The sequence below is a fragment of the Sparus aurata genome, chromosome 16 (genome assembly GCF_900880675.1).
Source record: "Sparus aurata chromosome 16, fSpaAur1.1, whole genome shotgun sequence".
Classification (NCBI taxonomy): domain Eukaryota; kingdom Metazoa; phylum Chordata; class Actinopteri; order Spariformes; family Sparidae; genus Sparus; species Sparus aurata.
In genome coordinates, this window is record NC_044202.1 from 12,600,651 (window position 1) to 12,661,598 (window position 60,948).

At 41.5% G+C, this 60,948-nt stretch overlaps 5 protein-coding genes and 4 non-coding genes across 12 annotated transcripts; 1 reads left to right on the plus strand and 8 right to left on the minus strand.

Moving 5' to 3' along the window:
* Positions 1 to 27,685: 27,685 nt before the first annotated feature.
* Positions 27,686 to 30,808, minus strand: rpl13a (ribosomal protein L13a; the record flags this gene model as incomplete). The annotated part of the gene is made up of 7 exons (XM_030391880.1): positions 27,686 to 27,930; positions 28,352 to 28,411; positions 28,625 to 28,710; positions 29,306 to 29,407; positions 29,623 to 29,688; positions 29,941 to 30,013; positions 30,710 to 30,808. Coding segments are annotated over 7 exons (696 nt in total), but the record flags the coding sequence as incomplete, so codon positions are not given.
* On the minus strand, positions 28,160 to 28,235 carry LOC115566519 (small nucleolar RNA SNORD50). Its single transcript, XR_003981006.1, has one exon. It is a non-coding gene; the product is annotated as a small nucleolar RNA SNORD50 (small nucleolar RNA).
* Positions 28,814 to 28,889, minus strand: LOC115566518 (small nucleolar RNA SNORD50). Its single transcript, XR_003981005.1, has one exon. It is a non-coding gene; the product is annotated as a small nucleolar RNA SNORD50 (small nucleolar RNA).
* LOC115566516 (small nucleolar RNA Z195/SNORD33/SNORD32 family) lies at positions 29,487 to 29,569 on the minus strand. The gene has a single exon (XR_003981003.1). It is a non-coding gene; the product is annotated as a small nucleolar RNA Z195/SNORD33/SNORD32 family (small nucleolar RNA).
* On the minus strand, positions 29,759 to 29,838 carry LOC115566514 (small nucleolar RNA Z195/SNORD33/SNORD32 family). The gene has a single exon (XR_003981001.1). It is a non-coding gene; the product is annotated as a small nucleolar RNA Z195/SNORD33/SNORD32 family (small nucleolar RNA).
* Positions 30,809 to 31,677: 869 nt separating the features above from the next.
* On the minus strand, positions 31,678 to 33,110 carry atp5if1b (ATP synthase inhibitory factor subunit 1b). The gene is made up of 3 exons (XM_030391878.1): positions 32,962 to 33,110; positions 32,201 to 32,313; positions 31,678 to 31,998 (listed from the first exon to the last, which is right to left on the minus strand). The coding sequence occupies exons 1-3, from the start codon at positions 33,028 to 33,030 to the stop codon at positions 31,857 to 31,859; spliced, it is 324 nt and encodes a 107-aa protein (XP_030247738.1). The 5' UTR covers positions 33,031 to 33,110; the 3' UTR covers positions 31,678 to 31,856.
* An 845-nt stretch (positions 33,111 to 33,955) lies between these two features.
* On the minus strand, positions 33,956 to 40,099 carry zmpste24 (zinc metallopeptidase, STE24 homolog). The gene is made up of 9 exons (XM_030391935.1): positions 39,653 to 40,099; positions 38,441 to 38,587; positions 38,147 to 38,350; positions 37,502 to 37,654; positions 37,167 to 37,308; positions 36,860 to 37,038; positions 36,068 to 36,172; positions 35,820 to 35,963; positions 33,956 to 35,734 (listed from the first exon to the last, which is right to left on the minus strand). The coding sequence occupies exons 1-9, from the start codon at positions 39,758 to 39,760 to the stop codon at positions 35,510 to 35,512; spliced, it is 1,407 nt and encodes a 468-aa protein (XP_030247795.1). The 5' UTR covers positions 39,761 to 40,099; the 3' UTR covers positions 33,956 to 35,509.
* A 735-nt stretch (positions 40,100 to 40,834) lies between these two features.
* On the minus strand, positions 40,835 to 59,004 carry rlf (RLF zinc finger). 2 transcript variants are annotated; one of them, XM_030443637.1, is made up of 9 exons: positions 58,978 to 59,004; positions 55,781 to 55,882; positions 55,497 to 55,651; positions 53,150 to 53,231; positions 51,342 to 51,477; positions 50,999 to 51,201; positions 48,203 to 48,339; positions 47,862 to 48,003; positions 40,835 to 46,585 (listed from the first exon to the last, which is right to left on the minus strand). In XM_030443637.1, exons 1-9 carry the CDS (start codon positions 58,987 to 58,989, stop codon positions 41,918 to 41,920), a joined length of 5,637 nt encoding a protein of 1,878 aa, XP_030299497.1. In that variant the 5' UTR covers positions 58,990 to 59,004; the 3' UTR covers positions 40,835 to 41,917. The 2 variants fall into 2 exon arrangements, with proteins under 2 accessions (XP_030299497.1, XP_030299496.1); XM_030443636.1 differs by lacking the exons at positions 55,781 to 55,882; positions 58,978 to 59,004 and adding an exon at positions 57,652 to 57,923.
* Positions 57,855 to 60,720, plus strand: znf593 (zinc finger protein 593). Of its 3 annotated transcripts, none has more exons than XM_030443639.1 (5): positions 57,855 to 58,150; positions 58,576 to 58,669; positions 59,020 to 59,252; positions 59,424 to 59,486; positions 60,317 to 60,720. In XM_030443639.1, exons 3-5 carry the CDS (start codon positions 59,053 to 59,055, stop codon positions 60,441 to 60,443), a joined length of 390 nt encoding a protein of 129 aa, XP_030299499.1. In that variant the 5' UTR covers positions 57,855 to 58,150; positions 58,576 to 58,669; positions 59,020 to 59,052; the 3' UTR covers positions 60,444 to 60,720. The 3 variants fall into 3 exon arrangements, with proteins under 3 accessions (XP_030299499.1, XP_030299498.1, XP_030299500.1); XM_030443638.1 differs by having other exon boundaries at positions 59,045 to 59,252; XM_030443640.1 differs by lacking the exons at positions 57,855 to 58,150; positions 58,576 to 58,669 and adding an exon at positions 58,729 to 58,901 and having other exon boundaries at positions 59,045 to 59,252.
* Positions 60,721 to 60,948: the final 228 nt, after the last annotated feature.

The window sequence follows — 60,948 nt, forward strand, 5'->3', positions numbered from 1 at the left end:
TCGCAGATTAAGAAAATGGTATTGGAACAATACTCCATAATAGACTTTAGCTGTACGCTGCCGGTGGGGTGACACCCCTATTATACAGACAAGTGGAGCAAGTCGCAGGGCTGTGTCAGTGCGATTAAAAAAAAACGGCTCAGAGGTATGGACCCGCAGAAATAGAGAATGGCGTGCAGAGATGGATACGCCGTGCAAATGTGCGAAGAGGAAGGCTTTCTTTGCGAGGAAGGTGAAACATTTTAAATCAAAATGCCTTTATGGTCCAATGTCATCCATCAATCTTGCAGATTATGCCACATTTTAATTAAATTGGAAAATAAAAAAACGTCCTCGTATTTACTGCACTCTCTGCAAATTACTCAAACAACGTGAAGCGATGAGCGGAGCGATTACCTTTTGTTATTTCAGGTGTTCAAATTCAGTTTAAAGATTTAATTCCTTTATAGCCGGATATAATTCAATCTCACACGTCCTCTGTGACCTTGAACAATTTGAACGCTTCAGAAAATTGATGGATGTATAGTCTCACCTTGTATTTTCTTGCTCGACGCCAACCCCCATACACAACATATCACCACATACACCCACATCCACGTTTTCATGCAGCTTCATGGATGAAGCGGTCGGGGTGCTTGCGGTCTTTAATATGTTAACCACAGATATAGTGACAAAACCTGAGCAGGTATCATTCATTTTGAAATAAATATGGATACATTTTAAACAAGGCAAAAAGTTGGAAAGAGACGTTTTGATTCTATTTTGTATGTATGAGCTGTGGTGTCGGAACTCTTATTTGCATTTCGGGTAACTTAACTCAAACCCCTCAGTCTGATTTAATGCTGTTCCCCTCAGAGAAAAGGACAACTTACACAACACCAGACCTCCTCATGAAAGATGTAGGAAGAGACGGAGCCTGTTGTGAAGGCGAATGCTCACCGCTTTCAGTGCAGTGAAGCCAAGTTGGAAAACGTGGAGGAGATTTAAGCCGATCCCTTTAAGAAAAAAAGGCTTTCGCGTCCCCTCGGTTCCAGCAGAAACTTGTGAAATGTTTTCCAAGAGCAGAGGAGCTCCGAATCAAACTGTAGGTGGAGAATATTTGCATTAACGAGAGTCCTGGAAAAGATTACTGCTTGATTACTGCCGGGACAAATGACAGGAGGAGGAAACGGCGGCTGTAAGCTTTGGATTCGTCACATAGCAGAACATGTTGTTGTGATAGGAAGTGTGTGCAGACGTGCTTTCATGCATGTAAGTGTGTGTTTGCAATGCATGTGTTTGGGCGTTTTGTTTGTCGTCAGGCCATTCAACATATTCACGCCGTCCCTCGCAGGCGTTCTGGCACCGCTTCACCTCAAATGCTATTAACTCCCTGTGAGCTCAGCTATTCATCATTTCTAAGATTTCCACAGGGTGTGTTTTCTTTATACTTTTTAATCATGGGTTGGATCCCATGCTGAGAAGCTTATTCAGCTGTGAAACAAGGCCCTGTCGTCCCCGGCTAACGACAAGCAACTTTAACGGAGTGAGCTGCTCGCAGACAAACGAGCCCTGCTCGCACAGCAACAGGACGGGCAGCTGAGAAATGAACACGGGGACCGACACAAGGTGGAGGAACAATGCTTGATAGACAAACACCGCTGCGGTCCAAACAGACTGGCTTTTTCATTTTGCACACACAATTTATATACCACTGTTTGTTTGTTCGCTGCTGTTTGCTGTTCATTATGTGAGTTCCTCCTCCATCCTGATGGAGTGTTGTAATTAGGGCTGCAACTCGTGATTATTTTATATTATTGATTAAGCTGTCGAAAAAAAGATGGTCAAACGTTCAAATTTCAAAGCAAGCATTTATTCTCTACTTTCTAAGTGTCAATAGGGAGAGTATCCCTCTGCTGCATTTTAACGCGCGTCTCAGGTGGCATCTGTAGACGTATAACTTTGGATCTAGCAGTACAAGAAACTATAAATCCTTCAGTCTTTCCACATGAAAAGATATTACACAAGCTTCAAGTGATTATGAGAAAATGGAGTCGACTGATGTCGAGGCTGAGGAATGAAGACGGAGTCGACGCCTCCGGTGATCGGTGGGCATCAGTTATTTCCTGTGGCAGCTTTGTCATGCAAGACAGAAGATCTTAACTGCTTGCAAGACAGCATGACTGATCCACTGAATGTCTACATCTCAATATATCACCCAGTTTTTTGCGGGGGCCGCGAGGAGAGCAATCAACAGCGGCCTCAAATTTACGAGTCTTGAGTGAAGAAGAGACGAGGGTCTCCACCATTCCTCACCGACTGACATTTTTAATTTTCAACAAAAAAATAACACCTGGCCTTCAAATATTTCCTAGTATTATCCATTTAAGAATGCAAACGATTGACCAGTGATGTGCTGACTATACAATACATTACTTTATACAATTTATACGATTTCAGTGGGAAATACTGAACCTTGACTACACGTTTATCTTTCATCTGCATTTCCTGGTTTCTGTACAGATGAAGATTTACCATGTTTGACTTCTGTTGTGTATCAGTGAAACTTAATCAAACTCATACTTGACACATAGTAGTTCTCTGTGGATTCTTCAGTCTCTTTCACACAAAAGTCCATTTTAAGTGCTGTGATTCACTGTTAATGAACAGATAGTGAACAACGCTGAAGGTAAAGGGTGTGAATACTTCTTCCACCAAAAAACACATTGAAATGGACTCAAAGCTTGAATATATTCAGATTCTCTATTTCCTAAAAGTGCCTCTACAGTAAAACAGAAGGCTGCGGCTGCAGTAGAAGGTCTGCTCAAGAGGTATTCATTGTCTTTTTACTTTTTTTCCTTCCCACTTCGCTTCATGAAATATGTATAAAGTTTGAAACAACAAGCGAACGTTATACTTGAGATAAGCACATTGAAAATGGCCGAGTTAGGAAGCTAGAATAAGAGCACTGTATATGCTGTACCGGATGTCTGCATGCATTTAGCGCAGTTAAACAACCCTTGAGCAAATTGACAATCAAAGCGTCTGAAGTTTTAAGGGGAACTGCCCTGTGAAGACATATCACACAGCAAAGGCCACAAACTCCACTGCAAAAACAAAATGCATCACAGCTGTATCAATGTGAAAGCTCATATCTGTAGATGTATGTCAGGTGACTGAAAGCCACTCACTGCACCAATGTACGATACTGTCAATGACAACATCTCTATTACTTTTAAAGCCAAAAGCCAGACCTCTCCAGTCCATTTCCTGTCTGAGCTGTATTTAATTTAACAACCTAGAGCTTAAAGTGAAGCCTCCTGCTGTGAAGATGAAAACATGCGGGCCCTCAGGCGACAGCAAACCACGGCTTGAATCTTGGTCCGCTTTCATTTTGCTGATTCAATCATTCTGGGTCGATATGTAGATATATGTCTATCTATGAGGACAGAATTGTGTCATATTTGGGTTTGGTTAGTACTGTGTTACCATCATTATTACGTTATCAGATTGAAAAAAAATACGCAACTATATCAGCCCATAAAAAGCCCTTTATTCTTCTCTTCTTCTTCTTCTTTGATCCAGTTACTGTAAAGCTCGCCTCTCAGAGACCTTCAATCCAGCCACGAATTAATGCAAAGATCCCCGACACTTTTCATTTACTTTCCGAACCCTCGAAAAATGATTACTGATTACTTCGGGGTTTGACTGACTGTTACAGTCTCAAACGGGGGACTCAAAAACAGCCGAAGACTCAGGGGTAGATTGATTGACTTATTGTCCAGAAACTGTTTCAGAGGGTGAGGGGAGCGGAAGAATGGTGATGGTGATTGCTGGATGGGTTGCAGGTGAGCGGCCTGGAGCAGGTGTGTAGATTAACTCAGGGAGCAGGGAGAGGGTGAGGCCACGCCCACCACACAGACGCAGACACACACAGGAGATGGGGGGTGGGGGTCAATGTGCTCTCACACTTTTGTAAATCTGATATCTTAATGACATTGTTGGCCCTCAGCAACAGCAGATGTACTGCATGCCCTGCTGGAAAAAACAGCATAGACCAGCACCAAAACACAACATACACTGGTCTTGCTGGTGTGCTACTGTAACTGTACTGGGTCAATAAACGTGTGTGTGTGTGATCCGACCACAGCTTGAAATACAGTAGGGTGGAAAACATTTGCATGATGAACGTCTGGGAGCCTGTCTGAGAGTGTAGAGACGCAGTGAAAAATTGATGCTGGCATGCATATTGTAACAGCAGGAGTCTACATTAATCCTTAAAAGGAAAATACTCTGTAAGGTTCACCTTAATGCGACAGAATTCAGCAGTGCACATAAATATGGCTTGACTTAAATCATCTCTTCTTGTAAACACTGTAATATTGTGCCTCTAGCTGGAGTTGTTTCCAGTGTGTGTGTTTGGTGTGTGTGTGTGTGTGTGTGTGTGTGTGTCTCTTCATGTGTGTATGTGTGTGTGAGCATCAGCGTCGGTGGGCTGTGTTTACCCCAGACCCCCGACAGGAAATTAACTGACTGCTGATCAGTGGAGATCCAGGAAAGAAAGAGATGACTGTCTTATTAAAAATGTGTCAGATGCTGCAGGCGGCTGGATTCAGGAACAAGTCGGCGTGATCTGAACCGACAGCAAGGTTCACGTCTCCGCCGTCATCACCTTTTCGGTCTCATTAGGCACATTGTTTTTTTTTTCCTTTTCTGTATGTAGAGGTGGTTGTGTCTAAAAACGATGTGAATTACCTAGCAGAGCAGAAACGCCGTCAGCTGCTGAGGCAGAGGAAGGGAGCTCTGCAGCTTCACTGCACCGCTCCTCTCGAGTCGGACAGTAAAGTTGGATTCTGTTGTCAAATGGAAAAATGACTTTCTCTTAAAGATTTAATCAGCAGCCTCTGAAATCCTTTACATTTCTTTACACTTGCTTTGTATTTTTGTTTTTTTTTGTTGCCCACAGCACCGTTGCGCAAAGTCTCCTACACAGCAAGAAGCAACCTCTATTACTTTTTGTGTTCAGTGAAAGTAACTACAGCTCTACCCAATCTATAATAACTATCTCACTCGACACAAACACTTCTCCTGCGGTTTTTCTTTTTTTTCATCTAACTCTATTACAGAGAGTTGATTCCCTTCTACAGTACATGCTGTAAATGAGTCCCCCGTGAGACAGTCCCGAATGGTTCCCAAGGAAAAGCTCAGGGAAGCGTCTCTGTGCTGCTCTTTAATAGGAGAGGGGGAGGAAAGTCAACCAGATGTACATTTTGCAAAAGTGACCAGATTGTCGTCATCCCTCGAAGTTCACCTCTAGATGTGTATGAAGGTGTTGGACACGGTTTTGGCAGTTTACGACTTTAACTACTGGACACAAGATGTGTCGACGATGGCTAAAGGAGAGTTTCTGCTTCACCAACCTTCACCTGCAGTCATCAGGTCAAGGTAGTGACTGAGATAATGAGATCACCTAGAGCCAGAAATTAGTTTTCCTCTCGCGGAGACTTGGCTCAACAAGATGCTGGCACTCTCACCACTCCTCCTTCACGTCATAAGACGTCAGTGGAGGTGCTCTGGGAGCCTGATGCTTCGCTGTTGAGGCGTTCCAGGCATTTTCAATGGGAACAAGACTCAAGGGCAGACTCCAACACAAGATGGAGGGATTAAGTACCCCATCTTGACCGGGAATGCCTCAGGAGGAGCTGGAGGACGTGACTGGAGTGAAGGACGTCAGGATCAGCCTGCTCAGCATGCCGAGATTGCGTCCTGGATAAGTGGCAGAGAGAAAGATTGATGCAGCGGTGACAGAATCAAGTAGATAAGACTTGTAGCTTGATTGCATGTCCTAATGCACCGTTGATGAACAAGATCTTTTTTATTTCACTCATCAATACAGAAGAAATGTTTACTCTTCTCTCTCAACATTTTTTAATCAACATTTTATTACTTTGCTGGAAGTTACAGATTCTGACATATGACTTTTTGTCATTGTTGGGCATGCTTCTTGCTTTTCTACACTTCACTGTTTTTTGTTTTTTTCTGCACAATTTTTGAAGATAGTGCTTTATTTTTTCATCGCAGAGAAAGGCATGGGAAATACCTCTAAAAGATTTAAGCGCACGGCGATTAAATCACTGGAATATTCATGTTGCGTATCTGCACTTTTCCTCTTTCCCCGTCCCAATCCTCAGAGCTGCCCTCGGTCTGAACCTTTGATCGACAGTCTCTGATAGTTGGATAAAAATACAGCTGCAGTTAACCTTGTAAACTGTGGACTGAGAGGAGAGACAGAAAAAAGTTGGGGAACTTTAATGTTCGCCCCCCTCGTCTGGAATAGAAAAACATAACTCTCATTGTTTTCCCTGGATGAAATGAAATATGCTGAATAATTCATTTTTTTTTTTTATGTTCGTTACAAGAGTTACTGAATGTGACAAACGACTCTGCACTTGGCATTCTCTTCTTTAATTTCCTGCTTTTCACAGCAGACGGCTCTCTGCAGGTCATTGTTTGTTTTGTGTTGATGCCTCAAACAAGAACAACAATGATAACCTCAGTCAACAGTTTTCTGTAGTGCTCTGATTAATTAATTAATAACCAAGCCAGAGGACGGGGGATCTGAATCAATAAATAAATGCCAAGAGGCGATCGAGTTTTTCAACTCAAAATTACATATCCACGGAACGCAAAGTGCATTTCCTACGTTATCAACTTGAATCAAACACAAACAAGCTGTTTGATAAGATTTAATGCCCACTTCATCTGCTTGGTTATCAGTAACCTCAAAGTCCTGCCAATCAGTTCCCTACTCTGGAAACGGCAAGACGTTTCAGTGGGTGAGGAAGACAGTTATGTAACAGCTGGATACGATCCCCACAAAGGTGAACGTAGGCTGCTCCCGCTTCCCACGCTCCTCATCCACCTGATTATTCGGCCATCGGGATGACTCAAAGCTGGTTGTATGGCGACTTGGCACGCTGTCACGCCCACGCTGCTGTCAGACGAAAGGCTTTGTCCTCTGTTATCGAACTGTAAACTTCTGAGGGAATTTCAGAAAAACGGAGAGGAAAAAAAAAGTCAACCTCATTTGAGTCAGATCGCCTACAACAGCGATTGGCATTTTGAAGCCAGACCTCGGCCGCTTTGAAGGCCGAGATGAGGCTGATGCAATCTGTGAAACTCGAGCGTTCTCCGCTCTGCTCCCTTCGCACGTACAATCAGGATGTCTTGTTACATTCACCTTAATGAGATGTTTTAGAGAGTAGGCCTCCACCACCAATGGGGCTGGTTTGCTGCCAAAATAATAACACAATGGCAGACTTATCCCTTCAGGCTCAGGGCTTTAGGAAGAAATGGCACCTTAACCCCCTCACATTGATCAGCCAGATTAATCAGGCGAAGGATCAACAGGAGATCAGCCCTAGAAATGGCCTTTTTTCTTGAAGATCAGGAGGAATGTTGTTTTATGACGTCTTGAAATAATATATGGAAGCCCATTTCCGCCGCTTGAAGAGAAAAGATGAGGTGAAAACTAAGCTTGATGAAAAAATGACCACTGATGAGCAGAGCAGGAATCTGATGTGACTCAAGCAGGATGTTCACAGATGAGGTAATGTTTTAAAGTTTTAAATCTAGTCTCATTCCTATCCCGGAAGTAGCAACGTTATTTGAGTAAACTTGTGGATTTCTCGGGGTTTGAACGTCATTGGAGACATTGGGGAAAATGTAAGTACACAACTCAACAAGTTAAACAACAAAGGTCAATTAGTTCTTAGACATTTAAATGCAGAATTAATATGTATTTTTACTTGAAAAGCACTTTCTAAAGATTTTCAGTCGATGGAAATTTATCGGTAATTATAGAACGTGAACTCTTCCTCGGGTTGCTGCAATCTCCGGATTTCAGGAAACAACGTTGAGGACATGAGCTCAGTGTCCTCACCTCTTCTGTGCCACTTTGTCCATTGGGTATCTTCAAACGGCGGACATTTCCAGGTTTTAAACCCTATAAATGTATGATTGTTATAACCGTTCTCCGTTCATAACTCTCCCTCTTTGTTATTTATGTTATGATGTTGCTTATTTGCATTTCATTTGAGAATGAAACGGTCACAGAACGACCACTCACCAAATGAATGATTCAGTTTATCAGTCCGTCCACGTGACTTCATGATCACAGCTCTTGGTTTGTTTGTAGAAGGTCTGAACAGCAAAGAGTCTGAGCCACAGTTGAAGATGTCTGACTGGATGTGTGCATTTGTGTGCCTTCTTGAAGTTCCGTTTTTTAGAGAAACCATTATTCACACCGACAACAACCATTTAGCGTCATTGTGAGGGCTGGCAAACCTTTAGGGTTGTTACGGCAAAAAAGAAAGGAGGGGAAAAGAAACAGATGCATCCGGTGATCATGCATTACAACACAAAAAAAATTGCAGTGACACATTGAGAAGCCTGTGGTGCACGGATGCCACAGTGCGTCTATTTTACAACCATGTAAAGACACACTTTGCGTTTCAAAGAGCTGGCAGAGGCATCGTCTGTAAAAGGTTAGGCACGCTCACATAAAAAGACACAAAATCACAGATCGATTTGTCTCGCAAAGACAAATATGGCAATTACAAACGAAGAAAACGCACCGTGGAAAATGAGTAGATCTGCTGTCATAATTCTAAAAAATAACGTTCCAAAAAAACACAGTACAAAGCACTGTTGGATAGACTGCCGGAGCCCCAGTGAATCGGAATCAGCTCTCTTACTGCTTGAACTTGCAAGCGTCGGAAAATGTCCCGAGGGTGTTGGAAAGCTCAGTTAGAAAATCTCAGAAGTATTCAGCATTTTGCATTTTCTTCGCTCCGTCTGCTCTTTTCCACCCACCTGTTGCCACTGACGCACCAAATTTAGATGAAAATCAGGAGGTACTAGTAATAAGGAGTAAATTACTTTAACTTTTTACTGTGGAGAGAGGTTCCTGTACCAATGTGCTGCGTTATGCTGATCGTGTTGATATTATGTCGTCTGCTTCACTGACAAGGTTATACAACACACCCAGCCGCTTCACGCTGCAGGTGTGGCTGCCACCTTCGCTTTTAATTTATCTCACAGTCACACGTCTCAAGCAAGACTGGCGCCGCTGGTGTGAAAAATACCTAAGGGCTCAAACATGATGACTGATTGAGACTTTCCCATGACACGCATGTAACCAAGTCTCATTAAAGGTGCAATATGAAATATGAAAGAATCAGCCACCTGTTAAATTCACATTCCAAACAATTTAGTGCCAGCATGTCACCAGATAATTGGGGTGTCGTACCTCTTTCTTGTTTTTTTCTTTCAACAAACAGCTCACTTATCAAACATTTTGACACTGCCTATGATGTTACATAATTAGTAGCCAACGTTAGCATTAGTTGTCAGTTTCTCGCTGTGAACGGGTGGTTTGAATGCGCCTTTTAAGCAACGCTGCTCCTTCATCCCGTTGGACCGAGGGAAGACTTGACTGGAAACTGAATCATCAAGTCAGGTCGAACCAAATCGTGGATTGGGAGAATCCTGACACCCCTCTTCATTCTCCATACATAAAGCCTGTCTCATTTAGAGCGGGGGAGCTGGGGAGAACTCGGGGTCACCGGCGAATGTAGAAACATGTCTTCTAATCTCAACCTCCCGCTGTATTCCAATGTCATTCCCTGCCGCCTGTTTCCAGTCGCGCCTCCTCTTTCATGGTGCGGAAACAGATTTCTCTCCCTTTCGTGCGCCGAGAACATGATTTGCATTTTAAGACATGCTCATTTCATGATATTTCACGAGGCTACAGACTGTCAGGAGCCTGGCACTGGGGAAGACTCTCAGCCGTGGAGGCTAATTGGGTGGACGGGCAGTCACAGACTTTCTGTTGGTGGAGTTTAAGAAAGTTGGAGCTGCTTGCCATGCTTTTCTGCAATTTTCTTGTCTTTTTCATGTGTACCAAAGTGATCTTTACATTACATCTTTACATTAGAGCGGCATACCACTATGACAAAAAAAATATTTTTAAATAGATGTTTGCCACTTTGTATTTTTAGATATATAAGTTCTGACTCTTTACATGTCAAAAACTGTGTATATAGAGATAGAATCGATGGATGTGGGTAAAATTCAACGTCCAGGACACTTTTTCCTTCGGCACTGGTGTTACAGACAGCTGAATTACTTTTCCTCTCCCCTTTTCACCCCTCCCTCTGCCCCTGCGACCATTATGTGAATTGTCAGCTTGATACGACTACATTATTACCGCAATTGTGTTCCTCGCAAGACAAGCTGCTGCACGGGAGGGTCAGTGTAAAGTGATTCACAGTGGGTGTCCATGCATCACACAGACCGTATGCTCCTGTATCTCATTTGTCAGCAATGGGTATAAGGTAATCTGTTAAACATGTGGTCTTGCTGTCACAGTTTCTCTGCTAGAGGCACCTTTTGAGTTCTTAACCTTTCCTCTTACCTGCTTTAGTGGTGATTCAAAACACACTTCCCTCTCGACAACCAAAGCAGTGGCAGGTCAAGAAGTTATGTCTCCACCATGACTGCGGAGAGAAATTTTAATGATGTACTTTTCGGGGTCTCTCTTTTTTTTCATATGCCTCGTGGATCCCGAGGTTCAGATTCACGAGAGACTAAACCAGAGTCCAGACTCCTGATGCAACTCTGGCCCAGAGAATCGTGGCATTACTTCAGGGGGGCTGACTGCTGAAGGCGGGCTGGCACAAAGTCATGGAGATGGTTCGGAGAAAGAAAATGTTGTGTTGGTTTTCACAACTCTTGCAATCTAGTGTGTTTATAATCATGTAAAAATAATAATAGTTATAATGTATCGTCCAACATCCAAACCGTGACATGAGCTCATTTATTCTGTCATTTTGATGAGTTCGTCCCCTTCCCTGCACCTCAAGACACAGGGGCGTACATGCGATTTGTGAGGGTCAGTCCTTTCCCGATAATGGCGCTGCCACCGCTTGTGATCATCCTGTAAGCAGATCTCGCAAATAGCTTCTGTCAAACGGGTCCCTAGAGTTTGATCGCCGCCCATTAAACTGTCTGAGGCTAGAGACCGGAGAAGCTAATGCGATCGACATTATTCAAGGTCACCCACATGTTGATAGTCGATTCCTCGTGCTTATTACAATGTACTTACGCTGCTCTTCACACTCGGCCCTCCAGCTGCAAAAAATATCTTTAAATCCGCCTCCAGTTTCTTCCCTCAGAGCAGGTCTTTTCTCATCCGACCTGATGAGTTCTTGTTGCCTTAGTTTCGATAAAAGCAATTCAGTTCGCACATTGTTTTCCTAACATGCGCCCAGGCCTTGATTCTACTCTGCCTTGTAAAATCGCTGTGTTTAATCTCACGCCCGGCCTCGTCTTGCTCCAGGGTACGCTGTGTGTGGTTCAAAAACCATCAGCGCCTCTTACTCGTTAACAGCTACGGCAGCTTCAGTACTCGAGTCATTACACGTCGATGTGGATGACATTCAAAGACCTGCCAGGCGGGTGCAATTACTTTTTTAACTGCTGCATTATTGATGGTGATTTATTGTATTTCGGGGGCGAGCGCTTTTTCGCCCCCCCTGGAAGAAACACACAATCCTGCTCGCCGCTTTTCAAAAATCAAGTCACATATGGAAGAATGAGAGACGGACAGATGAGAGAGAGAGAGAGCGGCGCTAATGAGAATGTCAGAGGCAGCGAAGCAATTTGAGATGTTCGCATTGCGGACCACAATCAGCTGTCATGATTAATGGTCTGAATTTGTTGTTTCTTTTCTCACCCCATCACGTCTCCCCCTTAACCGCTCTCTTTCTCATCTCGTCTACAGCTCAAATAAATGAGAGCACCGCAGCGTATTAGCTCATCCAGCCGGTCGACCGAGGTAAAGACGAGAGAGTCGACGACTCTGCAAAACACTGAGAGAGAGACAGTAACTCAGATTCTCTGTATGATACTGAATAAAACATTTTCTATTCAGTTTTTTTTCTTCTCCACAATCTGCAACACCTGCATGCTCTCCTTCACCTGCCCCGCTCATCCCTTGGTCTTCAAATAACACAAATGTACACAAAATGCCTGCAGTGTGCGCACCAAAGTCGATACCTCTGAAACTTTTCTCAAACTGCATGGTCCGAACTTGGTAGACGGTGATGAAGGCATTTCACTCTCACGAATGCAGCTTTTTCCTGTTACAGCAGCGGCTCAAATACAGCATAATGATTAAAAGATGAGGGGGCAGCTCCTCCAGAAAATAAAAAAAAACATTTTCCATCTTGCTCCAGGGAGCGGATGCAGATCTTTCGAAAAAAAAAATGCTAACTTTGCCACAATAAAGGAGAGCAGATATTCTCGCCAGGTGTGTCCGTGGCGGCATGCTGGTCAGGAATTTTACTGCTTATCATAGGGGTCGCACCGACATCAATCACCATCAAGAGGCTGACAAGCACAAAACAATGGCATGCTTCACGCCGGATCGCCAATTTATCCCGCATTCCTTCCTAAGGATGATAAATGCTGTTCCAGTGTATTTGTGATTCTAATTCTTTAAAAGCCCCAGAATGCAAGAAAAGCTCTGAAGGTGGGACCCCAAGAACATCCCGATTTTGGTTGCATAATCCTCAAGAATTTTGAGCTTTCCCCTCTTCCTCAGCCCTTGCCACTCCAGGCCAGGGGGTGAGAGCAAATTCAACATCGGCAAACGTGGGAACACTACACCACTCTCCTCCTTCTCTTCTCTCACTACACCTTGCAGCTGTCTCTTTGTCAGACAGAATAAAAGACCATTGTTGTTTGTTATTTTTCCACCAAGAGGGATTTTTTTTTTTTGCCTCTTTTAAACTGACAATGGATCGCATGTTAAAACGGAGCCCGTCTCCCTCAAAGCACTGCCGGGGAACACAGTCGAGGGAGGGGAGCTGAACCCCCGAACTGAATGTTCATTATTATTTCAGGATTTATTCAGAAGTGAGCGATAAAGACGTAGGGGGGAATTTGCATGCGTAAGTCAGCGGAAGGTTGAACTCTTCAGCGCTGTGTGGGAACAAACAAAATATGACACCTCAGTCTGCTTCTCTTTACGAGCGGTGTGCGTGAGGTTTGAAGCCATCAGTCATCGCCGCTGCTCTCCATGTACAGTAAGTGATTTTTTTCAGGGGGCATACAGAGAGAGAGAGCGATGGATAGAGACGGAGGGTGAAAGAAAAACCATAAAAGACAGCATGATTACCTGCACCTGTCGTCATCGTGTTTGCTTACTCCCCTGGACCCACCAGAGGCGAACAATGGATCCATTCAAGGCCCTCCCTGCATTCCTCACCTCGCAGCTGATGATTAAAGTCTCCTCTGATGCCGGGAGCACCCTACTTACTCTGTTTACCTCTCCCTCTTTCACAACACAATATCGCCCAAGATTTATCCTCCACTTCCTCTTCTTCATCTTCATCTTTCACTTGAGTCTTTCGTGTCTTTGGGGGGCTTGTGAAACCGATCTGGAGAAGAAGAAAAAAAGGGATAGATGAACATCAGCCGCTCCTGTGTTGGAGGTGAGAAAAGGAAACGACCTGAGGTTCAGTTTGAAGTTAAAGCAAAAGGAGGTGATCTCGATACTGAGCCTCCAGAGTTCGCCCTGACTCACCGAGAAGTTTCAGGAGGTGATTCATTTGTGACAAGACTTCTGCGTCTGCTGCTGCTGCTGCTGGTTATTCGTGGGAAGTTTTTTCAAAGTTGAGTGGTTGGCTTGCATCATTGAAACTCCCGCGGGTCGGATCTGGCTCTCAGCGCGTGTAGATGCTGCCTAGTCAGCATTTTCCCCCTTGCATAGCGACAAACGCTTCAGAGGTGACTGTAAATAGAGAAAATATTAAATATAGTATCCGTACAGCCCAACACCTGCGAGGTTTCAATTCACATCCCCTCCCTGTGCTCCTATCCCTCTGAGGATAGCATACCCTTAGTTATTGTTGATATCTGCCAGGTTTTCTATTCTCGTACAGTACACATGCAGCTAACAGGGATAACTGCCGGATTTACGAGCAGGAAGGCTCATTAACTTTTGAAACAACAGGTCCTCGATATCAGACAGCGGTAGACAACAGCAGGCTACTCTAATGTATCTACTCATATTTAGACCTGGATGCAGCAGCAAAACAGATACCACTTCTCCACTGATCAAAAATCCCACTTAATCCCTGCTAAGATCAGGCTTATTTGTGCAATGGGAGTGTGCAAACTCTGCATGTACACCTGAGTTAATTGACCCTGCAGTAGACATGGGTTTTTATCACCTCGGCTCAGCCTGGCTTTGATCTAAATATAAGACCCGGGTGACAATGCTAAATTCCAATCACGGTAAAAGATGACACGTTGTTAACATCTGGTGGTGGCGAGTAGATAAATGAATTAATGTGAAAGCTGCTCAGTGGTGTTTTGAAGCAATAAAAAGCTCAACTTCCCTACTATGAAAATGCCTGCTCTTCCAGACTTTCCAAATGTTATCGGTCCGAATGGCTCAAATCATGATAGTGAAACAGGTCATTTTGTGGGGGTTGTGATGCTCAAAATGATTTTATCCACCGTTTTCCACCGATTATTGTCGTTTTCTCTTCTGTTACATCTGCTGCATTTGATCAGATAAGAATCCTCAGTTGCCTATGGGAAGTGGGAATGGGGTCCATAGGTGGTATTTTACAGTGGCCTTGCTACTAATTTTGCTCAGAGGCCACTGCCGGTATTGCAGCCAAAAATACACCTGCGGCCCAGTAAGCATTTTTTCCCAAGCTCCCAGGAAGGGCGCCAGGCTTTGAAGTCAATTTCACATAGTGGCTAAACTGTGTAGCTACACCGTCATGTGATGCGCTGGGGTCTAAATAGACTTTAACCTGTAAGCTTACATCGTGAAAGAGGCATGCAAAAACAGTTGACACATTTTTTTTTTTAAAAACCCCTGTGAAATGTGAAATTTCCAAAAGATGTTACACGCAAATCTAGCGCTTCTTAGATAATGAGTCTGGCTGGAACTGCCGGAGTGGAAATGCCGTGCCTCGTAGCGGTCACTAATCGATGCTTGTACAACGGCTGTTCAGTTACTTGCATGCTGCACCTGACTTACCTGGTGACTCAGTGGGCTGACGTGCTCTTATATTTGCTCCTGTTCGTCTTTTTGAAGTCTGCACTAGCTGTCATGCTTTCTTTTTTTTCCTGACCTCAGGCGCTGTCGGCCTACAGGGAGCTTCAGGCTGGCATACTGTTCCTGCCTTTGTGCTTGTTAGAGTTGGGTGTGATAGTCTCAGAGGAAATCCATACAGCAAAGGCAGGCAGCACAGAGGAAAGAAACCGTTGATATATGACATAATGCATGAGGAAACCGGAGATGCACAAAACAGGTAAATCTAATCAGTGAAATGTGGAAAAAAGACAGAATTTAATTGTGCGTTTCGGTGCACAAACAGCCCGCTGTGTCTGAGTTCGAGAGAGACATGGAGTTTCCGAGCGTACAAATGCGTTTTCCCACTTCGCAATAAATATGCATTCTCGTGGGCGCGCCCATTCAGGCACGTACTTTTCCTGCATCTTACAGTCTCACCTCTCCCAGGGGGGTTTTCCCAGATTTTAATGCGCCACGTTTCATGTCATTAGGCTCTCGCAGATTCGACCTACACACTGACTGATGTTCAACAGGAACTCGATACAGAGGAGAGTGAATTTGAGACACGGGAATGGAAAAGACACTGAGAATTTTAAGTATCAGAGTGATAGCAGGTCACACATTGACACACATCCTGATTATCTGCTGCTCTCACTAGCCTGGAAACCTGCACTGTCTCTTTATTTCTGTCTGTCTGTCACCTACAATCTGTGTTTAAATAACCACCCAAACTCCATGTCGCTTTACTGTAATTGGGTCCAACGCGGGCCGGGACAGCTTAGGAAGTCACGCAGATGGTTTCTCCCCCCGACCTAATGATGCATTTCTGATTCCTCATAATTGGCTTTTTGAGATATACCGCTCGGGGAGAGGGGGGCTTAACCCAAGTCAGCCATACACCCCTGAACCCTGCACCTCCCCAGATAGAGTCACTGAAAAGGTTTTTTGTCTTGTAAAGGTCCCCTTGTTCCTTTAGGCTTTTGTGCCCCAATCAGAAAGACCCCAATCACCACATTTAACTCGAGCTAACGGTGTGTTTCATTTGGTTCGACTATCGCTATAACTTCAGAGAGAGTCAGAGAGTGACGAAGGAAGTCCGTGAACAAGACTAAACATGGCGCGAATAAAACATCGCCTCGTCTGCAAACATCTCTTCCAGTCATACAATGGTGGGCGTGCAATTTTGACAGCAACTCAAATGATCCCACGCCACTAACGTCTTTTGGCAGAAATTAAATGATCTCCATCTAAGCAACTTCCAAAGTAAATGTAAGGATTTTAGTTTTAAACATTACAAATCAGCTAAAAATTGTTAACAGAACGTGAAGAAAAACTCCCATATCTATTCGGAACAATGAAGCTGGAGACGGCACCTGGGTAGCTTAGCTGAGACGACGACCAAAGGTCAACATCTTTATGACGTCTTCGCAATTACTCCAATCCGCAAACCCAATCTGTCTGATGTTAATTCTATTCGTCGCTCCACCATGACTGCTATTTGGATAAGATAACCAGTTGCTGTCTCCAGCTCTCTCCGCCAATGTCTGCATGATGTATGTACAGTATTTCATCTGGGTAGCTTCTTGTGAAGACTAAAAATAGCTGGATTGGGTCTTAATTTGTAGCATTTTTGTGTAAAAGCTATTTTGAAAAAAAAACTCCTGTGAACTGTCTTGTCTACGCTTGGTTTTTGTCCAACTTATACAAACAAAATATAATGTGTTACTTGATAAGCTTTAGAGGAGTTGGTTGGTGGATTTTGTTACCTTCAGACATAGTCAGGCCAGTTTTCTTTCCACTTTTTGTAATGAAGTCAATCTGCTGTCAATCCCAAGCTTTTTACCCAAAAAGTGATCAGTAAATCAAGAGTGGAACATCAACTTTTTAAAAAGTGGAGGGGGCTACTCCTATTGTTATTCTCTTACCAGAATGTTTTACATGAGAGAGAAGTAACCCAGCATCTACCTGCTAATGCAACACTGAACTGAACTGAACCCTTGAGTGTGATAACTAATTCCACCTACGAGGACAATGAGTTCCCTGGTTTTCTCTCTCCTGCCCTTTGTCTCTCTCCCTCGCTCTCTCTCTTTCTTGGTAGGCTGAGAGAAAACTCCTGAGAAATGAGGGAAGTGGAGGGGGGGGCAGAGGTTTGTGTAAAAGAAGTGATTTATTCCCAGGCATTTCCAGGGGAACATCATGAATAAATTCCCAGTTAGGAAAGCATTCACACACGGATCTCTGATTATTTCATCTTGTCCCCGCGGAGAAAGAGAGGAGGGGTGTCACAGTTCGCAGTGTGTGCATGTTTTATTCCTGTAGCTTCTGAGGGAGATATTCAGTGCGTACTTTACAGTATGTATGACAAAAAATTACGATCGTATATTGATCATTAAGGTTTTATTTTTGATTATTTCAATAAGCTTAATGCAAGGAAGTTGGCAGTATAGTGCACCGATGGTCCAAAACTGTTCAACAGTGTGATCTGAGGGGCGAGATTCAATTTTAGTTATGAGGTCAAAGGATTATTAGATAGTCAAAATGGAAGGAATTCAAGAGTGAAAACTTGACTACAGTGAGTTATGACTTCAAATGCTCAGCTCTGTCACAGTGAAATAGCAAGTCGCTGAATTACCAGATAGAGGGGTAATAGTGAAAGAAGGGAAAAGATAAACTTACTTACTTACTTACCCTAAAGTTAAGTACTGCGGAATCATGTTGCAACTCAATCCGAATAACCAGAATCATAGTTATTGACGTTTCAATTTTCTGTTGTGGCAATGTTGTGGTTGAGGTCTGGTTGGGTATTGTCATGACTCTGGATTTATGTTCTTTGTATCATGTCTTGTAGTGTCTTTGTTTTGTGTTTCCATGCCCCACTGTGTCCTTTAAGTGTCTCTTTTGTTCTTCCCTCTGTCTCCCTCTGTCTGTAGTTTTGTTCCCTCCATGTTCTCTCCTCTGTGCTCCTCCCCCTCGTTACCTCAGCTGGCCTCCTCCCTCCTCTCTCTCCTCACCTGTTCCTCGTCTTGTCATTAGTGTCTGTGTGTTTAGTCTGTGTCTTCCCTGTAGTCCTTGTCCGTTCATTGTCTCTGTCTGCATCTCCTCATGCCTCTGTCCACGTCTGCTCATGTTCTGCCTATTTCCAGTTCCCTTGTGGTATGTTTTGGTTCTGCATTTTTTGATTTGAACTTTGCCTTTGATTTGTACTTTGTCCTTTTGTTTGTACTTTGCCTTTTGACTCCCTTGGATTTTTGCATTCGGCTTTGATTTAATAAAGCTCGCCTTTTGATTCCCCCATTTCCTTGTCCCTTGAGTAACTGCATTTGGGTCCAACTCCTATCTCCATAGTTTTCCCTTTAACCCCGACCTGACAGGTATAGGCACAAAAATAACTTGGACGGGGTTAGGAAAATATCATGTTTGGGGTTGAGATACCTGCTTCTTTGTCAGAAAAACCTCTGCTAAATGTCCCAGTGTGGTCAATCTGGTTGGTTTATGAGTTAATGTCTATAGTCAGCTTATTAATAAACTGGGAGAATGAGAGTAAGAGTATTGTGAAAATAATGAGCATTAAGATGATCTTTGTCATTGATCTTGCACTGAGCTTCATATGTATGAAATGTAGATTGTTATGCAAGCGTATCACATTAATTAAAAAAAATTGTCCTGTTTTTCTTCAATTGTGGTTTGAACTGTTTTCCATTATTTCATCTTTATAAGACCAACACCTTCCATCTGTACACTGAAAGGTTCAGCTCATAAAAAGACAAATGGTCCGGTATTTACTGTCGTAATAATGGATCAAACACCTCCCATGATTAGAAGAGAACAAACACAGATTTTCACTCAAATTGTATTTACTAAAAGAGATCCAAGCTAAAAAAAAACAGGGTCAACAGATGTCGGCAGTAGGTGGACTTTTTAACACATGGCCTTCAACATTTACAGCCTGTTAAGTTGACAGATGATGCATTTTTGCCAACCAAAAGAGCACAAACAGTAAAAAGGGTTACCTGGGGTCATGGCAATAACATAAAACTGTTTTTCTCTACAACCTTTGAGAGCACACAAGCTCGAATAATGAGGTTGATTCAGAAGAGGAGCTCAGATGTTCCTGAGGAAAAGTCTTTCTGCTGCAGCTGTCAGCAGGAGCTGTATATATATATATATATATATATATATATATATACATATATACATATATATACATATATTATAAAGAAATGATCTCTTCTTCTCTTCTGTGAGGATAATGCAGCTTTATTCTCAGCTTTGAGATTCACTGGCAGCACAGTTGCCCTGAACCTTCTTTAAACCATCCAAGTTTCATTGTACGGTGGCCCTAAGAGTTCAGAACACAATGATGTTCACTTTATTGTAGTTTTAACATTCTGACTGCGTTATTCTGATACTATTGCAGATATTTGTGATAAACTCTGCAGCACATTTCTTCATTTTCACCACGGATCATTATTAGCACATAAAGTATGTTTTATCTTTTTGCATTTGTTTCCATTTTACTTACAGTGTGTTCAGCTCTCAGGTTGTATCGAGGATATGCTCTGGTTAATTTGAGCAAAAATGAAAATGAAAAAATACAATACAGCCGCACTGGTTGGCAAAAGAAATGTGAATGTATGAAAGTTTCATCTGATAAACCTGGATCTGCACAGATAAAGGGTCCAGAGAACACCTTTGTTCTCAGAAAATCCACTGAACATTTTTTGTTGATGATAAAAGTGAAAATTCAGTATTTCCACCAGAGAGAAGGCGAACTGTTTCATTGATGTGGGGAGGTAATTGGCTTCCTGAATAAATAACCTACTTGGCATAATATATAAGCTCTAAAATCAATGATTTGTTTCCCAAAAAATCCGTCATAGCTGCGCTCACTGCCCTCCATGAATACGGTGCACACTGGTTAAAAGATGGGCGGTCTGCAGTGCAGCATCCCAGAGGCTGTTTAGGGTTCGGTGTCTTGCTTCAGAGCATGCAGATGAAATACCACCCACAGAGTAGACCTGACTGCCAGCGACAGAATTTGTCGGTTTTCAGTACTTTTGGAAAATAGTGTTGAATACAAAGTAAAAAATGATCATTAAAAACAGAAGTTTTGAGAAGGAGCATCTTTAACAAAGAACTGGATGCACAAAGGCCATTGTGTGGTCAAAAAAATCATTCATTATCCATGAATAAAGCCACTTGTTCCAACCTGTAAACTTGTATTGAATGGTTACTTGTCCGTTCCTTGTTTGGTTGGTTTGTCAGCAGGAAACTGTTGGGCTGTGGCAGAGGTATGCACTCTACTGAGTGCCATCATAGTTTGAAAATGCATCAAAACCTACTTTCTTGTCCCATTTCATAGCTGGACAGCAGCAGTATGATGTGTAAACATGCATTCTAGGTGTGAGCGGAGAGAATTGTTCATTAAAGGACAGCCTGCGGTGTTCTTTGTGTTAAAAACAAGGACAAGGTTTCAGTCCGGAGTGGACCGTCCTCAGGTCCATGTAAATGCCCACGCTGTCCTGGCTTTAACAGGAAATGATCAAAAGAGGAGTTTTACCATGGGGGCTTCCTTCAAAGGGAGATTACACCCTATGTGAAATGATACAAGGCAACACAACTTTTCTCTCAAAGTTTAATCATTAAAAAGAAGTAAAAGTGAAAACAGAGCGCAATAAAAGTAAAAGAAGAGGAGTGGAAAAAAGAAGCACAGGCTACAAAAGAGAACTGAACTAAGGGGGATGGTTGTAGGTCTTGAAGGCGGTTGCGAGACAAGCCCTGTGCTTATTGGAGAATTGATTAATGGCGCTATGGCAAGAACATGGATAAAGCAGGTCCCCTGCGACTGCACTGCCGATAGAGACACTTCTTATTTACGCATACAACCATCAGTGATTGTCAAAGAGAGGCTTGAATATGACTGGGGACGACTCCACACGCCGTGTTACAGGAGAGAAAATCAATACCAAATGCACAACTCGCCGAGTTTCATCACTGCTTATCATGATCAATTTACGGTTCCCGAGAGCGCTCCCCTGTTCTGCCTTATCTGTTCTTATGGATATCACGTTCCCACTTGTTATAAATGAGGAAAAACTACACTGGCAAAACACACTTACACCTAGTTGTTCCAAGCTTGCATATGTGGGAGTGCAGCATCTCGCTCCAAGTACAAGGATACACTGCTGCTCTCAAACGCACCGGTTTGAAAGCCTCATTAGAGATGTTCATCACTGTGTGGGTTTTCTGTATGCAAACGTCTCTCTCTCTCTCTCTCTCTCTCTCTCTCTCTCTCTCTCTCTCTCTCTCTCTCTCTGCCTCTGTATGTGTCATCTAAGATTCCCTGACAAGCGCTGCCCGCTGCACAGAAGTAAAACTCAGTTTGTCCGCAGCTCAAAAATCGGTTAAATTCTCCTCATTAAACTGCGAAAAGCCTCAAAAAAGCTCTCGCTGCTTTATTTGGTTTGTTAATGAAATGGGGTATCTTTTCCTCCGGTGTCTCGGCATCTGCTCTAATTAGAACCCCGCACAGGTTTTGAATGCAGATACGTTTTTGTTCTGGGGGTTGTTTTTAACACCTCACGGTGAAACAGCAGCTCTTCAGTGATTTCACATATTTCTGCAGGAAGCTGAGAAGTGAAGTCGTGACGTCACGTTCGGTGCCGGCTTCTGTAACTACCTCCTGCAACCCTGACCCCACCCTGACCCTGAGGAGAGGAGCTCGATGTGGGGCAACTTCAGTGACTCTTGATTAAAGGGTAGACTGCTGGAGACGAAGAGAGAGAAGAAGAGAGTGCTTTTAAAGTTGACAGCTCACAGATGATTGACCAGAGGACAACCTGGCAGGCTGTGATTGGATGAGGAGCAGAATGGGGCTGGAGGAGGTTAGGGAAAGCTGTAGACTGTGCTTGCGACACTGGCCTAGTCCCCACGGACGCTGGATCTCGTGGCCATTCGCGTGAAAAACAGGCATGTGCGTGCCACTGCCGATTGATAATCTGCAGCCAGGAGCCTTCACACACTTGGGATGTAAATGCAGATTACACCCTTTAAGTGGTGTTCAGATTTCTAGCAACCGAGCTTCATTCAACCCCAGCTTTCAAAAGTATCTAACTCTTGATAATCAAGCCAGCGGACACAGATATGCGCTGCTCGAGCAGAAAACAGATGGCAGGAAGTTACGAGGAAGATCATTATATTTTCTGCGGCCTATGATGACCTCAGTGAGGAGGGAGTGTATAAAAAGAGGCGGCAGAGGGATTGTCTGCTCTCCAGCATGCACGCTCAGGGGGATTCTCGCCTAGTTGACAGATTTCTTCAGAGCAATTCCATTTCTTTGCTCACAGCGTTTTAATTCCCACGTGTGTGTGTGTGTGTGTGTGTGTGTGTGTGTGTACATGAATGTTGAGTAGCCGCGAAGTGAGGAGCACATGAATGCACATCTGCGCTTGTTGTTTGTCTCATGAAGCGCTCAGGACTGTTGACGCGGCCCACACACGAATACGAATCAACTGTCTTTCTGACTTTCCTCGCCTTGGTGGCGTCTCTGTGAGGACATGACGCTCTGTGTCCGTCTCATTACAGGTAATTTCACACCAGCAAAACAGCCGCTTCAAAAGCTGCGACAACAGGAAACTAATTTCTAATTTTACAGTTCACATGGCAGGGTTCAGATTGATTCATTAGAGATGAAATTTGCTCTGGGCGAGCTCCATCAGTTGGGGTGGTTCGCTTGTGTGTGTGTGTGTGTGTGTGTGTGTACTCAGTGGTAGGTACTCTTTTAAATGCCAGTTTTAAAGCCCCGTTCACGGCCTTTTATATAGACCGAAAAAGGCATCAGGGAAGCCTTCCAGATGCCTCGGGCAGAAGTATTAACTCCATTTGTTTCACATAGCTCCGAAGTCAATGCCTTCTCATCTGAAAAAATGGATCATTTAAGGTGCTGTTTCACTGCATATAGAGGGATATTTATTTGATGGAGCCGATTGAATGTGCAAGTTCTATTACATATCATATCCAATAACTCGCCTCTGTGATCACAGCTATATGCCGAACCCTGTAAATGCCCGAGCAACAATCGATACGCAGCAAATGTTTATCGCTCCACAGGGACCCACGTTGAAAATATCTCCTGTCTGTCAGCTTTGATGATCCTGCGCAGTAACTGCTCTTCACCCTCCTGTGCAAAGTCAGGGTGCATAATCAATGGAGATACAGTGCAACTTGTCAGTGCAGAAAATAAAATCAATGATGAGGAAAGAATGCCGAAACAATTCAGACTGTTTCTCTGTTTCTCCTTGCTTGCAGTGACAGTGCCGAGCTGACAAGGACCTGACCTCATTCATTTACCTCTCATTAATGATCCCGTCTCGTCTCTCTTCTCTTCCTCGGTCCTCTCGAAGCTTTCGCTAAAATAAAAACGAGGCGTGTTGCTAAGAGTTTTGTCGTCTTTGGCTGAACCTTCTGGGTCACTCGTCGGCCATTTGTGTCTTTTTCCTTCCAAGTTTCTTTGGCACACATATCAATGTTATACTGCATTTGCATTTCCTTCCTTCTAAATACAGAAGGTTAAAGCTGCCCACGAGGTTGATATATGATATAGCTGGTGATTAGCATACATCAGGCGAGTCTTCAAGTAAAATGCTTGTTCGAATCCCGGCTCCCCCTAGCTGCATGTCAAAGTTGCCTTGGGAAAGATACTGAACTCCAAACTGCTCCTGATGTGCTGGTCTGCGCGTTGCATGGCAGCCACCACCATCCATGTATGAATATATGTATGAATTACTGTAAGTCACTTTGGACAAAAGCGTCTTCTAAATGTATTTGTTAATGTTACCTGACACTGAGCACAAACTAATGAGAATATCATTAGTTTGGCAGGTCATAAATCCAAGTAATGGGCCAAATTTGACCTGATGGTTAAATCCTTACGAGAAGAGGCTCTTTATCTTTTAATACATTTCTCAAAGCCGACCTTTAGCACTTAAAATAAATGTGGTCCTGTTGCAGGGTGATATCAGCAGAGACATGAAAACTTTAACTGCTCAAAGAAGGATCAGCTCTTCTGCGTACAGACCGAAAAATGTAGCAAGTTTTCCTTCAGGAATGAATAAGATATGTTATCCAAGCTGTGCCCCCTGACATGCTCCTCTTTGCTAATCTGATTTTAAAGCTATCTTTGGTTCAATAATGACTCAACAGCATAAGCTTAAGACAGAGTCAGTAGAAATTAGACATTGCTGAAACATCAAATAAAAGCTTAAAAAAAATAAATAATCAGCTCATGCTGGCATGTAGGAAAGCCTTTTTTGGCGTCCTCATTACTCACCCGCTGTGTGTTCTGAATGCACACTGTGGTAAAACATCCACTGCTTCCAATGACTGTGGGATAATCCTCCAGGTGTGTCACTCACCCGGCACCAGCCTAATCAGTACAGCTCCTTTAAAAAGAAGTGGGTTTTTTTTTTTTAGGTGTGTCTTGCTCTGTAATGTATTTTCTTGGTCCAACTTGTGATACCAAACAGAACAAATTGGAATTTAATTGACTTCTCTGTCAGGATAGTGCTCTCCAATTTGTGTGAAGTTTTGGAACTGGTATCACTGGCTGTGTTTTGGGCACTAATTAGGGTTCATAGTATGAATTCAGGTGCATACGACATACAGGCAGTTGTCAGCTTGGGGCACACTGTTTTCCATTGTTTGGTACCACAGTGCGTCAGTAAAATAAACAGATTAAAAATGTTCAGGGGTCAGTTTTCAACTTCATGTTTCAAACGAAGCGTAATATCAGTTGGAATCGGTGCTAATGTTAGCAATTAGGCTAAGTAGCTTGCACTTTCGGAGTGGATTAGTGGCCCATCAAACCGTTGTTTTACTATTGTATGACCTGCCTGGTATCACTACTCTCTTGAATAAATGTTGGCATAGTGCAATTCTGCTAAACAGCAGATAAGTCACAGCTTAATGTTTTCTTTGTGTCGCAACTTTATATGCGTTTTCATTTCAGTTGCCAATTTTCCGTCCAGTCACAAAGCTGTGCTTATGCTCTGGTTAGGTTTGGGCACAAAAAAGCATTTGGTTATGGTGAAATGCAGGCGAGTACTGAAACGTGACTCGAACCAGGTCACTTGCTTTGCAGCCGTGACCATGCTGCTCTTGCAACATGCATCACGGTTTTCAAACTGTTCTTAGAAGTTGAATTATTTTCAACTTTTCAGTGCAAGGTGCAGAGTGACACCACTTTTTCAGCTTGACCTTAAATCTTATCCATGTACAGGACTCCATGTCATGGTTCTCACGCACAGACGAGCATTCCCTTCCTGAAACTGAACAGCAAACACTGGTCAATCAGGAGGCAAAAGAGGAGCAGGAGGAAGATCACTATAATTGTTGGAGCCCATAATAGGCTGGGCCTGCAGGAGCCATCTCATACAGTCATGGTCTTTTCAGTCCGTCTCACATGGTGTGATGAGAGTGATGTACTGCAGGCAGCATCATCCAAAAATCTCTTTTTTGGGGCCGTCACAGTGATTTCTCCATCTGTTTACTGCAGACACGACATCCCTCTTTAACCAGGTAGACAGGCGTCAGATTGGCCTAAGGCCTGACTCTTGGTGAGCTTTGCTTTTAAGAAGGGCATGTGTGTTCATAAAATATATTTCTGGGATAAACAGGAAAGAGGCAAACATAGAAAGCATGGGGAGTCTTGCCAGCTTTTGGGAACACAAAAGATTCTCCATACACCATATGCTTTAATCAGAAAGATAACCAACGTGTCGCCCTCATTGGATTCGCTTAAAATTACAAACACCATACGACACGAACACAATGCCCCCACACAGGCACAACTAATCACCTTAAGATATCGCAAGATGCTGGGAGGAAGTGCCGAGGCAGATACGTGGAGATGTTTTTGAAGGATGTCCCTTCAGCATTCATCGCAGACACCATGTTCAGCAGCAGAGGCTACATGCTGGTCTAAAGCTGTCATGTTCTGGTATATTTTTTAAAAAATCCTCACCACACGTTATATCAACGACTGAAGGATGTAAATAACATCTTTTCCTACTGTAGAGTAGGCAGATCGTATAGTGTGCCTAAAATATAAAAGCACACAGCAGAACAACTGAGGTATGATTACACTGATCCATTAATCTGATGCTCGATAACGTTCCTCAGAGGCTTTTACAGAGCGATTTATTCCGTCAGTCATCTCCTGCTACCTCCCTTTGACCCACTAAATGGCAAAAGTGGTACTCTTAGCTAGGTTGGGGTTTCAAAAATTAAACAATAACGCTAGTAAAAAAAAAAAAAGGGAATGACTCGGTTTGTAATAACCTCAGTCTGTCCTATTTCAGGTGAAGCAGGTTACAGAATTGTTACTGATTATTTCAAGCTGCCAATGACAAATCAGATTTCAACAATTACATTATGATTAAATCCTAAAAAGAATTAGTTGGATTCAGATGTATTTTCAAATAAATATTCTATTGTATTTTTAGCTAAACACAGTTTACACTTCATTATAATTACAAAACACAATCCTAATTGTTTTACTCATATTCCATGTAATTCATTCTGAATCTTAAAAGACTAAATAAGATTAAGACATTAATCCTGTTGGACTGTCTAGACCAGGTCTAAGGACTGGGGTTCACCTGTCCTGTTTAGAGTATTCAAAAAGATCACACTTTTAGGTCAGTAGAAATAAAAAGGAAGGCATCTTGGCTTCAGCTATACCTGTATCATTATATTTAATACAACTCGTTGGTCATTAAACACTCAAACATTCGAGTTAGTTGTCCATTTTATCACTCAAGTGCTGAAGTCAAGGACAACACTGCTCTCTGCTGATAGAAAGGTTGAACTGCAATTAAAGTGACACAATCCTGTAACTTAACATCTTTTGTGTCTTGTATACTATGACAAAAATACTGCATTTATCTTATTACCACCATAGAAGGCACATATTGTCATGTTATAGTGAACTGAAAACCCTGTTATGTTAATCTTCAGATGCAGCAGATGCTGAAAACTACAAAACTGGACCAGTAGTTACCTATAGCATTACTTTTGTCAGCCAAATTACTTAGTTGGCTCTTTAGTACAGGGCCACCACTCAGTGGATAATAAAATATTAAATTGTCTAATGCCTGAAACATGTTATTCATGCTTTTGCTCCTTCCAAACTTGCCATGTTTCAGTGAGGCTTCTGGGGAAGAAATGCTCAGGTGTATAATACAAGTCATGTTTGTGAGGAGAGCAGAAATACAATAGTTAAGTAGTTCTTGCAAATTCACATTTGTCCCATATTGGCTGTAGTATAGTTATTTTCATAGCTCAGATGAGTCAGTGTTACAGCTTAAATATAACTTTACTGTCTGAGGTTACATTTGAATTGCAGATGAAGTGTCCCCTATGCCCTAGTCTGATTCATAGAATATGCATATACTCATCTCAACTACCACTGTTCATACCACTGAACTTCATTTCAACCCAAGTGCCATTTTTTCCGACAGGAGAATGAAAAGTCAAACACTTTCTATAAACATTTATTTATCTTTATTAGCCAGTTAACCAGCTCAGACAAGGACTCCATATTGTTTCAGAACATCTGTGTACTTTGAAATCTTGGCCTCAACGTTCTTTTCTGCCACCTTGGTCAGCTTGTTCACTGTCTTTTTCTTGGCGTAGCGGAGCTTGGCCTTCTCCTTTCTCTTCTCCTCCAGGGTGGCTGTGATGGCCTGGTACTTCCAGCCGACCTCGTGTGCCAGACGCCCAAGAAGAGCGAACTTAAGGGGAAAGAAAACGAATGTCAGTACGTTTCATGGTGCAGCAATGATTAACTGAATCTTCTGCACAATATTTTTATACCACTGGCAAAAATAGAATCTTTAATTTATTACACCCGTTATGTCTTAAACTTACAGAATGTATTCAGACTAAAAACACTTTAAATGTGTTCTCTCTTAATAGTATTAAGAAACATTTTTTCAACTTGGAGCACAACTTGTCTGACTCAACTCAGCAATCAGATCCGAAAAGTTTGTCTCATCAATGGATGATCAGTTTCGGGATAAAGAGTTCATCACCGTCAAGTAAGAACAGTTGTGGTAGGTAAACTAAAAGTATTTAGTTTGAGTTAATGTCTGCTCAATTTAAAGCCAGGTAAGCCGATTTTGGTCAGCTCTCAATCGAATATCAGGGGCTCACCTTGCGAGTGGGCTTCAGACGCACAATCTTAAGAGCAGCTGGAACAACCATGCGCTTCCTCTGTGGAATAAAAACCAAAATCAGATACAGACGCAAATAGCACATCTTAAAATTGATAGGACAGCATGTCTCAGATATTTATTTGTTTTCAACGTTTTAACTCAAACAAGGTAGTAAGGGTAATTGATGACATCATAGACAGCAGAGTTGAAGCCACATGAAGGGGCCAAACAATGAATACATGACACTCGGTCGTTAAGCGACGTTCATCACCTTGTCATAGGGTGGGGGGATACCGTCGAACACCTTCAGCCTCTCCAGAGCAGCCTGTCCCCTCTTGGTTTTGTGGGGCAGCATGCCTGTTCAGAAGCAAGAAATTGTAAGTCATATACATTTTTAGTAGCAACTATTGTAGCTGTATCAAATGCTTATTTGTCTAAGCACGAACGTTCATCCCCACTAAACTCAGCAATCAGATCCGAAAAGTTTGTCTCATCAATGGATGATCAGTTTCGGGATAAAGAGTTCATCACTGTCAAGCAAAGGAAAACGTGTGCAAGGTCAAATTAACCACCACATTAATCTGTCAACTCTGAAACAAAACTTGCAGATGTGTCATATTATTGAGACTGTCATTCCTACGCTGGATCAATATTGGGGTCATATTAGGGCCATCAAGTACACAAATAAGGCATCCAAACATTTAACAGCACTTATCATGGCACTGGCATGTTCAACAGGATGCCTACATTTAAAGAGAACATTTACTCTTCTGAACTGATCAGTAGATATCAGTGTCTGATGTCAATTTCTTATTTACACCCTATATGGATTTCTATCGCCACAGCCATTCTATTCTTGCTTCATTCTGTGTAAGAACCATTCCTCAGCAGTAAAAGAAAATTTCATGGTATGTTGAAGGATGTTTCCATATGCAGAGTGCCACATTCTCACCCCTGACAGTCCTCCAGAAGATCCTGCTGGGAGCTCTGAAGTGGTAGGGTCCACGGGAAGGGTTGGTGTTCATCCTCTTACGCAGGAAAGCCAGGTACTTCACTGAAGACATAATGGACATGAATTACAAATACTTCCAAGTCACTAAGCAGTCAGAACAATTACTTTTATATGCAATGCTGTTGTCTCAGATGGTAGTGCATGTAAGCTCTTCTCATGGTCAATGAAACTCGAACTTTACAGTGGTTTAACATCACTGACAAGCATGTCAATAAATGTATCATTAACAGTTTAATTGGACACATAACCTTACTTACGCTTGTTGCGGTAGAAGTTGCCGGAGATGTTGATGCCTTCGCATCTTACCACCACCACTTTGTGTCCTAAGTAGGAAAAGGGCAGCTTTTAACATTTAGGCATTGCAAAAATCCTTTCAGGTAAAAAAATCTCAGTCTTGTCTCAGATGGTAGTGCATGTGAGCTTTCTCATGGTCGTTAAACTCAAATTAAATGATATTGCTCATCACTGACAGACCGGCTATACAGCAACTTTTCATTAATGTGCTAGGAATGTGGCGTTCATAAAGGTTGAACCAACATTGATTAATAAACCGTAAATCTTTGTTCAAAACTTACCCAGCAGAACCTGTTTAGCTACAAGAGCAGCGAGCCGGCCCAGTAGATGGCCCCTGCCATCAAGCAGCAGAACCTGCAGGATTAAAAGATAATCAAAAGCGTTAGTAACTAAAAAAAGTCTGAGTGTTAGCCTACCGACCTGCATGTTACAGCAACCAATTCAGACAGATGCTTCACATAATAGTCAATACCGCACGACTGCTAGTCACATTTCATTGAAACTACAATTACTCATTAGCGACGACAAGAACTGCATATGCAAGACAACTGACTCCCGAGAAATGTGTACTGGGAACACTAATGAACAGTTTCCTCCATGAACTGATAACTGGCACATGGACGCTAGTAAAATGCCACACAAGACTTGTTAGCTTAGCATCGACGTCAAAGCACGCTAACACGCCAACTAATTGCGTTGTTTGTTTTAAGTGGCTATAGTAAAAGTATTCAATTATGTAAATACATTACATGCAGCTACATAATCGTCGTACATGTCCCGTGAGTTGTCCAGGCTTACACATGACACACGTTAGGTAGCATGCTATGGCGTTGACTCGTAAGGAAGCTGCCATGATGAAGGCATGTCCACTCAGCGACAGCTAGCGGCTTCAAACATGCTTTAAAATGAAGTCTAAAAAAGACACCAGACTAACAACGACTTCACCAAAGTGTCACACAGTTCTCTCCCGAAGTTTTACTGCACAAAACAAGATTCAACCGCCACTAATCAGCGTAAAAAAGACAGTATAACGCCGCAGCAGTTTCCCACCTTATTGAACCGGTCCGCCATGATGTGCGAAAAGAAAGATGCACGGGGCTGCTCGTGGTAAAATGCAGGGGCAGGCGGAAGTGACGACACTTTTAGTTCTTACTCGTGGGAAGTGGGTGCAAATGCTCCATCGCCGCAGTCTGTATGGAGGGAGAAGTTTTGTTTACTTGTGATCAATATCATACCCTTTTTATATTCATGTAAGCTTAAGTTACCTTGATATATATTTGAAAATGTATGTTGTCGACTTGTCTTCTCAGTAAATTATATTGTCACATTCAAAACTGCTAATTTAATCTCTAAAGTAATTGAACTAAAAATCTAAGTTATGTTGCTGCATAACATCCATAAATAAAATTCTGTATTTATATTGGTTCATGTATTCAGAGATGAAGCACGTTGGAATTGGTATTCTCTCTATTTTATTTTGTTTGTATAAGCAGTGTTTGGACCTCTGTGCTTCAAGACTGTATTACCGACTGAAAGTGAGCAACTGACCCCATATTCATTGCTGGCTTGTGGAATTTGTTTAGACATATGCACACATATAGCTATATTAGTGAAATTATGCAGGCCTGGAAGAGTACAATCCATTGTTCACACAATGCATTTAAACCCAGAGCTTTGTGTAAGAATTTACAGGCCTCATAATCCTAGATATTTCCAATGTCAGTGGTTATATTTCTTTACCTCATGTGACTTTTATTCAATGAAAATGACCTTCTCCTTTTTACATTTTCATGTTAAAGACATCAGTTACTCAGCAATAATGGATAAAACTACCAGTTCCACTTATATTATAAGTATATTATTTTATTACACATCACACAAGAAGGTAAATTGACATTCTCATATGAAGCTTTAGAAGATATTTTAGATTTTCTACTTTGGCTTTTTGCCTGAAACACACAGCACACTAACAAAATAAAAGGGAAAGTGCTGAAAACGAAAAAAATTGTGTCACAACATGCCATGGAACCAATGATCATTTCATGACCGGTTTTAATAACTTTCAAGCATTTACAGAACATTCACCCACACATTCAACACTGGCACATTGACACAGTGCATGCAGAAATCTGAATAGAGTAGTAGTGTCTTGCTGGATCGGTGAGAAAACTGGAACTTTGTTTCAGGAAGGTTTCACTCAATCATCGTGCTTCAGCTTTCTGATCTTTCCCTTGTGGCGGTCAATCTCGCGCTGCAGACGTTCAATCTCTTTCTTGTGGTGGTCGATTTCCTCCTGGTGGTGCTGCTTCAATGCAGCCAGCTGCTCCTGCTCCTTACGCCTTATATGCAGATGTGTGACAACACAGGAGTGAAAGGATAAACAGTGAGAAAGAGAGGGAGGGAACAAAGAATTGTAAGAGACACAACCACGAACTGAGAAATAAGAACAGTGATCATAATTAATAGACAAAATGATGACTTATAAGTTTGGGGTCTATGATAGATAAAGAGGCAGTAGAGCTAAAATAAAGAAACACATACTTGAAGTACATCTCCTCCTCAGCTGCCTGCTTCTTCCCCATGGCTCCACCTGCCTCTCTGATGGACCCTCCACCGCCACCACCTTTACCTGCACCTTTACCCAGCTCACCCAGCTGAGACAGGGCGGGGGAGCGATCAAAAGAAAAATATTTAGCAAAGACATTCAGAGGCTAATAAGAGCCTTTTTCTAGAGGTTTTACCTGTAGACATTTCTCTAAGAGAAATAGCGTTGTTATCAACACTTGTCCATGGTATATTAAGGTATTCGGTTGAGACCCTGTGAAAATTACCCTACTCTGAAGGTCAAGATTTAGTTTAGCAAAGGACTGTTTTGTTTGCCAGGTGATAATAGAGGTAATTGGAACAGACCAGAAACTGTTTGTGTGACAACAATACAAACAATCAAAAGGTTAGACAGTCAAACAACTAACACACCTTTGTTATTTCCTGAAAAGGTGGTCTAACAGGCAGTTAATAGTATTCAACTAGACAAAGTTCTTTTTTGAAAGAATCTCTGCTACTTTATTATCATTATTATTATTACTACTATGTCCCACTGATTGATGTCATTAATCTGCATTACTGCACAGATCCTTCTTACCTATGCTAATGTCACACCAACAGTTCTAAATGTTGGTTACTTGTTATTTATTAGGCCAATTCATTTAAAAGAATTCACGCACACACGCACAAACACAGCAGAATAACGCCAACACAACGCAGTTATGTAATAACCGCTGTGTTCCCAGGACATATTTTACCTGGTCGGATGACATTCTCAGCTGTGAGGTGACAAAATTCCTGATGTTGGGCCTTAAAAACCTCGCCATGTTTGTCTCCCACACGTGAAAACAACACTGACAGTGACAGGCGGACTTGCCCTTGTCCTCAAAACTACGCCACAGGACGGCGCCATTATTGCCCAGACAGGGGGTGACGACACGAGCATCATGTTAGTATACTGAGAAACGGAGGTGAATGACAATCCAAATACTGATTTATTGTTATAGTGGGCTACAAGATGTGGTTTAAATTACGCAACAGCTGATTAAATATGGTGTAAGGAGAAAAAAAAACCCGTTTTTCATGGTGGTATGGTCTCAAAAACAAGGACAGCGTGACAGTGCACGTAATTTACGCACCTGTGACCGCATGTTGATCAGTGGTTGATGTCAGACAGGTCATTTTTTATTTATTTATTTATGTATTTATTTATTAATATCAAGGAGACTTTGCCATGTAATACCATAGACATAGATGCATGCTTTCTTGTCTTAGAGGAATTCCTAGACTATTAAAACTTAGTAATTATATGTTTATTAAAAAACTGTGTAACACTTAAATATGTACCTTTAATTTGCGTATTTTAACTATAAACTGCCTTATTATGTAAGTGTTTTGTCATGGATAGTTTACTTTTTTTTTTTTAATTTGTTTCTTTTGTTTTCTGTTTTTCAAAACAGGTACAATATGTAAGAATCAGACATCTGTTAAATTAAAAACAAATAGGGGGCAGCATATCATCACAGTGTATGCTGTAGCTGCCCATAACTAGTTAGCTGTTAAATGTTGGATGGTAATTCATAGTTACATGTGCACATACAACATTCATTCAACAAAAACGACTTTTCTAAATTGCAAAATTAAACTACGAATCATCTTTCACTAAAAATAAATATGCTGTCATGCTTAGGAACAAAAACAAAAGTTTTTTACAAATATTTTTAAATAATAAAACATCCAACAACCATAAGGAATGCTTTGAAGATTTTATTCAATACTGCAAAGAAATTATACGGTCCCCTCGCTGAACAAACCAAGCACTGGCTTATGTGGTGAAAGGAACCTTGCAGACTTCCTGCCCCAAGTCTCCTATAAATATTTTGCTTGCCAGGCAACTCTGGGCTCACTCCAGCCCAAAACCAAGAGAAGAAACTAAGAAACACAGTATCAACTTTAAATTTCAAACCACATTCAACATTTTTTCACTATTCACATCATACGCAATTACTCTACTCGTCAAAGTTACATATGTACAGGTATGGTTGGAACCTTGTCGGCAAGCAAGTGCTTTAGAAAAAGTAAAACAAGTCCCCCCAAAAGCAAGTAAAAAATGAAAATCACATAAATTCAAATGAAATTTTCTGCACTGCTCTGTTGATAATGAGTCCATTATCGGAACACAAAACAGAGATAATTAGAGGCCTGCACATATTTTTTTTCCACTGTGACAAAGCATTTACATAGTTCCTCTTGCAAAACTGACACTTTGAGTTGATGACTAGATCATTGTTTTTACTCTTGAGCTTGCCTGGAGGTTTTTCTAAAGAAGCAACAATTGCACTTCAAGGACAAATCAAATTCTGGCCTGTGTATCTGGCAAAAGTGCTGTCATGAGTACAGATGAAGTTGTATGAAAGTCCGTTTGGTTGTTTTTGAAAATCTGTTTACTGTAGGATTAATCCCTTTGAGTGTAAAAAATACTCTTTTTCCTCAAACAGTTGGATGTCATGTGTGCATTATATCATGAACAGGGCTCCACAATAACCTTTTGAGCTGGTTAGGTGTACCATCACATCATTTAGGTGCATCCAATAAAACATTTAATGTAGTTTCTCAACAATTATGTAAATAACCGTTAGTGGGTATGGAGCTGCAGATAAATGATCTACTTCATTTAAATCACAGCACATGTGAAAACAAACCTCAGTAACAAAAGTATTTTTATAATGTGTTTCTAACCGACTTGCTGAATATCAGGCACACCAGTGCAACCAATGAAAAAGTTAAGTTTCATTTGACAGATTTAGGGTTGCATGAGTGGCAAAAAAGGTACACCCTGGAGCCCCGAGAAAAAGCTCTGCAATAAAATTTAAGTTTTGAAAGGATGCACTGTTCTATAAAAGAAAAGGACAAAGTTGTAATCAAAGTGTACACAAATTAAATTATTTCAAAAACTAAACCTTCAGGTGTGACCAGTGCTCTGACAATAGCTTTTGCTCAACACACATTGCCCAGACATGTTGCTCTCTGCAAGTGTATATCAGGTGTCTCTCGAGAAAGAGCGGCGGTTTCAATTCAGGCATTTTTTTAGGCTGGCTTGTGCTGATATGTTTTGGTTTTGTTGAAAACAAAGTTTCAAAAGGGAACAAAATAGAAAGTTTGGCAAGAAGAGAAAAGACTAAAACAAGATAAAACAAGAGGGGGGGTAATTAGGTAGAAAAAGACCAGGGAGCATCACAGGGCCAGGAGCGGTCTGCGAAGGCCCTTTGGAGGAGGCAGCGGTCGCCGCCCCTCCTTCCAGCCCCGTCAGTCCTGCTTGATGCTGCCCAGTGCTCTGAGGCGCTCCAGGAGGGGAGGGTGGGAGTAGTGCCACATGGAGAACAACCAGTCGGCCACAGGGAAGCCCAGGTTGTCCTTGTTGAGCTTGATGAGGGCAGAGTAGAGCTCGGAGGCTTTGCCCATGCCGCGTGCAAAGGCATCTGCCTGGAACTCAAACCTGCGACTCAGGACTGTCAGACAGAAGGACAGGAGCTGCAGAGACAAAAGATAGAAAAAAAAAACGTCAGATCAAGAGCTTATAAACTGACTGCAGTGATATTATCGCTACCACACTCACCTCATTGTACGGGGAGAAGATGAACTGGAAGATAATCATCAAGCCTATTAATGTGGGTTGGCTGTCATTGAAGCCAAAAGCCACAAACAGCTCCTTACGTCCAATCAGAACAGCAAACAGGGAGAAACACAAGAAGGAATTCATCTGTAGAAAAAAAAAAAAAAAAAACAGTCAGCTGATGTTATGTGCATTTCAACTTACATCTGAATAAAAAAAAATAAAATAAAATAAGGAGAACAATTAATCACCTGACTGATGACGATATTTTTGACTGTATGGCCGAGCTTCCAGTGGCCAAGCTCATGACCGAGGACTGCAAGGATCTCTGGGTTGTTGCATCCTTGCTTCTTGTTCTGTAAAGGTTTTTGTAAGAGATCAACACTGTTGGATTACACAGAAAGACAACACAAGAACATATAACCGTTTTTCTGGCTGAACCCGATCAAGTCTGAGAGTGTGGTGACCATGTCTGAACTTTACAGCCGTTTTTTTACATCCAAACCTGACCGGAGCTCGTCCAGCTGAATGATATTATTCGTCGAGGCATGAATTAAAAAAAACAGCACTTAATAGGACATATGGCCCCAACACAGACACTAGGTGGGTAAGAAAGACTTAGCAGATGTTTTTTTCTTTTACAGAATAACCCTCAATTAAAACACATGCTGTCCTCTCATTTCATCCATTTTAGATGATGACAAACAGATTTTTGCTACAGTTAGCTGCCCATCAGCTCCCAGCAGGAACTGGTTGCAAATCAAACAGAGGTTTAACAGTAGAGCTTTGGCACACCTCAGTCGCATGTATGCCATTTTTCTTCTTTGTTAATTAACTGTGTTCAGATTTAGAAACAGTGAAAACTTGGCATTGGCATTGATAGCATCTAATCTCTCATCAAGACATCATATGAAGCTTCTTAGATGGAGAAGTCTTGCTTGTTGTTAATTACTGAAAGTGTTTATTTCTTCCTCAAAGTTTGAAACTTTTGATTGTTTCAGTGCAATGAGAACTCTTCTTAATAAAGTTTGTGGCTATTTAACCTTGGGCTTGGCTTTTGATTCGCTGGATGACGTCTCATCGGTTTCTGGCTGCTCGGGCTGTGGCTCTCCAGACTTGTTGAGAGGCGAGTAATCTTCCAGCAGAGTGTCGAACAGCACAATGCGTTTGTTCTTGAAGAACCCATAGAAGTATGCATTGCTGTGTGACGAACGCTTGGAACCTGGAAATATGGAAAACATAGAGAACAACGAGTATCTTAAAAGATGTATAATATTTCGTAATAATGTCAAGATGTCAAACAAGGATACAAGACTTAAATCAAGTAAGTGTATGTGAGCACTGAATTACCTTCAACTACATAAACCTTAGTGAGGGGAAAGCTTATACTCTTGGCCATATTCTCAATATCTGTCTTCAGCTCTCCTTCGGGCAGAGGAGTGAACTTGTCAAACAGCGGAGCGATGTAGTCAGCATAGATCGTCACCAGCACCTGAGAACCAGGAGAACAGGAGAGGCAGCATGATGAACTGTCAGTGACAAAAAAAAAGCCAAAGTGTAACTAAAGAGTGACCTCTGTAATACTGTTGAGTCACAGAACAAACTATATGTTTGCTTATTACACAATGATGCCTTTTTCTAGAGGTTCACTTCTTGTTTGACAACATGAATGCAGCAGCACTAACCAGAGAAACAGCCAGGGTGAAAAGCCAGGCATAGATGAAAAAGTAGTCCCCGCCAATCTTGATGATGTACAGGAGCAGTGAGGTGACGGGCAGCAGGATACACTGGGTCACCAAAAACTTCTTAACAGCATCTTTAAGGAAGAACCCTAGCGTCTGACAGGAAGACAAGACATTAGTGGACACAATAGTGGGTGATAGAAAAAGAGAAGGATCTGCAGGATATGTGTGTGTGTGTGTGTGTGTGTGTGTGTGTGTGTGTGTGTGTGTGTGTGTGTGTGTGAGATTAAGCTAATGATTTTTCAAGTATCAAATAATAACTCAAGACTTCTGGTGTGGCCTTAAAAAGTTGGTAGCTTTTAAGGTTGCTGTAGTCAGTTACAGTAGGTAGTTAATCTTTTGTTGTCCCAGCCCATTATGTTTATGATAGTCTTACTTTTGCCAAAATACAGCCAATCACACTACTTCTTCTGCAGCTTTGGAGCCAATAAAGAGGCTGAAGTAGGACACATCTTTCAATTCACGTTGTTACATCCATGTTGGTTGCAATTCATTGTAACCGTCATGATGATCACAGCTGCTCCTCTTCCTGAAGAAGGAAGCCAGATTTTAGGCCCACAGAGGCTGAGCGCTGATCAGTCAGTATACCTGCTGGTTAAAGCCGTGCTTCTCTTCAATCACAAATGTGTTGTACAAACTCCAGGGAAGTCCAGTGAAGGCACTGAACAGGGTGGCCAGGGTCAGAAATACGAGCGACTGGGTGATCTCGTACTCTGCACCAAATCCAAAGCGAGTTGTCACAGAACCAGCGACGGCCCACAGAAATGGGATTCCACCCAGGAGCAGGATCAACTTAAAGAAGCATAACATAAGCCTTTTACTTTAGACAAGTTAAAGATGTAGTTTAAACATAAATATAAATAAATCTACTGGTCGTCTTACCGTTCCTTCGGTCTCAGAATAGAGTCCAGACCAAAAGCTGAAGTTGCTCTTATCCAGCTGATAAAGACGTGACTTCTCAAACGTTTCTGAATCCATGATCTTCCCTAGTTCCTGTGGCACATGTGTAGTTGATCTGTATATCCTCCTCTGTGGGGAGGAAAGAGTTCAGCACCAATGTTAGCCAGATCTCAGTTATACCAGTAGCCCTCATACAAATTTAAGTCATGTTGCATGTTTAGTTTGTTGAATTCAAACAGCATGAGAAAAAAAAAAAAATTAAATCACGACAAAGATCTGATTTTATGCATCTTTCTTAGTCTTATTTGTCCAGAATTATGCTCAAAAAGCTCATGTTATTTTTATTAAATGGTGACCATCACATACAATCACATTTTGAGCTACCTAGATTCTTCGATGAGTTCATTTGATTTAAGTGTATTAACCAAGGAGCATCAGTGGAAATACACCCAACTTATTGCAAAATGCAACAAAGAAAATAACCATAAAAGATGTATTCTGTCTATATAAAACTGTACTAGTTCTGCTTTAACGGTCACATGATCAACTAAAACTTGATATCTCACTAACTTTCACTTGTCATTCAGCCTGTGTTATGTTCTGTCTCAATGTCCTGTTTCAAAGGGGAACACATCAAACCGCTCTTGGAAGCCATGTCATTGTGACTTCATCACACTTCCTATAAGAAGAGGCAAATTGTAGGATTCTGAGAAAATAAGGCCTAATCTATCATTCATTTGCTTTTATAATGTATTGAATGAGAAACACCTGGCTGTCCACTGTATCCAAACACTGACATTTACCATGCATTGTGGGGGCAAATAATCAAACACATTCCTCCAGAACTTTGTAAAGACTTAGTTATTGCTTTCATTAAGTTAAAGAGCTTTGCGATACAGTATTGAACATTTTTAGCAACTGTGTACATGTATCTCAATTTATACATAGTGTAGGTTCATGAGTGAACAGTAAAAATACTGTCAACCTTGTGGCTTAAAGCATACATTTCCATATGCTGTGGTATGTTAAATTAACTTAAATGTATCATATTTGCTAAATATCACACGTTTTAAATTCACTTACATTAGCTCTTGTAATGTGTTAATTTAATTTGTGGTCTCTTTCCACCTTGTAAGAACACATTTACCTCCAAGACAGAAACTTTGGTATGACCCTGACAAATTATTGACTTACCTGTCTGTAAGAAAGGTATGCCTCCCATAGATACACAGTCCACGAAAACCCCAAAACAGCATAAAATATCTGCTTTTCCACGGGGAGGTCAAATATCGATTCAACCATCTTTGCTCTGTTTTTGGTCTATGTTGATGGAGCCCTGATGACGAGCTAGCAGGCTGATGCTAGCTGATGTTAACGTTCCCTAGCCTGACTGGTAGTTTTAGGCTAACAGCTATTTAGCTTGAGCTCTACACACACAAAAAAACAAACAGGCAACACTTTAAAGTTGAATAAAGAGGAACCGTTCACACGTTAAATAGATAGATACGGACTAAAAATGTTATCTAGGAAGTCTGTGCATCCAGTTTCCATTCCTGAGTCTAGGCTTTTACAGCTAATATCATTCCATTCATGCTAGATGCGAGCGAGTCTAAGGTGTAGCAACAAATTCGGTCCCTACAGAAACCACATTATAATGTTGCTTCCGCCGCTCATTTATGAGAAAGTTACTGAAATCAGATACACACATTTATAAGTGAACCCAACGTTTTAATACGAGCTGAGTAAATAATGTATTTTGTTTTAGTTTCAAACATTTCTGACTTTCTATACCTGTTCGTCCTAAGCGTACCGTTTTAAGACCTAATACATCGCTACATTATTGCAAATGTACGGAAGCCCGTTTCCGCCATGTAAAGAAAAAACAAAATGAAAACTTCGGTTGGAGATATATATATATATATATATATATATATATATATATATTTAAATACCATGGAAAGGGACTTTTTCAAGATACAAAGCCGAAATTAAGAGAAAAACAGTCATAATTATAAGATATAAGGCAACAATCATGATAAAAGGTCAGATGTATGGGATAAAAAGTCATAATTATCAGGTAAACATTCATACTTATGCCATCAAATGTCATTATCATTGCATTAAGTCAAAATGACAAGAGTTTAAATAACAAGATAAACACTTAACTAATTTATACAGTTTACTTAATAAAGTGACCTTGTGTGAAACAGCATATTCATTCCAATATCAATACATTAGTAATAGATCCTAGTCTATAAATTGGCAGTTAATAATAGGCAACACTGCAGATGATGTGAAGTAGTACAGTAATTAGTCATGGTCAGATTAAGATGTTTGGCATCCCTGGGGACAAAAAAAAAAGCTACTGCGTCCCGATTGATTCAACACTTTGTGTATTCATTTATTTAACAGAATATTCACCACATATTCTTGATTCATTTACAGTAATTGCAATTATGAATATCCCTGAAGAACATTTCTGTGTCAGCTGATAATGTTTTTGGTTGAGCATTTCCCCAAACATAATTACAATTGATTACATTGCCACAAAGTAATTTGTTACACAGCTTCTGGAGTCTAGGCCCTGAAGCAGTTTGGCAGCTTTGCCTGGTTAGTAATCCAGCCCATTAACAAAATTAAAGCCCCAAAGCAGAACTATTCAATTGGCCATCTGTGAGTAAAAAGTAGCTCTTTAAAAACCTAATTCCAGTCCTTTGATTGGTAAAGTATGTTGCTTAGCATAAAACAATCTTATTTCATTAAAAAATTAATATAAACTTATTAAACTCCCCCCCCCTCCCCCATAGTCCCTCATAACAGGGGATTTAAGATTATGCGTTGGTGTATTTTTCAATTTAGCAAATGGCTCCTAAGATGCCAGTTCATTCTGACTAATCCAAACGACCAAAAAGAAGTCACTTGTTTGCAAAACAGGGAGCTTTATATTTGTTTCCACATTTATTTTTATTAGAAAGTGTTACATACATGTCAGCCAACACCTTTCCACTGCATCCCAACACTGATTTTTAATATAAACTGAGGTGAAAAATAACCAAACATTCCTCAAGAACTCTGTAGTAAGGAAATGTTTTTCAGTCACATTTTCACACAACTGAAAAGGCCTTGCAATACGCTACTGACCATTTCTAACAATCTGAAAATCTGTACATTTATCTTTGAGAACTACAGTATATACACTTCATGAGTTAACATAACAGGTGTTACATGATTGCTTTTGTAATAGATGTCTAAGAAAAACAATCCACTTGGATCTCAAGTGCACCGTTTGAGCTTGATTTTACCTTAACGCTAAATCCTTTAACGCTTGAGTTTGGCAAATTAAAAAGCAAACAAGGAAACATAATACTATAATTTGGGGAGAAAGAAAAATACTGGTACACAGCTCATGAAAATACAAAGTAATTTGCCAAAGCTATGTTAAAAAGGTGTTCAGTTAAACTAACTTCCAAGAAGCAGCTTGCTGCTCTTGGTGTCTGATGGGAAGAGGTCCGGCGGGGCGGGGGTGGACACGGGTCTACCCAGAACCACTACAGGTCTGAGGTACTGAAGCTGCTTAATGGCCAGGTCCCCGCACCCAGCCAGTGCTTTGTCCAAGATGGACTTCAAGTTTTGGACTGATGTGAAATCTCCAGTCATTGCGTGGGGCTTCAGCATTGGAGAATGAGTGCGTCTGCTGCGGGTGTGAGTGATTCCGAGCTGGTTGTTCTCTTTAACAGAACAACTGCGTCTGAAAGAGTCTCGCCGTTTCACCGGCGCTGTGTTTTTTTCTTTCGGGGTTGTCTCTTGTATGAACCTCAGGAATGAGGACTCAAACCCGATAGGCTTATAGGCAGCAATGTCAAAAGGCCGTGGAGAAGGGCTACGAGACTTACTATCTTTCAAGTTTGACGGCTGTTCGGACAGTTCGTTTTTCCGTTTTAGTGGCTGGCGAACAGGAGGAGTGGGAGCTGACCCGTTCACCATTTTACCACCATCCCTGGTGCCTGAAACATCTTGGAAGCCCTCCTCTGAAGTAAAGCGCAGTGAGCATGGTGGCGAGAGGTCAACAGTGACAGGACGAAGAAGAGGTTTGATTTTATCCCAGCTCAATCTTTCCTCCTGTTTCTGAGTGTTAGGTGCTGGTGCTGCAGTCGACTCCTCAGTGTGCCCGCCGGTGCTCGGTTCACCGTAAAGCACCTCGTCTGCACCAACAAGGACACCATTTTTCTCAACAGGTGGTGGTGGCTGCTCCACTTCCTCCTCTGGGAATCCCAGTGAATCATGTTTATCCTCCTCCTGTGCCTCTGTCTTTATTGAGTGTAAGCTCATGGGTGCAGGCTGCCCCTCTGTGTTTTCTGGCTCTGCCTGATACTCCATTTTGTGAACCCCATTAGGGGCACATGCTTCTGCAACTTCTGTTACTGTTGGTGTGGCCGACTTCCTCTGAATAAGTTCTTCGAGCTGCTCAGCGGTAAAAACAAGCATATCGTCATTCTTAACAAGATCATCTCGACGCATGCGGTGAACCTTCAGATAGTGCCGGTGCAGGCTTCCCATGTACGTGACGACAGAATCACAGTCCTGAACCATGCATGGGTAGGCCACACGCAAACAACGGTCTTGGCACATCTGCAGTGCTTCTTCATGTGATCGGAAGACATAGCGGCTGAAACAGTTCCTACTGGGTTTTCTTTCTCTTGGTAATGTCTTCTCCTCGACAGCCTCCTTAATCATTTCCTCTGGCTGGGTGGCCAATTCAGGCTCTGACTCGACAGGGCTTGGACTCGATATCTCAGCCTGTGAGGTGGTTGATGCAGGCTCTTCTTTCTGAGGACTCTGCGGTGCAACAATGAGCTTCTTTTGGCATCCAGTAATTGACTTTTTGTGAGTGCTCTGTAGACGAACCACCAATGAATCATAGTACTCACAGTGACTATAAAGTGTATGTTTTTTAAGAGCATCATCATGGCTGAACACTCTGGTACAGCCTTCATACTTGCACCTTATCAGCTCTGGTGGTTGTGAGTGGAAATCACGAGTGTGACGCACTAGGCTGCTCTTAAGGTGGTAGGAAGCACTACAGTTGGCAAAGTGACATTTGTATTGGGGCTGAGGTTCATCAGAGTTTGGGAGAGGCCTTTTTTTGGCTGGCTCTTTCCGGACTTCTGGACTGTGAGACGCATCAAAGTCTTTTTCCAACAAGAGCTGAGAGCGATTGTAATGATGTACCAACTGAAGGTGACGCACAAGACCTCCCTGGGTGGAAAAAGCTGCATCACAGTTTTTTGCAACACAATGAAAGGGTTTACTGAATTTATCCAATATGTAGCAGAGATTAGATTTGGCTACCAGACGCCTTGTAGTTCTGACCTGCTGTGTGGTCACATCCTCGCCTTCTCCCTTCTGCTCACTGTCTTCCTCTCTACTCTCTGGTTCATCCTCTCCTTCCTCTTCAGAAGGAGAATGATTGTCAAAGTTTTGTGCATTATCAGCATCCTCTGTTGAGTGTGTTTTCTCGAGTTGGCTTTGCAACTCAGGGATCTCTGTCTTCCTCACTTTGAGATCGTGGCTCGTCAAGTGCTGAGATGTATGATTGGAAGGGTCTGTGCTTCCCTCGTATCGTATAGATGCATAGCTTATTTTGTCCACCAAAGTCTCGCTCATATTATGTACTTGGATATAGTGGGCCCTCAACACATGTTTTTCTCTGTGACTCTTGGAACAAAGATGGCAGACATAAGGCTTAAAAGATGTTGTTTTCAAAGAAGTTAACCTTTTGGCCTGTTCAACAGTATGCCCATGTTTGGTGTTATAGTGTCGCAGTAAGCTGTAACTCTGAGCAGTCCGAAAACCACACCCTATCATCCCACATGTGTATGGCTTAGCAGTGGCTAATGATTCACCATTGCCTTCGTCATCAGCTGCTGATGCCGCTTCTTCAGTTTCAACCCTTTCTTCAGACAGATGTGGAGATCTCTTATGAAGCATTACAACAGGGGGCTTGGCCATGATTGCCTCATGAAGAGACACTTGTGATGCATTGGGCTCTGAGGGGGGCTGAGGGTCCTCACTTGGCACACTGTGAGGCAATGAACAATTCAGGTCAAGTTTACTGAGCCCTATCAGAATTTCTCTGAGAGCATCATTTTTTGTTTGAAGGCTTGACGAGTCTGTGTCACTGTTTTTGGGTTGAGTGGAAGCTTTTCTTTCTTTGCCAGACTTTGTGGGTTGAGAGGGAGTCGAGAGCTCACCGTTTCCCTTGTCCTCATTGTCTGGCTCAGGTTCAGGCTTTATCCCTTTGGACTTTGAGCCTCGCTCTTTGTCATGCTTGTGCTCTTTGTTCTCCAGTTTAAGGTGTTCTGGGTGCGCACATTTCAGATGTCGCTGGACATCTCTGGCTCTGGAGAAAGTCATGCCACACTTCTCAAACCCACAGGTGAACTTACTTCCATCAAAACACACAGCCACCAAGGTCATAGTTGCTTTGGGCTCCTTGGTGTCGGAGGTTTCCAAAGAGGAGGCACAACTTACTGAGGAGTTTACAACATCTTCATTTACAATCTCTTCGTTATCAACTGACTTATTCTGGTGGGTTGTCACTTCAGGAACAGCCTTAAGAAGTTTCCGTTTTGCCTTCCTCTGAGCCTCGAAGTCTTCCTCTGAGAAGGTGATGTTGTGTGTGGATAAATGCTTTATGAATTCCTTTTTGGATAAGTAGTATTTTCTACATTCAGCGCTAGAGCAAGTAAATGCTGCATCTCTGAAATGCTGTGCTTCATGGTGATAGATCTGTCCCAAGTCAGAGTAAGTGATGTAGCAGCCTTTAAGCTCACACTGGTAGTTGAGCTGATAGCCATGGGTCTGTTTGTGTGAGACAAGTTCATTGGAGGTACTAAACTGAGCGCCACAACCTATAACTGCACATGCGTAAGGCCGATCACCATAGTGAACTCTTCGATGTTTTCGATGATGGTAAGCGGAGACAAAATGGCGTCTACAAAAAACACACTTCTCTCGCTTGTCTCTCATCTGATGAAAATATTTCACATTTTCGTCACCTTTGTGCTCAGACTTTAAATGGACATACAAGTACTTGGAATGTTTAAATATCCGAGTACACCCAGTTCCTGGACACTGATACTCGTCCCGGTTCTGCAGCTTGAAGTGTTGTTCAATGTACTCAAACGTTACATGCTCGTCATCATCCACATGCTTCTCTTTCACGGTTTTGGCTTGCTGAACGATGTGGTCCAGCACGTCTGGATCATGTGTGGATTTGTAATACAGCATTAAGGAAGGGTCAATGGTGATCTCTCCTGGTTCAATATCATCATCCTCGTCCATCTGTTTCTGCATGTCCTCTGTCTTCACATTGTTTTTTTGAAGATGTGTTTCGCTCTGAATGTGTTGTTTTATGTGAGGGACAAGATCCTTTCTGCTCTTAAACTTTTCCAAGCACATAGGGCAGGGGTGGCATTTATCTTCTGCATGTCTTTTGGAGTGGTGAACTATCTGGGTGTCAGTGACCGACCTCTTACAAATCTGACAGCACAGCTTGTGTTTCTTTGTCTCAGACTCTCCTTGGCTCTCTGGTAAGTTAGAAGACTGCTTTTCATCCTGCTGCTCATGACCATCAAGACTCCCATTTATCCTCTGTTGCTGCTCACATTCTACTTTCACTGGGATTTCCTTTGGTTCAGGTTGTTTACCCTTCTCTTGTTTGTCTACTGCCTCCTCCTCCTCTCCTTCTGACTCCGGCATCAACCCTAGAAGGGAGGTGCAGTGATACTTGAGTGTTTTCCAGTCCCAAAACTCGGGGTCAAAAGGCCAATAGGCTTTCAGTGCTAGTAGCAACTCGCAGCGCAGTGAGTTGGGAATAACCTCGTTTTCCTGGTCGTACTTTTGGTCTGGGCGTAAGTATAGCTCTTCAAGGCACCCAAAGACTTCCTGGCTGGGGCCAAGCAGGAACTCTGTGAGTTGACAGGCACGCAACACTTCAAGGTCATCTGGAAGAAGGCAGGACACTGTCTTACAGACAGAGACCCTCGTTTCTGAGTCATCCTGCTTTGGAAGTTGAAGAGCTTTGACACAAAGTTCTACTGAGGCAGGCACCCCAATTTCCTCCGCCTGAAAAGAAAGAGACATGTAATTAGCATAAATCAATTACACAAAAAACACATTTTCTTCCAAATGCACATTTCATATTCATCATATGCTGAAACGCTCTTTGTAAAATGTCATTGCATTTCAAAATGCTAAATTAATCAATATATTAAGACAGGGCTAACTTTCCCATCTTGGGACTCATAGAAGTGAATTCATCCCATACAAGAGCAACTGTGAACTTGATTTTGGACGGAGAAAAAGTTGCTGTACCTTAGCACTCTATAAGTTCCAAGTTACCATACATATCAGGGAAAGACCAATTATCGGCCCTGCCTGAATTTGGGCTTATATTCACATTTTTCTGATCACCAGCATCTGTGATTTTTCCCCGCTATCTGATTGGCAACACATCACAATCAATAGCCTATAAACACTGAATAAAGTGAATCTGGAAAGTAAGCAGTAACTAAATTTATCAAAAAAAGGAAGTGGATGGGAAGCAAAATGTAGCAGAAAATGGTAATACTCTAGTAAAGTAGCTCTCCCAAGAAACAACTAACAACCCCACTACTGGATTCTTTTTGTTTGACATGTAGTCACAATGTCTGATTAACCACTCGAATGGTTAAGGACTGGACTCAGAATTTAGCAGTGTGAACATTTTGACGACTTTAAACAGTAGGTTTATTTTATTTTACATAAGTAGTCTTGAGACTACAGTGATATAAAGCTGAACTTCACTGGAGAACAGACAGACCATATTGTCTGCATTTTCCAACCATCTGGTGCTCCACATCATTCTTTTTTTCTTCTTTGTGTTCATAGCAGAACCACAGAAAACTGCCTTTCTCTCCGCTATAACAACATTAGGAAAAAGGGTTGATTTTTATTTATTTTTAAAAAATAAGTTAAATGCAGTTTCACACTGGTCTAGAAAGCAGATCATCCATTTTGAAGACAGGCCCTTAAGTTTTCTGTCAACCCTCATTACTTTTCTTCTGTCATTATCACTTCCTCTTAAATGTCAAAGCCACAAAACAATAAATCTATAGTCATTTCCTCATGTGGGAAAATTGTGGGCATTTTTTACTTGTTAGCAGACTAACTTGCTTGATTTTCATAGCTCTTCAGATGGCATGGAAATGCTAACAGGAAACATCTGCTAAGAAGCTATTAGTTCCTGGGTTTAGTTCCTAAGGCTCCTTTGTACCTGGAACTAACTGGCTGAATACCCATATAATCGATGCAACAACACAATTCCAGTATAAAGAATGGACTGTATGCTTGTTGGGCTCACCTCTGTCTGAATGACACGGACCAGGGAGAGCAAATGGTAGACTGTTTTGGCAATGGCACCTAGCTGAAGGCATCTTTCCAGAAGAGACATCAACGAGGGGTCAATCCTCCTCTGAAGCTTACTCCACAACAGAGTCAACTCCCTTTAGAATACAAAAAGGCAAAACAAATTAAGTAATTGTATAATTGTGACCATAACAATAACACACATTTTGTTTATTTGATAGATTTTTTAAACATCCAGACTGCTTTTTCAATTTACACTTGACTGTAGTCATAAATACATAATGTAAAATACATTCCGTTCACTTAGCCTTTTGACCCCAAAAAGGAACTACTCACCAGGAGCAGTAAAGGCTCTGCTGCTGAAGCTGCTGTGTCAGGAAAGTTGTGCACAAGATAAAGGCTGTGTTCTCCTCCCCCTCAGTCTCTAGATTACATGTGATCTCCAGCACATCCTTACAGTCAAGTCTGGAGATCTGGTGAGGGAGTATACAATGTTAAAGGATAAGAGCACAGCATGACAGACAACACATGTTAAATAAAAAAAAAACAAGTCTCTCACACCCAGTGAGCCATTATGTGAACATTTCAGTTAGGGTGTACCAGTATGACTCAGCTGATTAGTACTGATACTGACCTTATTATTTAGATCTGGTATAGATCATGATGGGACCAACTCTTACTATATACAGTTACCTTCACTCACGTGGGGCTGCCGACCTAGTTATTAGTGCCACAGAAATCCCTCATCAGCCTTACATTAGCATGACTCTAATTGGTTCCGTACAGTGGGCTATAAAGATTTTAAATTTGGGAGGAAGAGACCACCAATGCTTCATCAGTATTGAGAGAGGGAGTTGGATCATACACTCACTCTACCCCGTTTCAAAATGCTACAAATGTAAATTAGGGATTAAACATAATTTCATCAACAAAGACCCCATGACACACCAGTGATCCAGCATATCATGAAATATACCATGCAACTGTGATGTCCCCAATTTTGATTAGAGCGAGAAACATTTTTCATATGTCACACTCTATAGTCAATTCTCTTATGAGGGCAAAACTACCAAAAAAGAATCATAAATACAAATGGACCCAATGATATCTGATATAAACTGTGGGAATATATGATAACAGGATAAAGTGGCATTATACAGTACAGATAATTCAGGATTCTCTTAAATGTTAAGAAGAACACAAGAATCAAGGTCTTGTATTTTTAGCACTAATGACTCCCAAAATGATTAATACACCTTACAGGTGCTCCAGAGAGAACATGGGAGGAGCAGAAGATCTTGTGGGAATTGTGTGCTCGCTTAGCAGAACTCAGCAGAGCAAGTCAACACACACACACACTATACATAAACATAACATAAATAATACATTTAAGATAATCTAACTCTTTATAATTTAACATATTAGTGCAAAACATGCATCATATTAAGTATTTAACTGCTTGCATATGAAGGCAAGAGGCTTCAAATGATCAATTTGAACTTGCAGCACCCTTATCACGCTCACATTTTCTCATTCATTGCTGAGCTCCTGAGCTCTGTTTATCCCCTCCCCCCTGCCAAGGCAGAGGACAGCAAGAAAGGAAATGATCCATAAAGATAACAGGGGCCTCCATCAGGGGCAGGGTGGGCTGTGCAATAAGCCCACAAAACTTGTGAGTAATCTAGCTATATATTTGGATTGGTATATATAATGGGAGCACATCACAAACATCAGTGCATACACATATGTGAATATGCTTTATTTAATCTGTTAAACATACAACAAATGAACTTTTAACTGGTCATGAAAGACTCTCACATTTGATACTGATGACTCTATATGACCTGCATTAGCAAACAAACATCAGTGAAAAGATTGGCTATTTCTATATAGGTATTAAGGTTTTCCTAAATGCCTGTCACCAGGTCATAAAGATTGGTCATAAAATAACAAGTATTTTAATATATTTATGGCAGAGTGAGGAAGCTTCTCTGTAGTCAAGTGGTCAATTATGGCACTAAAGCAAAATTTACTTTATTTGTTTGTTTTACGCCAGAATCAACAAAAAAAATGGTTGTTCCTTGTAACAGCTTTAATAAAACAATCCCATCTTGGCATAATAAAAATGTTATTGCAAAATGTCCACGTTTTCAAACACAGAGATTACAAAATGACATTAACCTACAAAGGGGTTTGTGATCCTTCAATAGCTCTGAAAGCATGATCATATCAAACTGAACATAGAAGGTTTTCACAGCATACCAAGAAAAGGTTGGGGGATGGAGACGGTTGTCACAACAGAGGCAGGGTGCAACAATGAGGAAGCATGTCTGAGAGACATGTCTAATGAGGATTTAAGAACGTACACATCATTGCCTGAGTGACTTTTTTTCCCTTATCATAAGTAGAGAGTGGTGGTAAAACATGGAACATTGCAGATACCTTCGCCTCTTTGTCGCACTTTTTCATACATTTGAAAAAGGCCGAAAAAACGAATTCACAGTAAGTTTTACTGAATCCCTGAAGATTGAAGGTTTTCCGAGTCTTCAAACTAAACACAAGGAAGCTTATTTGCATGTGAATTTGAGGCTCTATTTTTGGAGACGGTACAGATAAACCTTATAAATAGACACCGTTTTCATATTTATAAAAAAAAGTTTGACTTGCAAATTTGTCCATATTTTTATTCATCAGTTCAATAATATCCATCTTATTATGCACAGAGGGAGAGAATTACTGTCGTTCAGCTTGTTGTGACCCTTCTTAACATCCTGCCACAACCATATGTCTCTTAATACTGAACAGCATGTTGAGCAGAAGCTGGACGTTTTGACCAATTATCCTTTTAGCTAGCTTTTACAAATATTTAGCCAACTATTGAAATGTTTAGTCATGACATAATTTTACCAATCCACGCACTCTGCATTTTACTTAAATAATATTAATAAATACATAAAGTAATATGTAGACATTTACACATCATTGTTGATGTGCAGTCCTTAACAGCAGCAACATAAATGCCTGTGAAACCAACGCAGTCATACAACAAGCATCAAAGAGCATCTTGCAAACAAATGTTAGTCTAGTGCAAGCAGTCCTCTCACCCTTATCAAATACAAAGTGTGGTATTACCTCCATGATGGCTTCTTCATTGGGAAGCAGGTGACAAAGCAGGGAGACATAAGTTTGACGAAAGGTAGCTTGGTTGGAGATGGAGCTGCATTCAGTGCAAGCTTTGGCCAGCACCACCGCCTTAGCCACTTCCCCCATCTTCTCCAGGTGTTTCACCCGCATCTCCATGAAGCCCTCGCCTTCCAAGGTGATGTACGCGTCAACTAACGACAGAATTGAAATACAATATGATTAGCAAACTACCACGATGAGGACTTTGCAACTATAACCACTAAAATATCAAGTCTGCGCCATCATGTTCAAATGAAATGACTTGGAATATGATAGTTGACTAGATTCCAACCTTCTTCTGTGTTGGTGGGCTGGCCTGTGAGGAGGGAAGTAAGAACATGGTTGCTCCACGCTCCTCCCTCTCCTGTGATCTGGAGTAAAGCTTGGAGGTCTGTGCTGCCATACTGTAACAGTGTATCATGGGCAAGCTGCAATAAATGCACAAAGGATGTTAAATCTAACTACAAAAAAACGTTTGTTCCGCACTTTATTTGAAATCACATCAAATAACCAGTACTTTCTTCTCGCTTCCTCCCACACTCCTGTCACACAGGGTGTGCAGTGATTTAATCAAAACATTTTCTTATTTGAAAATTACATCAAACTATGTAATTCTACTGAAGACTGTGGTCAAATATAAGTGCTGAATCACTGTTTTATTTCTTACAGTGATTCAGCAGAACACGATCTGACAGCAAAAGAAAATTATAGTACTTTTTAAAATCTATATCAGACTGTGTATTAGACTGTTTCAGTGTGGTAATGAGTTCCCCTGACTCTTCATGCACCAGTTTTGTTCATCTTGAATCAATGGTCATAGCAGAATGTACTGCAAACCCTTCAGTGCAAATTTGGAAGGACAAGACTTGAAGTCTGCTGTATATCTACACTTGCTGTCACATGATATTGAAATGCTCTTTACCTGGAAACAAATTGCTAAATGGATTCAAATAATTTGAAGAATATTTTGCTAATTGTAGAACCTTAAATCCTTTGGGGAAAAAGACTATTTCAAGCATACATTTGTGTCATATCGAGGCACACACGACAACCAATGATGAGTAATGGCGGGTACACACTACAGGATTTTTCAAACCTACACAGATTAGGAGACCACACACTTGATGATAAAGAAAGACAGATCGCACAAGATCTCCCTCTGCTGATCTTATAGTGTGTGGTGTTCTCCGTAGTGCACACCACACACTAACCGATTCGTCAGCAGAGTATCAGGTTCTTCACGCCCAATATTACAAATCTCGCGTGGTCAAACGTGACTTCAGTGTAAACAAATATGGCGGACGAACCTGAAGATACAGTGGTGGTTGTTTTAGGCCTATTACTAGCTAAAAAAATCATGGAGACGACGAGAGTGTGGTCTGTATGCGTTACAGCGTGAGCTGGAGGTGAGTAAAAATTGTCACAAGTATTACAGATAGCTTTGAGAGCAGCGCTGTGCGCTCTGGCACCCGGTACTGCGGGTAACCATGGCAACAGGTAAATAAAAGGCTCAGCTCGCGTCTTGATTGACTGTTGGTCCGGTACACGTGACATCACACGCTGTGCATGCTCGGCTCCGCTCGGAACACCCCACACACTACAGGATTGCTAGTCGCAAATATTAAACATGTTCATTATTTACGATCTCTCCTTCCGACGCCTTCCGAGCGGATCTGACCGGACAAAATCACTCTTAACACACCCCACACCACAGGAAAATCAGACACGATGTCCTTTGCACACATCAGATAATCGGGCCTTTGCTGGCTTTGATCGTAAGGGGGAAATCGGGACAAAAATCGGCCCGATTATCCTGTAGTGTGTACCCCCCTTAAGTAGTTATAAACACTGGTGGTTAAGACTCAACAAGAGCAGAGAAAGACAAAACACTGTGATCAACACCAGCTTGGGGCATTTGTTTTCAGACTTTACAAGCTTCCAATGAGAAGGCTCTCTGATAACACCCAACTGAGGCACAAATAATCAAGTTCCTTAATTCTTTCCAACACAACAAAAATACATTTTTGTTCAAGTCATCAGGATAGGATTTAAATCTGCAACCCATCAGCAAAGAATGTAGAGAAACTTAATGCTCTCTACCTGAACCGAGTGGTGAAATTGAACCCAGGCTTCATATGGGATTTCATTCTCAGGCACTGACAGCAGCAATTCAAAACAGCTCCTACAAAAAAGAAAGAAACAAGATTATAATGATTTCTGTGAGTTATGATAATTCTGGACAGTTCTATTCTTGACAATAAAAAAAGAACTACAAAACAGAAGCAGTGCAAATATAAAGTCTGGAGACATTAATCTCAACTACACACATTTTTCTCCCCAGTCTGTGACACTACTTATACTTCTGCCAGTATTCCGAAGTAACACAAAGCTCTAGGCTCAGTATTAATGTTAAAGAGAAGTGAGCTTTACATATTCATACATTAAACATGTCAAAAATACAGTGGACAGTGGTGACGTGTTTTTCTCATCTGCTCGGAATCTATTAAAAGATCCTTTTTATTCAGCTGAAACGACTAAAGCAAGTTCTGTCCCTCGTATGAGAACATCTGCAAATGGAAGGAGTGCCAGTGGAGCCGTGGTGTGTGTAGCCCTGACAATTCATCGCAACACATTATGAATCCCTAATCAACCTAATTTAAGTTGTGTCAGTTAATGTTCAGTCATTTGTAGCATGAAAGCTTTAAGTGTAATAGCAAAATGTATCATTTCCATTTAACCACACATATTGTTACGTTACATTACCTTGCACCCTTTAATTTCACATATTAACCTATAACCTTATGGTTTATTACACATTTTAGCACTGTGAATTATGACCTGGCCTAAGTAAGAACTGTCTGACTTACTTTTATACAGTGACCTCGCTGATTGTGTGATAATGTTTGTGCAAACTGTGCTTCCCAGATGCATGACGGGTGTTGTGGGTTCATTCAACGCTGTCTGGATAGCTGGATATTGTTTGGGGAAAATCTCCCTTTCTCAAGGTATCTCTGAGTGTGCTATAAACTCTAACTTTGTCGCTGACTTTTGGTCAGGCTCTGCCAGGGTTTGCTTGGTGGATGAGGCTAGCCTTTCAGCTGAAATTGGTTAACTCTATTTGCTCTTTGCTTTTACCACTTTATTAAATTACACAAAGACAACCTTGTGTGAATCATCCATCATTTGTTCACTTCTAAATAAGAATTTCCACCACATTAATTTCAACAAGAATCACATCTAATCTAAAGTAACAAACAATCAATGTCAGTCAGCGTGCGCTCATGTCATTTATGTAATTCATAGAGTTAGTAGAGTTTGAATTCTTACCGTTAATTAAAATGCTAATTTGATAGAATTTATTACATGACCAGTAACACATCGACATAATATACAACGAGTGTTCGGCCAAGAAACAAAAAGGCCAGATGTCACACAAATGAGTTAATGAAACAAGTGTTTGCATGTAGGTTTTACATGCTGCATGTCTACTAATCCCTGAGTGAAGCCATAGTTTCGCTATTCACATCTATTCTTAAGAGTATTTTTACTTTCGTTTCTATTTTAGAAATTACTTAAACGATAAATCGACAATCACATTTATGGAATAAATGTTACTAGGAGTTATTAATGCAAGATGTTCGCCGAAGGTACTATCAATTAATATGCAGCTCATACAGAAAACTGAGAATCCCATGTGCATGCAAGTCCATTTACAATAACACTGTCAGTTACTGTTTGAGCTAAAGTAAGCAATTAAGCACAATGCTGATTTCAGCTGTTATCTTGCAGCCCTTGTGTGGACTTTAAGACCAAGAAATTAATAGAAAGACAATTTTACAGTATCTTTTAATGTGAAATGCAAACTGACACCTTTATGGGAATATTCTCACCAAGTCAGACTACAATGTAAAATTTGACAAGATTCAAGGCTGGAAAAAAAATCATAATCAAGTAATTGAGCAAGACTGGATAGCTGTCGAACAAACTACCAGGAAACTGAATGTAATTTGCTTTCTGCTGAGCCTTGCAAACCCAAAAAAACAAAACAAAGCTAGAAATATAAATGATGAGACATGAGTACTTCATGTTTGTCCCTTAAATGTATGGAGAAACTCAATCTGGTTAATAGTATCGGAGAAATCTGACATTTTCAGAACAGCCACCCTGTTTTGGACATTAGACCAGATGAATGCTAGCGGTGCATTCATCTGGTTATGGATATGCAGGGTGAATACTTCTGTATAAATAAAGAATTGAGATGTCAGTCATCTATGGTACAAAGCAAATTGAGACTACATTGAGCAGACTAGAAATTGCAGGCTTGTGTTTCCAGGTTATTGAGGACATCATAAAAAATTGAAGAAGCAGATCTTTTTTAACCTCAAATCCATTAAAAAGGTGCTCTACAACAAAGACTGATAATGTGTACACTAAACTAAGTACTTACAATGCTAGTCTCTTCAAAACAAGGGCCACTCTGTCGGACTCTGCAGTGAGGTGAGATCGAGCTGCAGCGAAACAGTTTATGGACAGACAGTAGACCTCGAGAAGAGGCAGACCATGCTCCATGGAGTTCCTGCTCCCAGCATAGTGCATCAGCGCCTATAAACACACACAGATATTACAAGATGTAAACAATAAATTAAAGTTATGGAAACGCTGTTGATACTTGATCAGAAGAGGGGATCAGAGGAGAGACAGCTGTGTGAATGAACAGGGGGGGGTTTCCACCTGGGAAGACACCAGTCTGATCCCAATTGACACTGTCTGGTGTGAGATGCTCCTGATTGGGTCAGAGGGGATTTCACTATACAGCATATGACAACCCTGAACCTTCAATAAAGAAAAAAAAACCTCACTCAATGATAGACACATGTAATGTGATATTTTTGTTTTTTTAACCTTAATTAATTTCTTTTTTAATATTTTACTGCCAAGAGGACCTTTGGCCAAAATATGTTCTTGTAACAAACGCAAGCTAAATTCCCTTCCTTCATACAACGACATTTTTAATATATAAAGGAATTTCACTCAATTACACTACGAAATTCAGACAAGTGTTACAGATGCAGAAAAGTTGTCTCTTTTTCATTCTTTGCTTTTTACAGAGAGCAGGATGTTTTTTGTGGTGAATATTGTCTTTGCTGTCAACTGTCCCCAGGCACAGAGGAGTCATCATGAGTGCGCCTCAACCAGCGTGTCACCCGTGTGCAGCGGCACACATTAAATCGTCATCACTATCAACATCCCAGGAGTTTCATTTACCAGACAGCAGGAAACTTGCTTGATGGTGCTCAGGTCTACGGAGGCACCAAATTAATTCCCCTCAGTCTAAATATACAGTCCCATCTCAAAGGGAGCCAAGAATAAGGTCTCAGCCCTGGAGACCTATATCAGTGTGCTAATTACATCCAGACTACTTCCAATTCATAAAGAAAAAATAAATAGAACAAATTTTAAGACGGATTATTGTGAGCCTAAAAGATATTCAATTTACCCAAAGCAGATATGAAAGGATGGGCACATTTTTTTTTTTCAAGTGAGAGTATTCGTTGCGGACAAAAGTTTTCAAAAGCATATCCTTCAACAGCAGCTGCCATCCAAACGCAGGAGTGCTGTCAGAGGGAGCTGGCTAATGAATTACTCTTCTCTACTTTCAAGTTTGGCAGGTAACCAACTTTCACTGGAGGCTCCTCTCTAATTGAACGACGTGTACTTTGGCTGGAGCACTAAAAAGAAAAGTGTCAACCGGTTAGGTTTTTTTTTTTCCACAATCAGGGACTCCAGTGGGACAATAAGATAGTTCCCAAATTTTGAGTCCAAAAGACAAATCCTGATGGAGTGTGTGAGGGCAATCGAAAGAGGAGTGCACCTGCGTTGTTGATGAGAGAATACTTACAACATGGTGGGATCCACAGCACTGGCAGCCCATTTGAACACACACACAACAAAAGTGCTTGGCAGCACAGGATTTGGCTCTTTGACAAAAAGCTGAAGAGTGCAAAAACGCGATAGGTAAACATTGGCCCAAGTCCTTCAAATGGCCAAAATGCCATTTCAGAGTGGTTTTACGCCCCAACTATGTAGGACATTTGGATAAACACACCGCGACGCCGCCCCGCCCCGCACACATGCAATAACGCATGATGTGCACATTCTGGTCGTTGTCATGTGCATCCAAGCATCTGTTAGGCTTCCTGTTGTGTCAGTATGATTTGAAATAAGAAGCAGCTGTCTTGTAGGAGTTATATCTACGGAAGTAAAGAGGGCTTATTGTATCAACTTGAACCAGCAAACTGCAATCTGCCACTGTGCATTATAAATAGCCCCCCAAAATGTTCTGGCTTGGAATAACAAGCGTACGTAATGTATGCATCTTATTGTTTATGTATCACATAAGCTTGTGCGAGCATATACACACTGCTGTGCAACTGCTTCCTAGTTGTACTCCAATCTGGCTACACTTAGCCAGGCAGCTAGCTAGCGGGCCAGCAGCCGTCGCAGATTAAACTACTAGCTTGCGGGCTGCGAGAAAAACAACCCTGGATGAGCTAACGCTGGTTAGCCCGACGATAGCTTCGAATGTTGCATGTACACATTACCTGACAGAAGTTGTCGCAATACTCCGTGGAGGATGCAATGGATATTTCTTGTTGCCTGAGCACGTCTTCGAAGGCTCTAAGTGTGGCCAGCAGGGTTTCCATTGCAACCAGAGTGTCCTCGGCCGTGTCCAGGGCCCGGTCGCTCCATTCGTGCTCTGGTTCAACATTATTCTCCGCCATCTTCGCTCTCCGCCACGGCGCGTATGCAGTGCAGTCTGACGCCGCCTTCATGTACATTCGGAATATTTAAAGATGTCACTTAAACTTCGCTAGAGAATGTGAAAGGGGCGTCTTGTAGACATGGGATTTTACGTTTGTTGATGTTATTGTTCGTTGTAGTTTGTATTTAATCTTGTAACTATGGTAATAAGTAATGTTGTTTTTATTCAACGTAGCCCTTTGTCCGTAAATTAGCCTTAACGTCAATTGATTTGCCTTTAATTAAGTGTCCGTTTTTTATTGCCTATCCCTTCTTCCTGTTTCACTGTTTCACCATGAGGTGCATACATACATAAGTACACTACTGTTACTGCTGTTACTGTTGTTGTTTCCATACAGTATTATTATTATGATCAAAACCAAAGCAATCGAAAGTTACGAAGCGTGAGGGAAGGTAACATGTCAAGGTGTTTGAGCATAATTCACCTGAGAGGAGGAAAATGAAAATAACATGAAGCTGAACTCGTGCGGTTCGCTTTTAATAAAACACTGTTAAATTTTGAAGTCGCATTGAGCTTTTAATATTTTTTCACTTTTTAGAAATGTTTGTTTCAGTAAAGAAATATAAACACTTTATACTTGGGTAAATGTTTTGTAATTTGTGGTTTATTTTTTACAGTTAAATTTTGTATACAGGTGACATTTTTATCACTATAATATGAAATGATTCTCTTTTCTTTTTTCTTATCCCTTTTTGCTAAATAGTGGTGTTTGGCGCCCTCTACTGGTATGGATGTATACTGTTGACTTTTGTTAACCCGGAAGTAAAAGTGATCTTTCTTGGCCACACGTGTGAAAGGTAAGCAGCAGCTCAAAATGACACGATAAGTGTTTTTTTTAGAAGTAACTCTGTTATATGACCGATTGTCTTGAACTGAGAGTCTCTATTAGGCACACATTTTACCCCACAAGTCGTGGTTTGGTGCCATAAAAAGTGCAAATTCGGTTTAAAAAAACGTCTACGCATGCTTGATTCTCTGTTTTCTACATACTCGACAGTTAGATAAGCTCGTATCCAGCTAATTTTAAAGGTGCATATGCCCAAATTGTGGTGTAATGACTAACCCGACGGTTAACATATGAGATTTTACCTGATATTTATCATACCAACAACTTCATCCGTGTTCCTGTCTCCGTGCTGTCTGACAGGGTTTGTTTTCATCCTGTCCTGTAGCATCCACCATGGGAAAGTCCAAACAAACAGGAAACCACAAGAGCGATAAAAAGAAGAACATCGCCAAGACATGGAAGACAAAGCGCAGGACCAAAGACCTGGACCAGATCCACGCTGACATGAAGCCTGGGACCGCAGCCAAGCTCCTACACCAGGAGGTGGACTACGATGTGACGGGATGTGCACAACACTACTGCTTACACTGCGCGTGAGTTCACCTGTCTGTCTAATGGACCTAGCTGAGAATAATATTACCAGCTGGTTATTTGCAGATCCAACGATTGCACTAATAAAGATAAAATGGTGTGACTGGCTGTGTGTTGTTGTGTCTTGATCTTAAATTTAAATGTTGACACCTTGCCTGTTGATTGTCTTGCAGGAGATATTTTGTGGACATGAGATCCCTGAAAGAACACTTCAAAACAAAAGTGCACAAAAGAAGGTAAGTCAGCATATCCCACCTCAGTATTCTGTGTTACATTCTAGCCATGAGACGATATAAACGTCTCATGTTGCAATTACCCCGTCCAACATAATTTTCGATTCACAATATTATCCAGAGAAGTTTTCTAACAACACACCCTGGAATCAGTTGAACCTTACATTTTGTTAGGAAACAAATTATTTCACTGAATCACAGAAAGGACACACAAAGAATCTTAAATAATCACAATCATCATAAATAAATTGTAGTATCCTAACTTTTCCCTCTCTTTTTTTTTTTTGTTTGGGGTCCATAGTATTAACACACAGCTGATGTAACTTGTTTATTAATGTAACACAATGTGCTAGCCATGTCTTTAGCCATGGTGGCAGGTTTAAGCAAATCAAAATAAATCAGGAAAACAATAAAGGACTGTACCGTCCGAGGGCTGGACAGCTTCTACAAGCCCCTCATGTGAGGATAATCACAATAATCTCTGTTCTCGATTAGCCCGATTAATGAAAATTCACCACAGTCAGCTTATTGTGTTTTATCACAATTCACGATAAAAATCTTTTATCTACGTTTTTTGTCTGGAAGTTAAACCTTAAAATACCTATCTGTATTGTGGCCAAGCATCCTCGCTCATTTCAGAGCTTACCTCTCTCTCTCTCTCTCTCTCTCTCTCTCCGCTCTCTCTCTCTCTCTCTCTCGCTCTCTCTCTCTCTCTCTCTCTCTCTCTCTCTCTCTCTCTCTCTCTCTCTCTCTCTCTCTCTCTCTCTCTCTCTCTCTCTCTCTCTCTCTCTCTCTCTCTCTCTCTCTCTCTCTCTCTCTCTCTCTCTCTCCAGGTTGAAACAGCTCAGAGAGGAGCCGTACACCCAGGAAGAGGCAGAGAGGGCAGCAGGTATGGGCTCCTACATCCCTCCAAAAACAGTGGAAGTGAAGACACAGCCTGTGGAAGAGGACATGGCCTGAGAGCTGCACACTAAAGCCGTTGGACAATTCCTTCAATAACAGAAGCGTTAACAACAATGGATAATGCTTCTATTATCCCTTGCCGTCACAGATGTTGAGTGCATTGTTAAATGCGTTTTATGTGACACACTTCGAGCCTGGTCATTAGATGTCTGGCTGTCACCAGATTCAGGAAGCCTTACCCTATACCGGGTAATGTAATGGAAAATGTACCTGTGTAAATATTGAGTATGTGTAGGACTGTGTTGAATGCAAATAAACTATTACATACCATGGATTCAGCCACATTGCGTCAATATAGGACCACACTGTGTTGAAACGGCAGCAGCATTTCCCGATCTGAGGGTTGGGCATCCACAAAGAGTGCAAAGACAAATCTGGCGACCACATGTTTAAAGCAGAGTTCATACAAAGTCTTGAAAGTTCGAGAAACACAAAATTTGAACTGTTTAGTTTTTAAGGTTCGTAATATGCTTGACTTTTGAATAGAATCCTTATAAGATGC

What these genes read in the sequence shown, in the direction of transcription:
- rlf (XM_030443636.1), bottom strand. Translation starts at nt 57,888, where the DNA reads ATGTACATGAAGGCGGCGTCAGACTGCACTGCATACGCGCCGTGGCGG. An exon ending in GTTTTGAAGAGACTAGCATT is followed by an intron (nt 53,232 to 55,496) that starts GTAAGTACTTAG and finishes TCTTTTTTGTAG; the next exon opens with GAGCTGTTTTGAATTGCTGC. An exon ending in ATGAAGAAGCCATCATGGAG is followed by an intron (nt 48,340 to 50,998) that starts GTAATACCACAC and finishes CTCCCTCACCAG; the next exon opens with ATCTCCAGACTTGACTGTAA.
- znf593 (XM_030443639.1), top strand. Translation starts at nt 59,053, where the DNA reads ATGGGAAAGTCCAAACAAACAGGAAACCACAAGAGCGATAAAAAGAAG. An exon ending in CACTACTGCTTACACTGCGC is followed by an intron (nt 59,253 to 59,423) that starts GTGAGTTCACCT and finishes ATTGTCTTGCAG; the next exon opens with GAGATATTTTGTGGACATGA. An exon ending in ACAAAAGTGCACAAAAGAAG is followed by an intron (nt 59,487 to 60,316) that starts GTAAGTCAGCAT and finishes CTCTCTCTCCAG; the next exon opens with GTTGAAACAGCTCAGAGAGG.
- atp5if1b (XM_030391878.1), bottom strand. Translation starts at nt 33,030, where the DNA reads ATGGCGAGGTTTTTAAGGCCCAACATCAGGAATTTTGTCACCTCACAG. An exon ending in TGAGAATGTCATCCGACCAG is followed by an intron (nt 32,314 to 32,961) that starts GTAAAATATGTC and finishes GCCCTGTCTCAG; the next exon opens with CTGGGTGAGCTGGGTAAAGG. An exon ending in GAGGAGGAGATGTACTTCAA is followed by an intron (nt 31,999 to 32,200) that starts GTATGTGTTTCT and finishes TCTGCATATAAG; the next exon opens with GCGTAAGGAGCAGGAGCAGC.
- zmpste24 (XM_030391935.1), bottom strand. Translation starts at nt 39,760, where the DNA reads ATGGTTGAATCGATATTTGACCTCCCCGTGGAAAAGCAGATATTTTAT. An exon ending in TCACCCTGGCTGTTTCTCTG is followed by an intron (nt 37,309 to 37,501) that starts GTTAGTGCTGCT and finishes CCTGGTTCTCAG; the next exon opens with GTGCTGGTGACGATCTATGC. An exon ending in AATCAAAAGCCAAGCCCAAG is followed by an intron (nt 36,173 to 36,859) that starts GTTAAATAGCCA and finishes AAACCTTTACAG; the next exon opens with AACAAGAAGCAAGGATGCAA.